At 36.8% G+C, this 72,089-nt stretch overlaps 3 protein-coding genes across 3 annotated transcripts; all 3 read right to left on the minus strand.

Moving 5' to 3' along the window:
- Nucleotides 1–2,392: 2,392 nt before the first annotated feature.
- Nucleotides 2,393–11,957, minus strand: LOC140142020 (uncharacterized). Its single transcript, XM_072163922.1, has 2 exons — nucleotides 11,862–11,957; nucleotides 2,393–6,147 (listed from the first exon to the last, which is right to left on the minus strand). Exon 2 carries the CDS (start codon nucleotides 6,143–6,145, stop codon nucleotides 4,526–4,528), a length of 1,620 nt encoding a protein of 539 aa, XP_072020023.1. The 5' UTR covers nucleotides 6,146–6,147; nucleotides 11,862–11,957; the 3' UTR covers nucleotides 2,393–4,525.
- A 2,385-nt stretch (nucleotides 11,958–14,342) lies between these two features.
- On the minus strand, nucleotides 14,343–23,234 carry LOC140142022 (uncharacterized). The gene is made up of 2 exons (XM_072163925.1): nucleotides 23,162–23,234; nucleotides 14,343–16,609 (listed from the first exon to the last, which is right to left on the minus strand). Exon 2 carries the CDS (start codon nucleotides 16,605–16,607, stop codon nucleotides 15,444–15,446), a length of 1,164 nt encoding a protein of 387 aa, XP_072020026.1. The 5' UTR covers nucleotides 16,608–16,609; nucleotides 23,162–23,234; the 3' UTR covers nucleotides 14,343–15,443.
- Nucleotides 23,235–29,085: 5,851 nt separating this feature from the next.
- LOC140142127 (uncharacterized) lies at nucleotides 29,086–49,047 on the minus strand. Its single transcript, XM_072164093.1, has 3 exons — nucleotides 49,012–49,047; nucleotides 29,655–29,976; nucleotides 29,086–29,573 (listed from the first exon to the last, which is right to left on the minus strand). Exons 1-3 carry the CDS (start codon nucleotides 49,045–49,047, stop codon nucleotides 29,086–29,088), a joined length of 846 nt encoding a protein of 281 aa, XP_072020194.1.
- Between the last annotated feature and the right edge of the window lie 23,042 nt (nucleotides 49,048–72,089).

Consider the following 72,089-nt stretch of genomic DNA (forward strand, 5'->3'; position numbering starts at 1 on the left):
TAAAATTATTGTTATTCGATTTGTAAGGAAAAGAAAGTATGTTTTGCCGTTTCAACGAATAAAAACAAGTGAGTATTACCAAAGTTACGTTTGAACTAATTATGACTTTAAAAGTTCTAGGTATAGGCCTAAATGTAACAATAATAGTTAATATACAGCATCATATGGTCAGCAGAAGAAAATTACATCCATCACCTATGATGTCATATCAGTGTCCTTGACCGGGGTCCTTACTCCTTGACCACTGAACAGCGTGATATCATGTTGATAACAGATCTATAGAATCAAAATCTTCATCATATCAACAATCTGTGATCATATGGACCATATTGATGTGAAAGTAGTTATCTGTCATATCCTGTGTCGTTTTATGGATAAAATGACTCAAAATGTTATTGATGAAATGGTTGCTATCATAAACATCAGTTTTGTCTTTTCAACGGGAAAAATCCGATGCAAAATAAAGTTTTTAGGGCCTAGCTATAATATGGGCATAATTAATGCATGTAGGCCTATAGTACTGAGCAATGTACCCCATTTGACATGCACTTATAGATAAATAAATTGTCTTACTTTATTAATTTAATAACTTCTTTATTATAAATAAAATGACACATAACTTATGTGAAGTCACTTTTTATCTTTTTTTATTTGATTCATAAAATTACATTCAACAAAATGATTGAAGAGAAAACACACAAGGCACTAGCAGACTGTTATACTTATAGAATGGAGTAGGTAAGATGCCATGCCCATAGCTTCGCAGGAGTTCTGACTAGCAATCAACATGATCATCACATTCAGAAAAACACAGTTTAAGAGTGAAGATTGTAGTGAGTAATCAGTCCTTTATAAATGTGCTGGCCATTATCTATTATAATAGGCCTATAGTAGGCTTAAACTATACATTGCGAATTAATATCAAGTTATTTTAAAATAAAATGTACATGTAAGTTAACTCAAACAGGCAGTGTATTTGTGACGTGGTAGGCCTATATCGAAAGCAGTGAAATCGGACATTCCTAAGCGAAGATATTGAGTTCGTAAGTTCTGGTATTACAAAATTGGAAATTGAGATATCGTGGGTAAAAAGCTGAAAAGACAAAAAAAAAAAAAAAAAAAAAAAACAGACCAGAACAATTTGGAGTAATGAATTAAAGAGTTGACATGAGATTAGAAATTAATGTTTTCTGCTGTTTCCGTGTTCTCATCGTTGATGGTTTGGTGGACTGGCATGTAACAATCCCATGGATGTAAGCGTGATCCTAAAAATGCCTTTCACACTGACCAAAACTAATTACAAGACCTTTTCTACATTGAGGCTGGCTTTCCCTTTTAAAAGGAATTTTTATTCTTAGTTTTATTTAAACTTTATTTTCTATTTCGCCTTTTACTTTTTCCTTTCCTTCCTTTATTAGCTTTCAATTCATCATAATCAATGATATGCCTAGCCTATGGTTCGCTCGATTCCAATCATTCTATATCCAAAATTTTGCTGAACCATGAAATGGAATCAGCCTATATTAGTGTATGTTACTAATGTGGTATCTTACCCACTCCATTCTATAATAGTCTGCATTGTGTGTTTTCTCAGTCTTCAATCATCAAGTTGTTGAATGTAATTTTATAAATCAAATAAAAAAGATAGAAAGTGGCTTCACTTTAGTTACGTGTCATTTTTGGCACACTAATTTATTTATTTTTTGGCACTATAATTTATTTATTTTCTGTAAGTGCATGTCAAAATATGGGGTACATTGTTCAATACTATAGGCCTACGTAAATAAATTATGCCCGTATTATAGCTAGCCCCTAAAAACGTTATTTTCCATCGGATTTTCCCTTTGAAAAAACCAAACCGATGTTTAAGATAGCAATGATTTCATCAATATCATTTTGAGTAATTTTTATCCATAAAACGATACAGGATAGGATAGATAATTACTTTGACTTCAATGTGGTCCATATAATGAAGATTTTGATTCTACAACATTATTAGATCTCCGGGTTAGATCTGTTATCAACATATCAATTATGCACTCACAGGCAACCAAACATCATGTTATCATGCTCGATGTCAAAGATACTGTACATGACCATGAAAATGCCACTGATATGACCTCATTGGTGATATAATTTTCTTGTAAACCATGTTGATATGCTGTAGAACAAGTTATTGTTATATGTAGGCCAGAGGATGATTTAAGGAAGCCCTATATCATGCACTGCAAACGTGTTATCACTAGGGTTTCAACTGCCACTTTACTTTTCAAATCCCATTGAACTCTGTGCAAAAGATGTTGTTTAAGAATTGTGCGTGTGTCATTATTACTTGGTCGATTTCAGAACAAAAGTGATGTATGCATATTGCATAAAGGATAATTCACACCTTCTGTAGGTAACATAAAATGTGAAATCGACTAGCATTTTGAATGCGTTTTTATTGTAAATAAATTTGAAAACTTTGTTTTATTTTTTTTCAATACGCCGTTATTGCAGTATTGGCATATAGGCATGTAGGGTTCTCTTTGGTGTAGGTTCGTTCAAGTATTTGTAACTTTCTAAACACAGTGAAGCCTCTACACGGTGTCTGCTCATCTGTCCTGAATGATTGAGACTTTGCTGCAGTATATTTAGCAAGATTTTTTATTTCGTATGACTAGACCTTATAAAGATCTTGGAAAGATATAGCCTTCATTAATGCTTCTTTATGTGTTTGCAGGTTATTTGACACTTTGAAGCCTTTAATTAACAATCTTGGTGAAGAATACCAGTCGGCCTATCGCTCTCTGCATAGTACAGAGACAGCGCTTCTCCACGTCAAGACTAACATCATGCAGTACCTTTACAACCAGCAAGCTGTGTTTTTGGTTTTACTACATCTGTCAGCTGCATTTGACATGGTAGAGCATAGTGTTTTGGTTCATCGTATGGCTAACGAAATCGGCCTAAGCGGAACTGCACTAGACTGGTACAAGTCATATTTTACCAACAGAACCACCAAAATTTGTATCAATGGTACTTTTTCTGATCCTCATCAGATGTACTATGGCCTTCCACAGGGTTCCATCGTTGGTCCAGCATCTTTCAGAATTTACATCATCCCGGTTGGTCGTATTATCAGGAAGCATCAAATCCATTACCATATGTATGCCGACGACATTCAGCTCTTTTTAAATTTCAATCCTTCTGATTCGACTTCCATTCAATGTGCTCTGTCAAGACTCTCAAACTGCATTAGCGAAATAAAACTGTGGATGACTAACAACATGTTGATGCTGAACGATAACAAAACGGAGTTTTTTTATCGCTGTTTCACCACACAATAGGCGCAAGTTACCATCAAATATCCATCTTCAAATTGATAACAATGTTATCATTCCCTCTGACACTGTTCGCAATCTGGGTGTCCTCTTTGATGGTCAGCTTTCCATGTCAACCCACATTACAAGCTTGTGTAGCAATGTCACTTACTATCTTCGTAACATAACACGTATACGCCGGTTCTTAGACAGAGACACATGCCACCACATCGTTAGGTCATTAATTCTTTCTCGTCTCGACTATGCAAATGCAGTTCTACTTGGAGCAAACGCAACTTACATCGCGAGACTTCAGAGACTGCAAAATTGGGCAGCAAAACTAATTTTCTGTGCAAAGAAGCGTGATCATGCAACACCGTTCATCAAAGAGCTCCACTGGCTTACTATCAAGAATAGAATAACATTCAAAATCCTTGTCATTGTTTTCAAGTGCCTAAATGGCTTTGCTCCATCATACCTTGCCTGCAACTTGTCTCTGTACTCACCTACACGAACTGGCTTACGATCTTCAACTGACACTACCAGACTCAAAATTTACACACCTCGCACTCTTCAATCTGATGCCGACAGATCATTCGCATATGTTGCTCTTCGGTTGTGGAACACTTTACCACCTGCTCTGCGTTCTGTGCCATCACTTCAAATGTTTAAGAAAGGACTTAAAACACACCTTTTCACGCAATGATTTTCTTTTGTTTCATATTATTTGCTTGCTTTTATTTTTGTTTGTTTTTTATTATAGTGTATCATCACACACGCTGTGATCTCTATGAAACAGCGTGTCATAAATACTTTGAATGTATGTATGTATGTATGTATGTATGTATGTATTTGTAAGGCTTTTCTTTGGTAAGGGTTCGTTCGTGTGCGTTCAAGTCACCAGACTGTGTGAAGCCTTTATTACAGTATTGGCATATGCAAGGCTTCTCTTTGCTATATGAATTCGTTAATGGGTTTTTAAGTTAGATGATACTGTGAAGCCTTTATTACAAGCTATTACAGTACTGACATATGTAAGGGGACTCTTTGAGCTTCTTTAGTATGGGTTCGTTCATGAAGCCTTTGTTGGTCGCAGTATGTAAGGTTTCTCTTTGGTATGATTTAGTTCATGATTCTTCAAACTACCTGAATGTGCAAGGCCTTTATTGCAATACTGACTATTTTGTATGAGTACTTAATTGAGTGAAGCACTTGTGGCAGTATTAGCAAGACTTCTCTTTAGTATGTATACGTTCGTGTGTTTTAAAGTCACAAGACTGTGTGAAGCCTTTGTTGCAGTATTGGCATATGTAAGGCGTGTCTTTGGTATGGATTCGTTCATGTCTTTTCATGTCACCTGACTGTGCGAAGCCTTTTTTACAGTATTGGCATATGTAAGGCTTCTTTTTGGTATGGATTCTTTCATGTTTTTTCAAGTTACCCGACCCAGTGAATCCTTTGTTGCAGTATTGGCATATGTAAGGCGTTTCTTTGGTATGAATTCGTGCGTGTATTTTCAAGTCACTAGACTGTGTGAAGCCTTTTTTGCAGTATTGACAAATGTAAGGCTTCTCTTTCGTATGAATTCGTTCATGTGTTTTCAAGCTACCTGACTGTGTGAAACATTTGTTGCAATGTTGGCATATGTAAGGCTTTTCTTTGGTATGGATTCGTTCATGTCTTTTTAAGTTCCAAGACGTGGTGAAGCCTTTGTTGCAGTATTGACATATTAAAGGCTTCTCATTTGTATGATTTAGTTCATGATTATTCAAACTACCTGACTGTGCTGTGGTATGGGTTCGTTCGTGTCTTTTCGAGCTACCTGAATGTGTGAAGCCTTTGTTACAGTATTGGCATTTATAAGGCGTCTCTTTGGTATGAATTCGTTCATGTGTTTTCATGCTACTAGACTTTGTGAAGCCTTTGTTGCAATATGAACATTTGTAAGGTGTGTTTTTGGTGTGAATTGCTTCATGTTCTTTCAAGCAACTAGACCGTGTGAAGCTTTTATTGCAGTATTGACATTTATAAGGCGTCTCTTTGGTATGGGTTCGTTCATGTCTTTTCAAGTTACTTGAGTCTGTGAATCCTTTATTACAGTATTGACATATGTAAGGCTTCTCTTTTGTATGAATGCGTTCATGTGTTTTCAAGTGACTTGAATGTGTGAAGCCTTTGTTGCAGTATTGGCATTTATAAGGCGTCTCTTTGGTATGAATTCGTTCATGTGTTTTCATGCTACTAGACTGTGTGAAGCCTTTGTTGCAATATGAACATTTGTAAGGTGTGTTTTTGGTGTGAATTGCTTCATGTTCTTTCCAGCAACTAGACCGTGTGAAGCTTTTATTGCAGTATTGACATTTATAAGGCGTCTCTTTGGTATGGGTTCGTTCATGTCTTTTCAAGTTACTTGAGTCTGTGAATCCTTTATTACAGTATTGACATGTGTAAGGCTTCTCTTTTGTATGAATTCGTTCATGTGTTTTCAAGTCACCTGACTGCGTGAAGCGTTTGTTGCAGTATTGGCATATGTGAAGCTTCTCTTTGGTATGATTCCGGTCATGTAACTTTAGCTCACTCCTGATTGGAAACGAGTTTTGACAATGTTGACCTTGGTAAAATGCCTGTTTCGAATCGTTCTCATTTGTTTGCTTTCTTGTTGACTTCTTTCTGCTTGGAATGGGTATCAACTTCTTCTTATAGTCATACCAGTATCTACGAATCCACAGCTCATGATAACGTAGATGACACAGATATCGATGTGTATTATTAAAGAACCTTTTGCAATATTTACACACGTGAGGTATCAGGTACTCCCATTCTCGTGGCCTTCTTGGAGGCATTTCTGAAATAAAAGAATGATAAATGGCATTCTATCTAATTGAGGCAACATTGTGAATCCTGATACACGATTCATTATCAGGCTACTTTACTTCTAAAATAACGCGTCGTATCCGCCGTGTTAGGGAAGATATCGGCGTCAAATTCGATATATACGGTAAGGGTCGAATTACAAACTACCCGAGGGGGTCGATAGGTCACTGCTCTTAAAGAATTAATTTTGTCTAGGGAAATATCGTATTTTTCGTTCTATAGCACGTATCGAGGAAAAAATTCGGGTTTTGACCTCGTGATCCCTCGACCTGGAAGTGATGCTTGACCCGGAGCGATCCTTTGACGAACTTTGATCCCTACGTGTCCATGTACTCGTATAAAATGACTTATTATCGGTGTGACATAAACCAGTTAGAATCCACCACCATCACATACAACAAAATACACCAATGCGTAATGAAATGCGTCAAAGCGTAACGAAATGCGTCGATTGCGAAATGAAATGCGTCAAAGCGTAACGAAATGCGTCGATCGCGTAACTGAATGCGTCAAAGCGTAACGAATTGCGTCAAAATGCGTCATTGCGTCCTAATATGCGTCAAAGCGTAACAAATTGCTTAAAAATGCATCATTGCGGCGTGAAATGCGTTGAGGCGTAACGAATTATTTCAAAATGTGTCAAAAATAACGTGATTCTTTACGCAATTTAACTATGACATCGTTTCCGGTACAAAGTGGCGCACTTCCGATACAAAACTTCACTTTCAAAATGCACTTCCGGTTGACCTTTGACCCAGAAGTGACACTTGATCCCTTAATTGCATCAAAACGTAACAAATTGCGTAACGAAATGTATCAAAATGTAACATATTGCGTCAAATTGCATCGATCGCGCGACGAAATGCGTAACGCGAAAGTGAGGTTTAACATTGGGTTAATAACGAGTAAAAGAGTTGATTGTATTTTGTTTCTCTACTTTATTATCTTTAATTCGCGGGTTCATATTCGTCATCCTCTCCCATGGCAGTGACATTATCATCTTCATCGTACTGGAACAGCCCGTAAAATTTAGAGCGATGTTTAGCCATCGTTCTCTTCACGGCTTTGTCCACCTCGACGCCATTCTCCATTTTCTCCTCGAGATCGTCCGCGATCTCCGTGTAAACTCCGTCGTCTTTGAGAAGCGCGTGGCTTCGTAGAAACGTGCTGTACCGCTCGAAAAAGTCGCGTTTTACGGCCCATGCAGTTTTCATATGGGCATTTTCCCTCGCCATCTCCGGATCCATGCCGTCGCCGACGTACTTTTCGTATTTTTGCCTCCTCATATCTTCCGTGGCTCCCTCGTACCATTCCCGATAAGCCTCGTTGTCTTCCAGTTCGTCGCCGGATTCTCGGTCCGAGACAACCTCAGAATCGTTATCGTCGGACTCCTCCTCTTCCTCCTCCTCTTCGTCTTGTTCTTCAAGGTGTACGTGTCGCTTGTGTCTCTCAAGATCGTACTTGCGCGAGAACGCCCTGCCGCACACGGAGCAAGGATAAGTTTTAAAGGTATTCATGTCGACTTTTCGGAAGTTAGGATCGAAATGATCGATAGGTTTAAATTAACGAACTTATATTAAGCTTTTGCGTTACGCTAATCATTACGCAATTGACGCATTAAATTGCGCAATCGACGCAGTTTTACACATTTCATTACGCTTTGACGCACATTGCAGCGTAATTGACGCAATTTGCTACGCTTTGACGCAATTCGTTACGCTTTGACAATGCAATGACGCATTTTGACGCAATTCGTTACGCTTTGATGCATCTCGTTACGCAATTGACGAAATTCGTTACGCTTTGACGCATTTCATTACGCAATTGACCCGATTCATTACGCTTTGACGCATTTCGTTACGCGATCGACGCATTTTGACGCATTGGAGCATTTTGTCGTATATGTGATGGTGGTGGGAGGAGGGGATGGGAGAATTTGTTCTCTAGTTTTATCCAGTTCTTTATCGCAATGCTCCGCTCATCGACATTCCTTATTCATTTATGCGCTCATTGACTCATTTACTCGCTCATTGACTCATTCCACCGCTCATTTGCCCGCTCCTTAGCTCATTCCACCACTCATTCGCTCATTTACACGCTCATCGGCTCATTCCTCGCTCATCGACTCGTTCCGGTACGAGTTCGACGCGGTTCGAGGTGTTTTGTTCAAAAACCGAATTTTGTTACCTCGATACGTAGTATAGAACGAAAAATATGATATTTCCCTAGACAAAATCAATTTTTTAAGCGCATTGACCTTTCGACCCCTAGACCCCCGCGGGTAGTTTGTAATTCGACCCTTACCGTATATACCGAATTTGACGCCAATACCTTCCGTAATACGGCCGATACGACGCGTTATTTTAGGCAAATTTTTTCCCTTATTTTTAATATTTTAAAAAATTTTTGAAATTTGTTTTTTTTAATTTTTTGTTGGAATTTTTTTTTTTTTTTGAAATTGTTTTGAAATTTTGTTTGGGAAATTTGATTTTGAAATTTTTCTCATTTTTTTCAACTTTTTTCTTTTCAAATTTTATTCAAATATGCTAATTAGCCACGCCCACCTCATGAATATTCATATATGCTAATTAGCCACGTCCATCTCATGAATATGCAAACCGACCTTTGACCCACCTTGGTGACCTTTGATCCGAAAGGGACGTCATCGTGACCTTTGACACGTGATGACCTTTGAACAACGGTGACCTTTGACCCGGAAGTGACCTTTCACGTGACGTCATCGTGACCTTTGACCCGTGATGACCTTTCACCTTTGACCTCGGATGACCTTGACCCGGAAGTGACGTCAACGTGACCTTTGACCTAGCGTACAAAAAAGCCACCCGTAACTATAATGAAAGATAAAGATAAAGACAATTTATCGCGTCTGACGTCACCTGTCAATCAAACTCGAGCACGGTTTGTTTACAAGTGTCGTGATGATGACTTGCTGAACGCGGATTTATAACCGGGCGCCTTATTGTTGATTTTGCACCTTTCGACATGCAAACCATCTCAAAAGTTAGGTCTTATAGTAGGAAACTTTCTTTGGTGAAGGCACCATGTCCACAATGCCTGGAAAAGCTGCTTTTTGCCTTGTAAAAGTACGAACTTTTTCGCCATTTGCTGCTATTCCTTTTCTCCGATCAGCACCAGATAGATCGGTCTTCCTTTTACGCGCTGAATACCTGTGTAAACCAATCAAGGATCGTAATTGACAGTGACATCAGACGCGATAAATTGCTTTTATCTCTGTCTTTAATTATACTAACTTTAATAAGGAATTTTGGTCGCTGCTGATTTAATATTTCGTCATGTGTATTTGCGTCTTGTTCACTTTTTTTCAATCTTTCTACTTCCGCCTTTTTCCTCAGTCTCCTGAATAAAATTGATACAACTGTAGCAATCATATACTTCGAATCGACAATAGCTATTGGTCGAAACTGAATTTTACTTAGTATAATTTGCCTTGTTTATGCAAGTGTTATGTATGTATGTGTGTGTAGAAGGCTCTGTCAGTTTTGATCCAAATTCACACGGAAGATCGAGAAAATACGAAGAGTGTTTTAAGCTACGTTCGGATGAAATCGGAGGTCGAAGGTCAAAGGTCAACTTGGTGCGATTGGGCTTAAATTTGATGAGTGGAATCCTTGATATGAGGGTAATGCGGAGGTCAAAGGTCAAATGTTAAAACTTTGTCTGATTGGGCAAAAACTTGGTGAGTGGAATTATTCGAGGTAAAAAGGCCATGATGGGGACAACATATCAAAGCATGCCTGATTGGGCACAAACTTGGTAAACTAATTATAGCAAGTTTAAATTGAAATAAATACCAATTGTTCAATGAATGTGTGCTGTCATGATACAGGCAAATGGCGCTAGTAAGTCAATAGAGGTCAATGTGCATTTGCCCACTGTTTCGGCAGACATAAGGCTTAAAGGCAGGCCGAGAGGGGGAGGGCAAGAATTTTGGCACGCCATTTGGAAATTTTACCCCCCCCCCTTCAGGGGAGCTAATATATTGCACAGCCACTTATTCTTAGTCTCAAAGCCGTTTACCGTTTTTCGGCAAAAAATAAAATTTAAACTGAAAAAAGCTGACTTATTTCTTTATTTTTTCGTTTGCAATTTAGACCAAAATATAATGCAAGAGAAGGTTTTTTTAGTTTACATTCTAAGCAAAAAATAAAAGAATAATATAAATTGAGTAGTCTTTACTGTAAATAAAATACAGATATAAATTCCTGAATTACTTATAATTATAATCTACGTGTATTTCACACACCAATTTAGATATGCAATACCAATAAGTATTTTTACTTTATCAGCAACATAACATAGTTTCCATAATGGCCTAAGTAAGGACCTAGTTGCTATGGTTACTCTACTTCTACTCCCAAGTGCAAATTCAGGGTGACCCAAATTTTACACTGCTGGGAGTCCAGACGCAGTTTGCTGCAAGCCAAATATACAAATTCTTTGGTTTGGGGCCCAAATGAGGTGTATGGGTCATAGGACACTCACACTATGTTATTCTACATTTAGGTGCTTATTTTAAAAACCAGTCTGGAGGTATCGAGAGTGAACTCAATATTCACTATAAACTATACGTATAGGATACCATAGGCCTGTTTTTGAACATGGACTTATGAGGATACATGTCTAGAAGTTAAAAGCGCCCAAGAAGAAGAAGTCCAAGACATCAGCTTCTATTTTACGGTTTATTGTATTTCAAGTTCTATATCACCCGCGTATACCTGGCGTATAAAAAAAAACTATATATAAAAAAAACCAAGTAAAAATGGTCTTTTTTATGGTCGAACGCGACTGCACGAGTATCGGAATATATAGGTATCAAAAATCAGCAAAATGGGGTAAAAAGGAGTACAGTGATCCGGGCCTTAACTTTAATAGCACATACTCGAAAAGGGTAGAACAATCGGCATAAATCAAGATGTCGACAAATATCAGTTGAAATGAAGGTTACAATTACATGCTGGGCGAAATTGTATATACTAAAAACTCCTCAAAACATGTACTTTTTCTTTATCAGGCCCCAGATAGCTAGTACATGTACTAATCATGCTAATAATACATTGCATAGCTGATTGGGGTGTGTTCGCCACGACTCAAACATCTACTTGTTCATGGTAGGAAACAACCGCGTTGTACATGTATACTTGTTTTAGGTCCATTTTGAAAAATACTTCTTTTGGCTACTTTCCCGGGGTACTTTTTTAAAGTCCTTGCGCTGTACAGCTTGACTACGCGGGTGACAGCTTGAAATACATATGCCCCGGCCCCCAGCGCTAATACACACATTCTGTACACAGGGCCGGATTTACCACAGGGCCAGATGGGCCCGGGCCCAGGGCCCCCAAATTTTACTAAGACCACTACCGGAAGTGACGTAACAGTAACTTCCCGCCAGTCATCAGCTGTTGGATCACAACATCAACAAGCTTCGATAAAGTCAGTGGTGCACTGACGAAACTGTCAGCAAGAAATAGTAAGTTTCTTCACTGGTTTTGACAAATTAAAAACCTGTTTATTTCGTTATTACCAAACCTGATGAACCTGTTTCAAGAACAAAGAAATCAGATGAACTCTAAATCCAGCATTTGTCTAATGTTTCTTAACTACTCAAATAGTAATAATACATCAAAGTTTGGTTTATACACATACCTGAATAACGTTAAATATCCGGCAAAATATGAAGGAATCCCAGACATCTATCTAGCACCCTTGCTCTATAGCTTCTATAAAATGGCTTAATACCACTGACCCAGGGTCATTCTGAGGTTTCTCCAACACATGAATAAAGTTTTGTTTACGGGGCCTGTTTTTCAGTGTATGTCACATCACAAATATTGGAATATAGTGTTCCAATATCTGTGGTCACAATAACATTTAGAAGGCTTAATGATTTTGTATAAAGCTGTATAAATTGGCTCGTGCTTGTACTTTCAAGGTAAATTTATATTTTGCATATATGATATATAGGCTTAATGCTAATAACTTTAAATGCCCACAAAACCTACTATCTTTTAAAAAAACACACCACTAAACAGTAATTTTGTTTTTCTACAAGATATTTTCTTGGGAAATTTAAATAAGAATACAATTCAGTTATTCAGAAATTAATCTTGGATTTCCGGTTGAAAATCTTGGATTTGTGATTGAAAACCTTGTTTCTCGGCGAAAAAGGAATAATAATAATAATAGATGTGCCATAAACATCACACATTTGTCCAAACTTCAGCTGAAACTTAATTACCTAGCTGGGGGGGGGGGTTACAACCCCCTGAGCTAGGTCCTGTTTTTCTATCCGTTCTTTCTGCTTCTTTCTTCTTTCTGGCAATCAACTTCAAAATGCTTCTCCTCCTACATGTTACACCCTACAGTTACGTAACTTGTACATTATGTATCGGCTATATCCAATTCCCATAAGGTGTAAACAGAAGGTCATTAAGGGGGCATTACCGGTATATAACCAAATACATTCAAAATGCTTCTTCTACCACAAATTACATAGCACAATATGACGTCACCTGCATATATGCATATCGGTTATAGCCTACCCTGTGCCTACTTGTACACAGAATTAGGGTCAAAGGTCATTAAGAGGTAAAATCTTAGAAATACATTTTCTGGACATCTGTAAGGGGTATGGGGCTCAAACTTGGTGACAACAAACTTCATGACCTGGGGTAAACTTTGCAGGTCAAAGGTCATCTTAGGTCAAGTTTTAGAATTTCATTATCTGTACATCTGTAAGTGTACGGCTCAAACAACAGTGATAACAAACCTCGTGGCCAGGTGAACAATTTGGAACATTTTGAAGGGGTCAGGTCAAAGGTCATCTGGGTCTAAATCTTAGAATTGCATTTTCTGGACATCTGTAAGGAGTATGTGACTCAAACTCATCGACAACAAACCCCATGGCCAGGGGAATATTTTTTGAACATTTTGCAGGGATCAGATACCTCCACAACACCAACACTTCGACTTTGGAAGTGACGGGATGTGCGTCTTTCGGTGAGAACCTAGACACCAAAAAAGGGTCTTTCGGTGAGAAGGCCCAAAAAACTGGAAAATCTTACCAAAAAGGGGGTCTTTCCGTATATAAGACTGGAAAAAATTGGGTCAAAATATAAAAATTGATACAAAATTTTCAAAAAGTCATCAAAATTTGAAAATTTATGATACTTGAAATTTAAATAAAAATAGTCATTCGGTGAGAGATCAGCAATTTGTCTAAAATTCTTGAAAAATGGGGTCTTTTGGAAAACAATAAGGGGGTCATTGGGTGCGAGGGAGTTCAGTAAAGCAAAAAAGGGGATCCTTGGGTGAGAAGGAGCCTGTGGTCAATGTGGCCGCACGTCCCCGTCGCCCATTTTTTATGCAGATTTTGGTGTCAGGACTAGAAGTCACATTGTACTTTTACACTTGATTTGGTTGCTTGAGGACAATTTCTTAATAATATTTACAAAACGTGCGTGTTAATTTTACCTACATGTTTAATAAGTGGACTGTATGATTACACTATTTAACCTATCAATCATATATGCGATCGTCAACAAATAACATTGAAGCTTGAAAAAAAATCAATTACTCAAGCCCTGTGTAGTTGTTTCAACTCTCATAAATATAATATAAATCTTAACTTTAGGTGACGATAAAAAGACAAAACTATTCTACGGGCCCGTCTGACCCAAATATTGCGTTTTGGGGAGTGTAGGAAATTAAAAACAGCGGGTTTTTTTTGCCGAAGTGGATTGATTTTGAGAGAAATTTATCCCAAAAAAAATCTATTGTCTATTATGTTTACAAAAACTGTTCAGATTTGTCAAGCTTTCCGTCATTTTTAGGTCATATTATAATAGCATCTTCCAGAAAAAATCATTACCGATCTTCACCCTATTTGTTAAGTCCGTAAGAATAGGGTTTTTTTAAAGTCATAATTAATTCAAACATAACTTTGGCTATACTCAATTTCTTACATATCAAATAGCAACACTTTAAAAAATGTTCATCACAAAAAGTAAAATAGAGTAATTCATATCAATAGAATTTTGTGTAATAATCTTTTGTGTACACAAATCTCATCTATGAATAGACGCCAGCCCCTATGGGCTGGCGAAAAGATGAATGGAAAGTGGACTGGTTAGGTGAAGGTGACGCCACACACTCTGGACTTGGTCTGCTAGAATTTTAGAAGAGTACTTTTAATATTGGCCGGTTATTTTTCACACAGCGACGTTAACTAGACAAATCCCCATACTTCTAACATACGCTATTTGTAGAGGTTACGCGTCAATGGTAAGAGCACTGTGTATTGTGTTTAGGAAAACGGACAGTAACTGCAGTATGCCATTTTTTGTTATTGCAAAATGTAGGTTTTCAGCTAAATATCAAAGGTTTTACTGTTCTATAATTGGAAAAACTTGGATTTTCAACCGATAACCCAAGATTTTTTCAAATTTGAAAACTTTGCTTTCTTTTTTCAATACGCCGTTATTGCAGTATTGGCATAGGCATGTAGGGTTCTCTTTGGTGTAGGTTCGTTCAAGTATTTGTAACTTTCGAAACACAGTGAAGCCTCTACACAGTGTCTGCTCATCTGTCTTTAAGCCTCTTGAATGATTGAGACTTTGCTGCAGTATATTTAGCAAGATTTTTATTTCGTATGACTAGACCTTGTAAAGATCTTAAAAATATATAGCCTTTATTAATGCTTCTTTATGTGTTTGCAAGTTATTTGACACTTTGAAGCCTCTCATTAACATTTGTAAGGGTTCTCTTTGGTAAGGGTTCGCTCATGTGCGTTCAAGTCACCATAATGTGTGAAGCCTTTATTAGAGTATTGGCATATGCAAGGCTTCTCTTTGCTATGAATTCGTTAATGGTTTTTTTAATTAAATGATACTGTGAAGCCTTTATTACAGTACTGGTATGTGTAAGGGGTCTCTTTGAGCTTATTTGGTATAGGTTCGTTCATGTGTTTTCAAGTTACCTGACTATGTGAAGACTTTGTTGGTCGCAGAATGTAAGGTTTCTCTTTGGTATGATTTAGTTCATGATTCTTCAAACTACCTCAATGTGCAAGGCCTTTATTGCAATACTGACATGTAAGCCGTTTATTTTGTATGAGTTCGTTCATGTGTTTTCAAGTTTTCATTACTTAATTGAGTGAAGCACTTGTGGCGGCAGTATTAGCATATTTAAGACCTCTCTTTAGTATGTATACGTTCATGTGTTTTCAAGTCACAAGACTGTGTGAAGCCTTTGTTGCAGTATTGGCATAATGTGAGGCGTGTCTTTGGTATGGATTTGTTCATGTGTTTTCAAGTTACCTGACTGTGCGAAGCCTTTGTTGCAGTATTGGCATACATAAGGCTTTTCTTTGGTATGAATTCGTGCGTGTGTTTTCAAGTGACTTGACACTGTGAAGCCTTTATTACAGTATTGACAAATGTAAGGCTTCTCTTTCGTATGAATTCGTTCATGTGTTTTCAAGCTACCTGACTGTGTGAAGCTTTTGTTGCAGTATTGGCATATGTGAGGCTTCTCTTTGGTATGGATTCGTTCATGTCTTTTTAAGTTCGTGGTGAAGCCTTTGTTGCAGTATTGACATTTATAAGGCGTCTCTTTGGTATGAGTTCGTTCATGTGTTTTCATGCTACTAGACTGTGTGAAGCCTTTGTTGCAATATGAACATTTGTAAGGTGTGTTTTTGGTGTGAATTCCTTCATGTTCTTTCAAGCAACTAGACCGTGTGAAGCTTTTATTGCAATATTGACATTTATAAGGCGTCTCTTTGGTATGAATTCGTTCATGTATTTTCAACTTACTAGACTGTGTGTAGCCTTTATTGCAGTATTGGCATATGTAAGGCTTCTCTTTGGTATGGATTCGTTCATGTCTTTTCAAATTACTTGAGTCTGTGAATCCTTTATTACAATACTGACATTTGTAAGGCTTCTCTTTTGTATGAATTCGTTCATGTGTTTTCCAGTGACAAGAGTGTGCGAAGCCTTTGTTGCAGTATTTGCATATGTGAGGCTTCTCTTTGGTATGATTACGGTTATGTAACTTTAGCTCACTCCTGCTTGGAAACGATTTTTGACAATGTTGACCTTGGTAAAATAACAATTCCGAATCGTTCTCATTTGTTTGCTTTCTTGTTGACTCATTTCCAAGATATGACGATGTCAGAAAACCATCTCTTCTGATGTCATCGGCGATGTACTTCATTCTGCTTGGAATGCGTATCAACTTTTTCTTATAGTCATACCAGTATCTGCGAATCCACCGCTCATGATGACGTAGATGACACAGATATCGATGCGTATTATTAAAGAACCTTCTGCAATATTTACACACGTGAGGCATCATGTACTCCCATTCTCGTGGTTTTCTTGGAGGCATTTCTGAAATAGAAGAATGATAAATAGCATTCTATCTAATTGAGGCAACATTGTGAATCCTGATACACGATTCATTATCAGGCTACTTTACTTCAATCGAATTTATCTTCAATTTCATAAAAGTTCTCATAATTCAACTTTCCAAATGTCTCATCCAACGGAAAAATAAAATCAACAGAAATGATAAAAGTTCGTTTTGTTTACGAAATTTTTCAGTTTTATACTATTTGAAGTGAAAGTTGATACACGTTTAGAGAAAGAACTTTAAGAAGGAATTTTGGTCGCTGCTGATTTAATATTTCGTCATGTGTATTTGCGTCTTGTTCACTTTTTTTTTTTTTTTTCTACTTCCGCCTTTTTCCTCAGTCTCGATCTCCTGAATAAAATTGATATAACTGTAGCAATCATATACTTCGAATTGACAATAGCTATTGGTCGAAACTGAATCTTACTATAATTTGCCTTGTTTATGCAAGTGTTTATGTATGTATGTGTGTGTGTAGAAGGCTCTGTCAGTTTGATCCAAATCTCTCCAAATTCACACGGAAGATCGAGAAAATACGAAGAGTGTTTTAAGCTACGTTCGGATGAAATCGGAGGTCGAAGGTCAAAGGTCAAATTTTTAAAACTTGGTGCGATTGGGCTTAAATTTGATGAGTGGAATCCTTGATATGAGGGTAATACAGAGGTCAAAGGTCAAATTTTAAAACTTAGTCTGATTGGGCAAAAACTTGGTGAGTGCAATTATTTGAGGTAAAAAGGCCATGATGGGGACAACATATCAAAGCATGCCTGATTGGGCACAAACTTGGTAAACTAATTAGAGCAAGTTTAAATTGAAATAAGATACGGGCATATGGCGCTAGTAAGTCAATAGAGGTCAATGTGCATTTGTCCACTGTTTCGGCAGACATAAGGCTTAAAGGCAGGCCGAGCGGGGAGGGGAGGGCAAGCAATTTTTGCACGCCATTTAAAATTTTACCCCCCTCCAGGGCAGGGGAGCTAATGTATTGCACAGCCACTTATTCTAAGTCTCAAAGCCGTTTACCGTTTTTCGGCAAAAAATAATAAAATTTAAACTGAAAAAGCTGACTTCTTTATTTTTTCGTTTGCAATTTAGACCAAAATATAATGCAAGAGAAGGTTTTTTTAGTTTACATTCTAGGCAAAAAATAAAAGAATAATATAAATTGAGTAGTCTTTACTGGAAATAAAATACAGATATAAATTCCTGAATTACTTATAATTATAATCTACGTGCATTTCACACACCAATTTAGATATGGTCATGTGTCATATGGTGGGACACATTTGCGTTACAAGCACTGATTTCGATCATTTGTCCTCCTTTTCACTTAAATTGTTACATGTCTAAAACTATACATCTCACACCAACAAAACTATACATTTTTGGAAAGCTTATGTTCCAAGGAATCCAACTATGCAAAAATGAAGTTGGTATACAGGGTGCGTAAGAAGCTGTAAGAAAATATATAGGGTGATATCATGAAAATAAATTAATTTTACTAGTAAATTCATAATTTATTGCATTTGCTACTGATATGGAATACCTCAAATGTAATCTAATTTTGTGGCAGGCAACACTATGAGCTTGAATAAAATTTATACTTTTGCTATGTTTCGAATGACCAAAGTGGTGATACAGGGTGCCAAAATATACGTAACTTCACACACAAAATGTTGATTACATTTTTGAAGATATTTTCTTTGAGTTTGAGTGTATCCTACATTTATTTTAACTGCATATTTGGATTCCTGGGGTAAAAAGCTTTCCAAAAATGTATACATTTCCTGTCTTAGGGTGTATAATTCTCAAGATACAACAACTGAAAGCCAAAATGCATGTTGTGACTGAAAATCTTGACATTTGTGTGTAAGTGAATAGGAAAAATTGAGGTTCTTGTGACTTGCGGTTCTCAGTGAATACTTATAAACACGATTAGATCAAATTAATAGCTGAATAAGAATAATGAATGATCAAGCTTTCATTTGAGGTATGATTTGCAAGTATAGCACACAATTTGGCAATGATAGGCCTATAATTTAAAATTCAAAAAGATGCCAAGTCTCCCACAGAGAATGCACATACTCCTCCACTGCTTATCCTCCACCACTTATCCACCAGGTTTTTTTTCGTTAACATTTTGGTATTTTTCACTAATTAAACAAATTGGCATTCCAAATTGAGAAACATATTTGAAAATTAGAATAATCAGGCTGTATAATAGGGCGGGTCATAAATAGGGAAGGTTTTTATTTCAAATCGGCCATGGCCAAAAGGTGTTCCACTTGACCCCACTTGAAAAAATATGCACTTTAAAAAATAATTGAAGTGGGTCTTCAGACCCCACCACCACCCTTATTCCCCTATATACTGAAATATGCACATTTTGTCAGATATTCAAAGAACAGATACATAATGAGAGGACATGTTGCTTCAAAACGTACATTTTATCCACCCAGAAGCACTTTTCAAACACAAATTAATCATCTACTATAGAAAATAGTCTATATACAATACTTTTCTCTGAATTTCATAACACTTTGTATGCTAAGATGTCCAATATTCACCAATATCGCATAGGCCTAAATATTACACATACAAAACTGGGTAACTTCTAATAACATAGCCATGACAAAATTAGGTTGATGTATTATTACCGGACTTGCTTAAAAGGAATTAAATGAATCTGTAGCTGTTCAAGTTATATGTGACCCATCATGAACAAATTATATTAAGGGCTTTTATTACAGATGATCCCTTGATTTAGACTATGAAGATCATCTTTAGTTATTGGGGACCCCCCACAATTTTTTCTGTATCTTATTTTGTTCACAATATTTGAATTTCAGCTCATTGGGCTATCTAATAGCAGGGGCCGGGGAAAGGGCTTTTAAAGACCCCCTACCCCATATAGGTTTACGAGCTACGAGCCGTACAACATTCGATATACTCGGCTTTTATATTGAAGATGACCCCTTGATTTAGACCATAAAGATCATTTTTCTATATCTATTTCTGTTCACAATATTTGAATTTCAGCTCATCGGGCTGTATAATAACGACGGAAAGGACTTTCGCACTATGAAATTTTTACACTGAAAATCACACTGAAAATGACAGGGTAACACTGAAAATCATCAAAACAAAAGAAATTGTTAGACTGAAAATGTTTTCAGTGTTATTTCAGTGTATTTTTCAGTGGTATATCAAGTAGCTATTGTCTGCTATAATGAGCAATGATCCAGGGCACTAATTTCCATAAGAATAGAACAGGTCAGATCATTTCAGTGTGATTGAATCCATTTCAGTGGGATTAAATCAATTTCAGTGGGATTAATGACTGGCCAATGATTTCCAGAGGAGTTTCAGTCCATTTTTCAGTGTGGTTGGACAATGGTTATTTGCATACAGAATAACAAAAGAACTATTTCAGTGTTATTTTCAGTGGTGCTGTTCATTGAGTTAAATTTTCAGTGTTCATTACAGATATCAGTGTGATTTTCAGTGTAAAAATTTCATAGTGATTCAAAGACTCCCCCATAGGTTTATGTGCTATGAACAACTATATTAAGGGCTTTTATTACAAATGATCCCTTGATTTAAACCATGAAGATCATCTTCAGGTATTGGGGACCCCAATTTTTGTCTTTTACTAATTCTGTCCACAATATTTGAATTTCAGCTCATTGGGCTATCTAATAGCGGGGGAAAGGGCTTTTAAAGACCCCCTACCCCATATAGGTTTACGTGCTACGAGCCGTACAACATTCGATATATTCGGCTTTTATATTGAAGATGATCCCTTGATTTAGACCATGAAGATCATCTCCAGTTATTGGGGACCCCCCCGCAATTGTTTGCTATATCTTATTCTGTTACAATATTTGAATTTCAGCTCATCGGGCTGTATAATAACGACGGAAAGGACTTTCAAAGACTCCCCCATAGGTTTACGTGCTATGAACAAACTATTTTAAGGGCTTTTATTACAGATGATCCCTTGATTTAGACCATGAAGATCATCTTCAGTTATTGGGGGACCCCCAATTTTTTCTTTATCTTATTCTGTTCACAATATTTGAATTTCAGCTCATCGGGCTATCTAATAGCGGGGAAAGGGCTTTTAAAGACCCCCTACCCCATATAGGTTTACGTGCTATACTACGAGCCGTACAACATTCGATACATTCGGCTTTTATATTGAAGATGATCCCAGGTGGTGGCCGCATTGCATTCTCTAAATTCAGTAAATTTTCATCGTCAACCGTGTAATTGAATGGGATTATTTTGAAATATCACAAACAAATAGGCCCATGTTGATAAATAATATAAATACAAGTTAAAACCGTTGGGGTTCGATAATGAACCCCACAAAACTAACCGACTATATTGTAAAATGCCATACGGCCGGCCGGGCGGTTTCACAAGTTTCCGGCTCGATCATGTCATCCGCCGCCTGGATGATCCCTTGATTTAGACTATGAAGATCATCTCCAGTTATTGAGGGGACCCCCCAATTTTTTTTCTATATCTTATTCTGTTCACAGTATTTGAATTTCAGCTCATCGGGCTGTATAATAACGACGGAAAGGACTTTCAAAGACTCCCCCCCCCCCCCATAGGTTTACGTGCTATGAACAAACTATATTAAGGGCTTTTATTATATTAGTATAATATTATTATATATTAGTAAAAGCCCTTAATATAGTTTGTTCATGATGGGTCATATAATATAAACAGCTACAGATTCATTTAATTCCTTTTAAGCAAGTCCGGTAATAATACATCAACCTAATTTTTTCATTGCTATGTTATTTGAAGTTACCCAGTTTTGTATGTGTAATATTTATGCGATATTGGACATCTTAGCATATAAAGTGTTATGAAATTCAGAGAAAAGTATTGTATATAGACTATTTTCTATAGTAGATGATTAATTTGTGTTTGAAAAGTGCTTCTGGGTGGATAAAATGTACGTTTTGAAGCAACATGTCCTCTCATTATGTATCTGTTCTTTGAATATCTGACAAAATGTGCATATTTCAGTATATAGGGGAATAAGGGTGGTGGTGGGGTCTGAAGACCCACTTCAATTATTTTTTAAAGTGCATATTTCTTCAAGTGGGGTCAAGTGGAACACCTTTTGGCCATGGCCGATTTGAAATAAAAACCTTCCCTATTTATGACCCGCCCTACTGTATAATGAGCCCACACTTGATGCAATTGGACCAAGAATAGCCCTGTGACAACAAGTTAAATGAGAAAGAGGAGAGAAAAATGTAACGTCACCAGGTATTTTGGGGTCCCACCATAAGACACATGACCATATGCAATACCAATAAGTATTTTTACTTTATCAGCAACATAACATAGTTTCCATAATGACCTAAGTAAGGACCTAGTTGCTATGGTTAAACTCTACTTCTACTCCCAAGTGCAAATTCAGGGTGACCCAAATTTTACACTGCTGGGAGTCCAGACGCAGCTTGCTGCAAGCCAAATGTACAAATTCTTTGGTTTTGGGCCCAAATGAGGTGTATTAGGTCATGGACACTCACACTATGTTATTCTACATTGAGGTGCTTATTTTAAAAACCAGTCTGGAGGTATCGAGAGTGAACTCAATATTCACTTACTATACGTATAGGATACCATAGGCCTGTGTTTGAACATGGACATGGTTTGAAGGCCTACATGAGGATACTAAAAAAGTACATGTATAGAAGTTAAAAGCGCCCAAGAAGAAGAAGTCTAAGACATCAGCTTCTATTTAACTATTTATTAAGTTCTATATCACTCGCGTACCTGGCGTATAAAAAAAACCCTATATATATAAAAAAAAAATATAAAAAAAAATAAACAAGTAAAAAGGGTCTTTTTTATGGTGGAACGCGACTGCACGAGTATCGGAATATATAGGTATCAAAAATCAGCAAAAATGGGGTAAAAAAACTTTAATAGCACATACTCGAAAAGGGTAGAACAATCAGCATAAATCAAGATGTCGACAAATATCAGTTGAAATGAAGGTTACATGCTGGGCGAAATTCTATATACTAAAAACTCCTCAAAACATGTACATTTTCTTTATCAGGCCCCATGACTGATAGCTACAATGTAGTCCTAATAACATTGTACTATAGCTGATTGGGGTGTGTTCGTCACGACTCAAACATCTACTGGTAGGAAACAACCGCGTTGTACATGTATACTTGTTTTAGGTCCATTTTGAAAAATACTTCTTTTGGCTACTTTCCCGGGGGTACTTTTTTAAAGTCCTTGCGCTGTTCAGCTCGACTACGCGGGTGACAGCTTGAAATACGTATGCCCCCCCAGCGCTAAATACACACATTCTGTACATTAGCAATAAGAACGGTATACGGAATTCAACAACGACCATTAGTGATACAAGTTTCTTTCCTTATCCCAAAATGACAAGAAATCAGATGAACTCTAAATCCAGCATTTGTGTAATGTTTCTAAACTACTCAAATAGTAATAATACATCAAAGTTTGGTTTATACACATACCTGAAAAACGTTAAATATCCGGCAAAATGTGAAGGAATCAGACATCTATCTCGCACCCTTGCACCACTGCTTCTATACCACTGACCCAGAGGTCACGTAAAAGGGTCAGTCTAAGGTTCCTCCAACACATGAATAAAGTTTTGTTTACGGGGCCTGTTTTCAGTGATTATATGTCACATTAGCATTTCGAAGACTTATATTTTGTATGACGCTGTATAAATTGTGTACTTTCAAGGTAAATTTATATTTTGCATATGATATAGGCTTAATGCTAATAATTTTAAATGCCCACAAAATATATAGTACTATCTTTAAAAAAAAACACCACTATAAAACAGTAATTTTGTTTTTCTACAAGATATTTTCTTGGGCAATTTAAATAGGAATACAATCAGTTATTCAGATATTAATCTTGGATTTTCGGTTGAAAATCTTGGATTTGTGATTGAAAACCTTGGTTTCTCGGCGAAAAAGGAATAATAATAATAGATGTGCCATAAACATCACCCATTTTTCCAAACTTCAGCTGAAACTTAATTACATAGCTGGGGGGTTTACAACCCCGTGAGCTAGGTCCTGTTTTTCTATCCGTTCTTTCTGCTTCTTTCTTCTTTCTGGCAATCATGTTACACCCTACAGTTACGTAACTTGCACATATGTATCGGCTATATCCAATTCCCATAAGGTGTAAACAGAAGGTCATTAGAGTGAATTACCGGTATATAACCAAATACATTCTGCTTCTTCTACCACAAATTACATAGCACAATGACGTCACTTGCATATATGCATCGGTGATAGCCTACCCTGTGCCTATAACTTGTACACAGAATTAGGGTCAAAGGTCATTAAGGGGTAAAATTCTACAATTGCATTATCTGGACATCTGCAAAGAGTATGTGGCTCAAATTTATTGACAACAAATCTCATGACCAGGGGAATATTTTGCAGGGGTCGGGTCAAAAGTCATGCAGAGGTCAAATCTTAGAAATACGTTTTCTGGACATCTGTAAGGGGTATGGGGCTCAAACTTGGTGACAACAAACTTCATGACCTGGGGTAAACTTTGAAACATTTGCCGCTGTCAGGTCAAAGATCATCTTAGGTCAAGTTTTAAAATTTCATTATCTGTACATCTGTAAGGGGTACGCCTCAAACTCAGTGATAACAAACCTTGTGACCAGGGGAACAATTTGGAACATTTTGAAGGGGTCATGCAATTTTCAAGGGGGGGGGGGCTTTGATGAAACTGGTCAAAAATGGGTCAAAAAGTACAAAAAAGGCCTAAAAATCTTAAATATGAGGACGACCAGCCAGAAGACTTTTCACAAAGGGAAGGGGTAGTGAGAGGATTGTGCAGTGGTGGTGTGATGTAGAAGAACGAGAACGTTCTGAGTAAATAAAGCCTTTGTTTGAAAATTGCATACTTATAGTATAATAAATACTAATCCAGATACGCCCCAGATCCTTCCAATTTCAACACCATGTCATACATCTCATGATCCTTTGAAACAATAATTATTACCAATGTTTTCTCTGGCATAAACCGTGACGATTATAGTTGGGAATGTAAGTATAAGAGGTATAATTTGCAACCCTGTGGGATTTAATGGCACCTGTTTTTTGTTTTTAAAGTGCTAAGAGTGCTAAGGGTGTCTATTACCAAATTGAAAGATTCCTGAGTGGCTCAAAGCCGCGTAGGGTCAAATAAAGGTCAACACATGGGTCAAACCTAGATAGTAAATTGAACTCATCAATACTATCTACACTAGATAGCAAATTGAACTCATCGATACTATCTACAGTAGATAGAAAATTGAACTCATCAATACTATCTACAGTAGAAAGCAAATTGAACTCACCAATACTATCTACAGTAGATAGCAAATGGAACTCATCAATACTATCTACAGTAGATAGCACATTGGATTCATCAATGCTATCTACAGTAGATAGAAAATTGAACTCATCAATGCTAACTATAGTAGATAATAAATCGGAATTCACCAATGCTATCTATATTAGATAGCAAATGGAACTCATCAATACTATCTTAATTTGATTTATCATTGCTACCTACAGTAGGCATATATAGTAAATTGAACACATCAATACTATCTACAGTAGATAGCAAATTGAACTCATCAATACTATCTACAGTAGATAGCAAATTAAACTCATCAATGCTATCTACAGTAGATAGCAAATTAAACTCATCAATGTTATCTACAGTAGATAGCAAATTGAACTCATCAATGTTATCTACAGTAGAGAGCAAATTGAACTCATCAATACTATCTACAGTAGATAGCAAATTGAACTCATCAATGTTATCTACAGTAAATAGCAAATTGAATTCATCAATACTATCTACAGTAGATAGCAAATTGAACTCACCAAAACTATCTACAGTAGATAGCAAATTAAACTCATCAATGCTATCTACAGTAGATAGCAAATTAAACTCATCAATGTTATCTACAGTAGATAGCAAATTGAACTCATCAATGTTATCTACAGTAGATAGCAAATTGAACTCATCAATACTATCTACAGTAGATAGCAAATTGAACTCATCAATGTTATCTACAGTAGATAGCAAATTGAACTCATCAATACTATCTACAGTAGATAGCAAATTGAACTCATCAATACTATCTGCAGTAGATAGCAAATGGAACTCATCAATACTATATACAGTAGATAGCACATTGGATTCATCAATGCTATCCACAGTAGATAGCGAATTGGACTCATCAATGCTTTCTACAGTAGAGAGCAAATTGAATTCATCAATGGAATCATTAATGCTATCTACAGTAGATAGCGAATTGGACTCGTCAATGCTTTCTACAATAGAGAGCAAAATGAATTCATCAATACTATCTACAGTAGATAGCACATTGGATTCATCAATGCTATCTACAGTAGATAGCGAATTGGACTCATCAATACTATCTACAGTAGATAGCAAATTGGGCTCAACAGTGCTTAGTAGAGAGCAAACTGAATTCATCAATGGGAATCATTAATGCTATCTACAGTATATAGTAAATTGGTATCTGAATGCTATCTACAGTAGATAGCGAATGGGAATCATCTATGCTATCTGCAGTACATATAGAATATTGAAATCATTAATTTCATCTAGATCGCATATCGGTCTCATGCTATGTACCGCAGATAGCAAATTGGAACTCATCAATACTATTTACAGTAGATAGCAAATTGAACTCATCAATGCTACAGTAGATTGCAAATCGAACTTATCAATGCTTTCTACAGTAGATAGCAAATCGAACTTATCAATGCTTTCTACAGTAGATAACAAATTGGAGCTCATCAATGCTATCTACAGTAGAGAACAAATCGGAACTCATCAGACATCATTGCTATCTACAGTAGATAGCAAATTGGACTTATCAATGCTATCTACAGAAGATAGCAAATTAAACACATCAATGCTATCTACAGTAGATAGCAAATTGGAACTCATCAATGCTATCTACAGTAGAGAGCAAACTGGAACTTATCAATACTATCTACAGTAGATAGTAAATTGAACTCATCAATGCTTTCTACTGTAGATAGCAAATTGGAACTCATCAATGCTATCTACAGTAGATAGCAAATTGGAACTCATCAACGCTATCTACTGTAGATAGCAAATTGGAACTCATCAATGCTATCTACAGTAGATAGCAAATTGAACTCATCAATGCTATCTACAGTAGATAGCAAATTGAACTCATTAATACTCTCTACAGTAGATAGCAAATTGGAACTCATCAATGCTATCTACAGCATTAAACTGTTGTTATGAAAAGACATGTTAAGAAGTTCTTGGTTATCATTTATAAACACATTGCAAACACTTCCTTCAAGCTAGGGGTATGGCTTTGGGGAAATAACAAAAATATTGGGGGGGGGGGGGCTTCTCTTCGTTCGTTCATGCTTCTCCAAACTATCTGACTGTGCAAAACCTTTATTTCAAATAAGCAGTCTCTTTTGTATGAATTATTTCATGTGACTGCGCTAAAGTTATATGACTGTATACGTGTAAAGCCTTTATTGCAATACTACTTACATTTGTAAAGCTTCTATTTGGTATGAGTTCGTTCATGTATTTTCAAGTGACCAGACTGTGTGAAGCCTTTGTTACAGTATTGGAATATGTAAGGTTTCTCTTTGGTATGGATTTGTTCGTGTGTTTTCAAGTTACTTGACTTTACGAAGCCTTTGTTACAGTATTGACATTTGTAAGGCTTCTCTTTGGTATGGGTTCGTTCGTGTGCTTTCAAGTTACCTGACGCTGTGAAGCCTTTGTTGCAGTATTGACATATGTAAGGCTTCTCTTTCGTATGAATCCGTTCATGTGTATTCAACTGACTTGACCATGTGAAGCCTTTGTTGCAGTATTGACATTTATAAGGCTTTGCATTGGTATGGATTCGTTCATGTTTTTTTCATATTACTAGACAGTGTGAAGCCTTTGTTGCAATACGAACATTTGTAAGGTGTCTTTTTGGTATGAATTCGTTCATGTGCATTCAAGTTACTTGAATAAGTGAAGCCTTTGTTACAGTATTGGCATATGTAAGGCTTCTCTTTGGTATGATTCCGGTCATGTAACTTTACCTCACTTCTAATTGGAAACGTTTTCTCACAATGTTGACCTTGGTAAAATGTCCGTTTCGCATCGTTCTCATTTGTTTGTTTTCTTGTTGACTCATTCCCACCCGCACATTGGTCAAAAGATGGTGATGCCAGAAAGCACTGACAGTATATAGCAATTTGGAACTCATCAGACATCATTGCTATCTACAGTAGATAGCAAATTGGACTTATCAATGCTATCTACAGTAGATAGCAATTTGAACTCATCAATGCTTTCTACAGTACATAGCAAATTGGAACTCATCATGCTATCTACAGTAGAGAACAAATCGGAACTTATCAGACATCATTGCTATCTACAGTAGATAGCAAATTAAACACATCAATGCTTTCTACAGTAGATAGCAAATCGAACTTATCAATGCTTTCTATTGTAGATAGAAAATTGGAACTCATCAATGCTATCTACAGTAGATAGCAAATTGGAACTCATCAATGCTATCTACAGTAGATAGCAAATTGGAACTCATCAATGCTATCTACAGTAGATAGCAAATTGGAACTCATTATTGCTATCTATACTTTAGATAGCAAACTGTGGCCAATGCCAATTTCAACAGTTTTAGTGATAATTTTGTTATAAAAATAGCAAATATCAGGGGATTTAATTCTCGTGTATGACACCCCTTGAGCACTACCTGCCGATCTAACATTGCCTCTGATTGGTCAATTACACGATATCTTCACTTCAATCACCAATCATAATCATGACAATGAAGCTTTGCAAAATTCACCCCAATTTTTTTATGTGGTGAAATTATTCTAACAATGTTGCTGATTGGTCTAATTGATAATGAAAACTTCATTTGGACCAATCGGCCGGTAGTTCACATGGGTAAATGCGTATCACTTGCTCGAGAATTCCAGTATTGCTTCCTTACTTTGTTTCTTAAACTGTTGTTATGAAAAGACATGTTAAGTAGTTCTTTGTTATCATTTATAAACACATTGCAAACACTTCCTTCAAGCTATGGGTATGGCTTTGGGGAAATAACAAAAATATTGGGGGAGGGGGCTTCTCTTCGTTCGTTCATGCTTCTCCAAACTACCTGACTGTGCAAAACCTTTATTACAAATTAGCAGTCTCTTTTGTATGAATTCTTTCATGTGACTGCGCTAAAGTTATATAACTGTGTACGTGTGAAGCCTTTATTGCAATACTACTTACATTTGTAAAGCTTTTATTTGGTATGAGTTCGTTCATGTATTTTCAAGTGACCAGACTGTGTGAAGCCTTTGTTACAGTATTAGAAGATGTAAGACTTCTCTTTCGTATGGATTTGTTCGTGTGTTTTCAAGTTACTTGACTTTGCGAAGCCTTTGTTACAGTATTGACATTTGTAAGGCTTCTCTTTGGTATGGGTTCGTTCGTGTGCTTTCAAGTTACCTGGCGCTGTGAAGCCTTTGTTGCAGTATTGACATATGTAAGGCTTCTCTTTCGTATGAATTCGTTCGTGTTTTTTTAAGTCACCTGACATTGTAAAGCCTTTGTTGCAGTATTGACATTTATAAAGCTTCTCATAGGTATGGATTCGTTCATGTCTTTTCAAGTTACTTGACTCCGTGAAGCCTTTAGTGCAGTATTGGCATATGAAAGGCTTCTCATTTGTATGGGTTCGTTCGTGTGTTAAATTACCTGACTGTGTGAAGCCTTTATTACAATATTGACATTTATAAGGCGTCTCTTTTGTATGAATTCGTTCATGTGTTTTCAACTTACATGACTGTGTGAAGCCTTTGTTGCAATATGAACATTGTATTGTCTTTTTGGTGTGAATTCGTTCATGTGCGTTCAAGTAACTTGACCATGTGAAGCATTTATTACAGTATTGGCATATGTAAGGTTTCTCTTTGGTATGGATTCGTTCGTGTGTTTTCAAGTTACTTGACTTTGCGAAGCCTTTGTTACAGTATTGACATATGTAAGGCTTCTCTTTCGTATGAATTCGTTCGTGTTTTTTCAAGTCACCTGACATTGTAAAGCCTTTGTTGCAGTATTGACATTTATAAAGATTCTCATAGGTATGGATTCGTTCATGTCTTTTCAAGTTACTTGACTCCGTGAAGCCTTTAGTGCAGTATTGGCATATGAAAGGCTTCTCATTTGTATGGGTTCGTTCGTGTGTTAAATTACCTGACTGTGTGAAGCCTTTATTACAATATTGACATTTATAAGGCGTCTCTTTTGTATGAATTTGTTCATGTGTTTTCAAGTTACTAGACTGTGTGAAGCCTTTGTTGCAATATGAACATTTGTAAGATGTATTTTTGGTGTGAATTCGTTCATGTGCGTTCAAGTTACATGACTGTGTGAAGCCTTTATTACAGTATCGACATTTATAAGGCGTCTCTTTGGTATGAATTCGTTCATGTTTTTTCATGTTACCAGATTGCGTGAAGCCTTTGTTGCAGTATTGGCATTTATAAGGCTTTGCATTGGTATGAATTCGTTCATGTGCGTTCAATTTACTTGACCATGTGAAGCCTTTATTACAGTATTGGCATTTGTAAAGCTTCTCTTTCGTAAGCATTCGTTCATGTTCCTTCAAGTTACTTGACTTTGTGAAGCCTTTATTACAATACTATTTTAAAAAAATATTCCAATATGGTTCAGTTTTGAAATTGTGATTATTTTTCTAAGTGTAAGGATACTTTTTTGGCGCAGCATGTTAAAGCATGGTAGTATATGGCGCGCTAAATGTACCTCCATGCATTACTGAGAGGTTAACTTTCGCGCCATCACAAACGGTGCCGCAACTTCCATAGATTGTTGTGTACGATGTAGTTAATGGTAATGGCACGTGCCTGGAGGATTTAAACAATAGCGAGATCTGGGCGACCAATCACACGCCAGATCCGTTTAATGATGCATTACATCATGGCCAATTTTAGTTAGCCCAGAAATTGGCCTAACTCTACATAGAGCCCCGTGTAAAGAATCTTAACCGCAACCCAAACTAAGTAGTCCACTTGGGAAGCTAACAAACAGAGGGAGTATGGTGACTGAAAATATCAGATGTGCACACAAATTAATGCAAATCGGCGTTAAATGCTTAAATGTAATAGCCAGAGTATGCAAAATGGGCAAGTGGACTACGGAGAAGTCGAAAAAACCCTGTTCTACTGGCCCGTCAGACCCCAGATATTTGGTTTTGCTGATATTTTAGCGTATGAAATTAAAAAACAGACGGTTTTTTTGTTTTGTTTTTTTTTTGTTTGTTGTTGTTTTTGGTTTTGGTTTGTTTTTTTTGGTTGTTTTTTGGTTTGTTTTTTTTCGGCTGAAATGGATTGATTCAGAGACACATTTATAAAAAAAATTCAGAAAATTGTCTATTAAAGTTATGTTCGGATATTGCAAGCTTTCTGCCATTTTTAGGGTCAAAATCTTTCAGAAAAAAATAATCACAACCGAACTACTCTACTTTGTTAGTCGATATAGAACAGGGTTTTTAGTCGCCTTATCATAAATAGACCTGCAGCATGCATGCTTCAAAATATTTTAATATCATGAGGAAACTTTCAACTTCTCTTATTTCAGCAAATTTGTATTGTATATTTTGCAAATTAAAAACAAAATACAGAATTTTGCTGCAGTTTTGGAAAATGTTCTACCCGATGACCCATTTTTCCAAATGTTATACCAAATGACTCACTTCTTTCAATATTTATACCCAATTAGTCCTTTTTCATTTTGTTCTACCAACCCAGCAAACACAAAACGTTTTCGACATCATTCGCAAAAGGTTATAAAAGGTTGTCAGAAAACGTTTAAATGTCGGGTTATATAAAGGGTATATTAAGAGTATAAAACGATTTCATAAACTTAAAAAACATTTTCGACATCATTCGCAAAAGGTTATAAAAGGTTGTCAGAAAACGTTTAAATGTCGGGTTATATAAAGGGTATATTAAGAGTATAAAACGATTTCATAAACTTAAAAAACATTTTTTGATAATCTACTGCTCAGCAAACCAAAATGTTTTACAGAAAACGTTTAAATGTCGGGTTATATAAAGGGTATAAAACGTTTTAATAACATTCCAAAAACATTCTTGAAAAATCTTGATACAAAACATTCTAAACAGAATGTTATTTTGGGGTTGAAAAATATTTTGCGAAAAATGTTTGCCCAAAATATTTTCAATAACGTTTTAAAAACGTTTTCATGACCTTTATATAACCCGACATTTAAATGTTATTAAAAGGTTTTGAAAAAACATTTTAAAAACATTTCTGTGTTTGCTGGGTTCAAATATTTTAACATAATATTATTTAAGTATTGACACAATATTTGGCAAAAATGTTTGTAAAAATAGTTTACAATAACATTTTTTGAAAACATTTTAAAATATTGTTGTAGTGTGTTTTCATACAAAACGTTTTAAAACGTTATCATGACCTTTATATAACCCGACATTTTAATTTTAATGTTATTAAAACGTTTTTACCTAAACCAAAATATAACTTAAAACGTTTTTGTGTTTGCTGGGAAGTGACCCATTTTTAAAGCATCATTTTAATTCCTGCGACCATTTTTGTTTTATGCAAATTAGCATTTATCCCCTACTTCCTTTTTCCTCCCTTTTTGATATTTTGTTGAGGAAGGTGCTTAGAGTTACTAGCAAGCAAAACCATTGTTCTAGTTTTTACCAGGTTTATTCATTATTTTCCCTTGACTAATCTAATATTTTATGGGTTTGTTCATCTGTCTGAATAAAGCCTTCTTAGCATTTATAAGATATATATTTGGTATGAATTTGTTCATGTGATTTAAGATACAGTCTTTATTAATATTGGTTTATTACCATATAGGTCACAGAATCAAGATATACAGTCTCCCCACAGACCTCTGGCTCACACTTAGTATTTGTTCATTTTCTTGGTAAAGTTTTCATAAAACATACTAGTGCGTGGGATACTCCGCACAGCCAGTTCTGATGACGTCACAGATTTGAGCTCAACACAGAGGCTAAGTTCGACTGGAACAGTTTTTCAAGCTGAAAAAAAACCATACTTCTGCTTATTCAATAGGAATGAGGTTTATATGATAAGCTGGAGAATTTCAATGGCATATCAATGCAATTTACCCCAAATGTGTACGACCTTTGGTTTTCATATACCAAATTGAGATAACTGTCCGACCCAGATATTTTGAGGCCAAAGGGCAAATTCTCCATTGAGAAGTTGTCAGACATGAACTTTTTTAGTTAAAAAAAACATATATTTTGTGAAGCTATGTAAATCACTTGAAGTTCATTGACTAGATGAAAAAAAGTTCTTTTCAATGGCGTTCACCCCAGGTTGATACTATGAGTAGATCCAAAGATATGAGCGATGGAAGTAAAACAGAGAGGGTTTGACACATGCTTTAGTGGCCGTGTAGTAGTGTGCAGAGCAGATGTCGCGAAGTTTTCATTATGGTATAAAAATTGTATGTGTTTTGAAGTTACTTGACACTTTGAAGCCTTTATTGTAACACAAAGTTTCTCTTTGGTATGGATTCGTTTATGTCTTTTCAAACTACATAACACTGTGAAGCCTTTATTACAGTATCGACTAGTAAGGTTTATCTAGTGGTATGGGTTCGTTCATGCTTTTTCAAGGTACTTGACTGTGTGAAGCTTTTATTACAATGCTGACATTTGTAAGGCTTCTCTTTGGTATGGGTTCGTGTATGTGTTTTTAAGTCACCTGACACTGTGAAGCGTTTTTTACAGTATTGTCATTATGTAAGACTTCTTTTTCGTATGAATTCGTTTGTCTTTCCAAGCGACCTGACTCTGCGAAGCATTTGTAGCAAGATTGCAATATGAAAGGCTTCTCTTTGGTATGGGTTCGTGTATGTCTTTTTAAGTGCCAAGACCGTGTGAAGCCTTTATTACAGTATTGGCATATGTACGGTTTCTCTTTGGTATGAATTCGTTTATGTTTTTTCAAGTAGTCCGATTCTGCGTTTGGTGCAGTATTGGCATATCTAAGGCTTCACTTTCGTATGAATTCGTTCATGTTTTTTCAAGTTAAAAGACTTTGTGAAGCCTTTGTTGCAATACTGGCATATGTAAGGCTTCTCTTTGGTATGAATTCGTTCATGTGTTTTCAAGTTACTAGAAGATGTGAAGCTTTTATTACAATACTGACATTTGTAAGGCTTTCTTATGAATTTGTTCATGTTTTTTCAAATGACTAGACTGTGTAAAGCCTTTATTGCAGTATTGGCATATGTAAGGCTTCTCTTTGGTATGAATTCGTTCATGTGTTTTCAAGTAACATGACTGTGTGAAGCCTTTATTGCAATACTGACATATGTAAGGTTTCTCTTTGTATGAATTCGTTCATGTCTTTTCAAGTTACCTGACACTGTGAAGCCTTTATTACAGTATTGACATATGTAAGGCTTTTCTTTGGTATGGGTTCGTTCATGTACTTTCAAGCTACTAGACTGTGTGAAGCCTTTATTACAGTATTGGCATATGTAAGGCTTGTCATTGGTACTGATTGCTTCATGTCTTTTCAAGTGACCAAACGTTGTGAAGCCTTTATTACAGTATTGACATTTGTAAGGCTTTTCTTTGGTATGTAGTCGTTCATGTGTTTTCAATTCACAAGACTGTGTGAAGCCTATATTGCAGAATTGGCATATGAAAGACTTCTCTTTGGTATGGGTTCGTTCATGTGTTTTCAAGTGACTAGACGTTGTGAAGCCTTTATTACAGTATTGACATATGTAAGGCTTCTCTTTATTACGTATTCGTTCATGTGTTTTCAATTCATTAAGACTGTGTGAAGCCTTTATTACAGTATTGGCATATGTAAGGCTTCTCTTTGGTATGAATTCGTTCATGTGTTTTCAAGTGACTTGACTGTGTGAAGCCTTTATTGCAATACTGACATATGTAAGGCTTCTCTTTGGTATGGGTTCGTTCATGTCTTTTCAAGTGACTAGACGTTGTGAAGCCTTTATTACAGTATTGGCATATGTAAGGCTTCTCTTTGGTATTCTGTTCTTGTACATTTACCTCACTCCTGATTGGAAACATTGAATTATAATGTTGACCTTGGTCAAATACCAATTGCGAATCGTTCTCATTCGTTTGTTTGTTTGTTGAGTCATTTACACGTGCCCATTGGTCAGGAGATGGTGACGTCAGAAAACCATGCCTTCTACTATATTGGCTATTGTTGGAGGTGTTTTTTTTTCTTCTTGGTATCGGTATCATCTTCTTATAGTCATACCAGTATGTACGAATCCACTGCTCATGATGACGTAGATGACGCAGATATCCAGGATTATTATTAAAGAACCTTCTGCAATATTTACACACGTGAGGCATCAGGTACCCCCTACTCGTGGCCTTCTTGGAAGCATTCCTGAAACGAATAATAAACATCAATCCATCTAATTATCTAATTGAGGCAAACATTGGCGAATCTTAGCGACCAGTGTCATTATTGGCCTAATCACTAATTCTACTTCATTTGACATTTTCAATCAATTTCATAAAATTTCTCAATTTTCCATATGTCACATCGTTCGGACAAAATACAATCAATAGAAACAGTACAAGTTTGTTTTCGTTTCCTTCCAAGTCATTTCGGGTATTTCAGGGAAAGCGTGACCAAATGTTTAGCGTACTCGCCTTTAGCATGTTTGGTGCACCAGGTCCCGGGTTCAATTCCCAGCGGTGGCAAAAAAGTCTGATCTGTTAATTGAATTGGCAACATATTTCCGCTCTCCCTATGTTTTATTTAGAATTAGACATTGTGCCATGAGAGTATTCCGTTCTTCGGATGAAACATTAAGTCGACGGTCTCGCGTACAGAAACCCATACCAATACATGTGTCTCGCAGTCAGATTCAAAAAGAGCAGGGTGTTAGCATCGGACCGTCCCAATCCGTATGACATGACCCAATGGAATATGCCGCCATTTCATTCTCGCGTACAGAGACCCATACCAATACAAGTGTCTTGCAGTCAGATTCAAAAAGAATATGGTGTTAACATCGGACTGTCCCAATCCGTATGTCGTGACCCAATGGAATATGCCGCCATTTCATTCTCGCGTACAGAGACCCTTACCAATACATGTGTCGCAATCAGATCCAAAAAGAGTAGGGCGTTAACATCGGACTGTCCCAATCCGTATGTCGTGACCCAATGGAATATGCCGCCATTTCATTCTCGCGTACAGAGACCCTTACCAATACATGTGTCGCAATCAGATCCAAAAAGAGTAGGGCGTTAACATCGGACTGTCCCAATCCGTATGACTTGACCCAATGGAATATGCCGCCATTTCATTCTCGCGTACAGAGACCCATACCAATACATGTGTCGCAATCAGATCCAAAAAGAGTAGGGCGTTAACATCGGACTGTCCCAATCCGTATGACTTGACCCAATGGAATATGCCGCCATTTCATTCTCGCGTACAGAGACCCATACCAATACATGTGTCGCAATCAGATTCAAAAAGAGTAGGGTATTAACATCGGACTGTCCCAATCCGTATGTCGTGACCCAATGGAATATGCCGCCATTTCATTCTCGCGTACAGAGACCCTTACCAATACATGTGTCGCAATCAGATCCAAAAAGAGTAGGGTGTTAACATCGGACTGTCCCAATCCGTATGACTTGACCCAATGGAATATGCTGCCATTTCATTCTCGCGTACAGAGGCCCATACCAATACATGTGTCGCAATCAGATTCAAAAAGAGTAGGGTATTAACATCGGACATGACCCAATGGAATATGCCGCCATTTTAGTCTCGTGTACAGAGACCCATACCAATACAAGTGTCTCGCAGTCAGATTCAAAAAGAATATGGTGTTAACATCGGACTGTCCCAGCCGTATGTCGTGACCCAATGGAATATGCCGCCATTTCATTCTCGCGTACAGAGACCCATACCAATACATGTGTCGCAATCAGATTCAAAAGAGTAGGGTATTAACATCGGACTGTCCCAATCCGTATGACATGACCCAATGGAATATGCCGCCATTTCAGTCTCGTGTACAGAGACCCATACCAATACATGTGTCTCGCAGTCAGATTCAAAAAGAGTAGGGTGCTAACATCGGACTGTCCCAATCCGTATGTCGTGACCCAATGGTATATGCCGCCATTTCAGTATCGTATATACAGAGACCCATACCAATACAAGTGTCTCGCAGTCAGATTCAAAAAGAGTTCGGTGTTAACATCGGACTGTCCCAATCCGTATGACTTGACCCAATGGAATATGCCGCCATTTCAGTCTCGCGTACAGAGATCCATAGCAATACATGTGTCTCGCAGTCAGATTCAAAAAGAGTAGGGTGTTAACATCGGACTGTCCCAATCTGGATCCAGAGGAGTCAGAGGGGGTGGGGCCAATTTGGGGGAAACATGAAATATGCTGGAGCGTTTGCGCTACGCAGGGGATGTCTGAAAAAAAGTTATAAACTTTTGGAAAATGAAGACCCAATTGAAGCCATTTGGTGGATCATTTTCCCAGCAAACACAAAACGTTTTCGACATCATTCGCAAAAGGTTATAAAAGGTTGTCAGAAAACGTTTAGATGTCGGGTTATATAAAGGGTACACTAATGGTGTAAAACGTTTTCATAACATTAAATAACATTTTTTTAGTCCAGGCAAAATAATAGTTGACCTCAAACAAATTGCAACAGAATTTTTTTTACCACAATGCATTTCTACAATGTCTCTAGAATGACATACTAAAAGTCCCTAAATATCCAAGTGGTGGAAATATGCCTAATTTGCATAAATCCAAAATGGCCGCCAATTCACAGATTTTTCACTTTATTTTGAATGTACCACTCATCTTTTACAACTTTTAAGGTACTTAGATACCTAAAATGCTTATTCCAGAATGGATAATCAATTCATGTTTCACAGGTTTGCCAAATGTCTCAATATGGGTGCCTTAATTTGCATAAATCCAATTTTATATTGATTTGGTCATCATTCCCAGTCTACACAACGTTTGTGGTAATTTAAATGTCTAAAATGCACATTTTAGGATCGGTAATATCTATGTATGTTTCGCAAGTGTGCAACGTGCCTTGATATATGTGCCCTAATTTGCATAAATCCAAAATGGCCTACAATTTTGGGACATTTTATATTGATTTGGTCACACTACAATGTTTGTGGTAATTTAAATACCTAAAATGTACATTGGGATGGGTAATGTCTATGTATGTTTCACAAGTGTGCAACATGTTTTTATATGTACGCCCTAATTTGCATAAATCCATAATTTTTGAACTGATTTTTTCATAATTTTCATATTACGTATCTTTTTTTTGTGTGTGTCTAAAATGCATGTTTCAGGACGGGTAATCTTAAAATATGTACCCCAAATGTTTCATATGCCATAATCTGTGTGCCTAATTACAAAGAGTGGCCAGTTACGGACTTTTCATATTGATTATAAAAAAAGTATAATACAAAATATCACACAGAACCCTCAGCTTTCATCCAGATTGGAGTACAGTTTGGTTGCAATCCTCAATATTACAATCTTGTAATAAGCACTTATGTGGCAAAGTCATCTTCAGTAGCATCAATTTCAATGTCTGGTGGTGGCGAGTTAGTGCACAAAGTGTCACGGCACTGAACAAGGGAGGCCATACTTTTAGCATGTTCAGTTTTTGTTTGCGCAATCTTTCTTATATCCACATCTGATGACCTTAGATTGTGGTGTTGGTGGTTACTCGGTATGTAATGCAAGATTTTTGCAATCAACAAGGTGCCAACCCCAATCTTCTGGAAGTTAATTGTTTGCCAAGTCCTTCCACTCGAGTATTTGACAGTAGACACGCAGGAACTTCTTAAAATAGTCACGTGACAGACCATTAATTAGCGATAAAGTGTCAAAGGCAACGAACTTTATGTTCTTCTATCATCACAGAGCACAACAGAGCGCACAGCACACCTGCTTATGTAGGGGAGAATGGAATGTCAGTGGTGTGTCATTGTATGTGCATATCTGCTTATGTAATTTACTGCACAGCAAACACAAATGTTTTACAGATAACATTTAAATGTCGGGTTATATAAAGGGTATAATAACGTTTTTTAAAACGTTATTAAAATAACATTCAAAAACATTTTTGAAAACTTGGTACAAATCATTCTAAACAGAATATGTTATTTTGGGGTTGAAAATATATTTTGCAAAAAAAATGTTTGCCCAAAATATTTACAATAACGTTTTTAGAATGTTTTCACGACCTTTATACAACCCGACATTTAAATGTTATTAAAACGTTTTGTAAAAAACATTTTAAGAACGTTTCTGTGTTTGCTGGGTGCAAATATTTTAACATAATGTTATTTAAGTGTTGACAAAATATATGGCCAAAAATGTTTGCAAAAATAGTTTACAATGACATTTCGAAAACATTTTAAAAATATTGTTGTAGTGTGTTTTCATACAAAACGTTTATATAACCCGACATTTTAATGTTATTAAAACGTTTTACCTAAACCAAAACCCAAAATATAACTTATTTAAAACGTTTTAAAAACGTTTTTGTGTTTGCTGGTTGTCACTATTATTGTGTAAAATTTTAGTTTGAAAAAGCCTAAAATTTGCGAAAAGACAGCGCAATTGAAGCCATTTGTGGACAAGTTTTGACTTTTATTGTCTGAATTATAAATATGTACCCATAACAGAAGGGGTGTCCTATAGTGAGAAAAGTTTGAAAATGAAGACCTCATTGAAGCCATTTGGTGGACTATTTTTGCACTATTATTGTGTAATCAAGATCAATCTCATCGACCGGAAAGTTTCAAAGTGAAAATTTCATAAACTTCCCTCTGATATTGCTGTACCTGCTGTGGTTCAGCAACAGTTTAAACTCCAAATATCATTATGTTTGGAGCTAGCAGTTTAATGAAGAAGATAATATTACTTACTTGGAAATAAAAGAAATCTTCTTGGCTACAACTGTATGCAATCCACGCTTCTTTATTCTGATGCCCAAGTCGTTAGTTCTATATTGGTTCCAGGTTACGGTGTTAATTAACCTTCTGATGTTGACGTTAATGAAGTAAACAATTTTACCAGTGCCTTCTTGCTGCTGCAACTAAACAGTAGTTAGGTTGAAAATGCAGTAAGTACTGTTCGGTGAATAGCCGAAGTAGAATCTCTCAATAAGCCTAATGAATGCTGTAACGCTACTGTCTATGCTCAACTCTTCGATATCCAAATATGACCAAAGGTCGGGATCAAAGGTCGAATGCTTTGCAAAGAAATAAACTGTTTACGCATACACGATTATCAGTTACGTAATTATTGATTTAAGTAATGATTGTTTTATTATTGTTAGTGTTACGATAATTATGGGAACCAACGTGAGTTAATGAGATGAGAATATGATGTCAGGAATTGGAATTTAAGATTGTTATTATCTTGACAACAATAACGACTCAATTAAAGGGGTATTTCGTGATCCTAGCATCCTCTTTTTATGACATTTTTCAGTCGATATCCATGCAAAACGCTTATTTCCAAAATTTCAGCTGATTCCGATTTTGCGTTTGCGAGTTAAGGGTACAGACTATAGGAATAAAGACCAATCGAACATATTCTTGTTTATGCCATAATATTGTAGTCTTTCAACCCTTTCATAACTTCAGCTGTGTAACTTACGAAAATTCCCGCTAAAAAGTGGTTCTTTTAATTTTTGAAAATCTGGATTTTTCGTACTGATCATACTATAATGATCACCAGACAATAATGTTCTAATCACACTATAGACTGTGTTGACATGAGACGTCAATTGCCAGGCAATTTCGGTCATATGCCCACGGATATGTTATGTTCAGTACGGTGTACCATGAGGCACATGCTAACTTAAAATAATTTTTGCAAACTTTGATATTTTTTACAAACTCAAATGATTTTTTACAAACTCAAATAATTATTACAAACTATTTTTTTTGCAAACTTTAATATAATGTATTGTGCATGTAGAGGCCCATTTATTGTCGGATTTCTGTATTTAGATCACGCAAGGGACGCACCATTAGATTCTCAGGGGTGCATGGGAGTTTGGGTCAGGCAGAATTTTTTTTTTTTTTTGGCGGGGAATTTTGTATTTTTTTATCGCCTCCAAAGGGAGGATTTATTTTCCATCTCACTAGTAGGCGAAGTTGTTTTTTCGTCTCACTAGTGGGCGAAGTTCTTTTTTCAAAAAACTCCCATGCCCCCTGGAAATCAAATGGTGCGCCTCTTAACAACAATTGAGCGCTATTAATACACAGTAATGGTTTTAAGCAAATAAGATTCCAAAGTATGGTACGTTTTCTGTCTTTGCTTGCCACGTGGTAAGCCTATGTTGAGGTTGCGATTATATGTACAAAAAAATTCAAGATGGATACCAACAAGTCGTGTGGCCGAGCGGTCTAAGACCCTTCTTTTTTTTTTTTTTTTTAAATCATATTATCGCATCGCGCATATACTCAATCTCGATAGCCTGAGTCTCGCTGGGAGTCTTGCTCTCTCGTGAAAGTCGAAAGTTTGCAAAAAATATTTCAAGTTTGTAAAAAATTATTTGAGTTTGTAGAAAGTTATTTGAGATTGTAAAAAAATTAGTAGAGTTTGTAAAAAAACTATTTGAGTTGTAGAAAATCATTTCAGTTTGTAAAAAAATATTTGAGTTTGTGAAAATTATTTTAAGTTTGCATGTCCCTCATGGTACACCGTAGTTCAGGGACCGTGCTTTTAAAAAACCCGCCAGATCGCAATCAGGCCATTGACCTGTGTAGTGGTCATACGTTGCTCGCTCAACCATAACAGCATGACTGTCCCTAATAGCTACTCATTAATAATGCGTTGCATCAGGTCATGGACTCTATTCAATAATTTTAATCCTTTCTTTGACGTCAGAAAGATGAAAGGGAGACCTTGAAAAACAGATGTGTGGTTCTAGATAATATTTTATTCATCCAAGCTGGTTACAGAGAGTAGTTATTCTTGAGAGGGCACTCACCTCATTTGCATGGCAAAATTACCCGTCTCCTCTGCAGCCAATTTGGTTTCGCTCCATCGAAATCAAGCTGGTCACGGAGGAGACTACTTTCCTTTGTGTTTGTTCATTTGTGTATGGAGAGCCCTTCTTGGAGTCCGTTTGGACTCAGGCTACGCTCTCAGCTAGAGTCCGACGCTGCATTGTACTAGAAACACCTTCTCTGTGAACTCGCTAGAGCAAGGAAAATAAAAACTGGTTTCATTACTATCTGTTTTTGAGCTTTTTTGCAGGTATGCGACCATGGTGTTACCACAACTGTCTTTGCGTCATTAACATGTGCTGGAGTCTAGCACAGGTCAACCAAAGTCCCGGATTTTAATAAGACAATAATGATTGACACACACACCAGGAAGTTTCTCATCCAAAAGAATGAGAAAATTTAAATTCTCACCATTTTGGCTGTTTCTCATCAAAATGTCCGTTTTCTCATCCAAAACTTTCTTTAGTGTATTAAGTTAGCTTAGGCCTATTGATCCTAAATTTGCTGGCGGGTAAAACTCGTTTTAGGGGGGTGTTTAAAAAGGTTGGCCACACATGCGTATAGGCCTACATTATCATACTTGAGTGCCCCTCCCCCCTCCCCGGTGAAATTTGAGACTCATTTGGTCACCTTCCTAAGCGTCCTTGCCCACACGAGTCGCCCAGGAGTAGGCCCTACCCGGCATTATTAATTATTAGTGGTTAGCCTCCCTAAATACAGTCGCGTATCGTGTTGTCAATTATCGTTACTTGTGTCCATGGATATGACCCCATGTATAAGTAGTCTTCATAGAATTCACACAGTCTATGCCATGTCATTTACGGATACAAAGAGGATAATAATGTTGAGGGCGCCCACAAAATCTTACACCGTCTTACACAATGTTCCAAGGCAAAGTTCAGTTTAATATTTACTCATCGTACAAATACAGACGTTTTATTATGTGATGATGTTGTCTGGATGGGTGGACAGTTGTCACACTGTGGAAAAACAACAACCGGGAATCCGCATTCATTTACAAATAGCATTAAATTAGTATCACATAGTGGCCTCCGTGCAGTGGAAAACCTTAATTCTTTCATCAAAAAGAAATGAAAATGACAAAAACAACCGGATCCACCTGTACGCCTATAAAATGGGCACAGAAATTTGTCTCAAATATGAATGAATTTTAAGAAACATACGGGATATGATGAACCAATGACCTGACGCCATGATAGTAGGATCTATTAGTCGTTTTATATACAATGTATATACCGTGTTGTCATAATACCAATATTTGACATAATATATAACGAGTAATATTTAGTATTGTAAATATGCAGTTCATATGCACAAACGAACACTGATCTTTATGATATTCAGGTTGTTGTACATCTCATATAACATGTCATATAGGAGGTCATATGTGTTGACCTTCTCCTATTGTATTTGTTCATCTGTGTATGGAGAAGATTAGCGCCATTAAAACTCCATCAGTATTTGGGCGTAGTTCAGTGAACTCACCAGATTGCTATTCCAAGTACTTTGATAAATACAGATAATATGTATTAATGGGTCGAGGCGATTGCATTGAAAAACTAATAAATTATTCATAACAGTTACGTAATCAATCGATAGTGCGGACACTTTTCATTTACAAACCACCAAAATTCGTAATCTCTTACCGTTGGAAAAGAAACCACGTGAATAGAGTGTCATAGCCCTGCTGGTTATCTAGGATATTTCTAGGAGGCGACACTTATTAATTCATAACGCTCACATCTTTCTTCATCCAATGGACTTTGGAGAACTGCTGAGATAATAAGTGGATGTTACAATCTAATCGGCTACAATCGGCATAGTTGATGATATCTGATTCTGATAATTCACTAGTAGCAGCAAAATTACAGCGCTTTGTATCCTCTGGTGCGCTATATAAATCTTATATGGATTAATGTTATTTATTTATTTTATAAATATTTCTTTTAAACACAATCTAATGTGATGCTCACTACATGTAGAAGGCCTGGTCTGCAAACGTTTATGGCAAGCCAAGGGATCCAAAAGCTACGCGTAGCTTCTTTCTCGTTACGAGCAGCTGTTTGACCAATCAAAATAGTCAAATTTAATCACGTGGTTGGGTCGTTAGCTGCGCGTAGTATAGTTATAGGTATCCTCTTTCACAATTATTATCTTGTAATTAATTTACGGAATTAGCATAGATAACGAACGGGTAAAGGAGGCCATGTCACAGCACGTGTCAAGAGAACATGTTGCTAATGCCTGGCTATGACACAAAGCATATTTATTTAGTGTTTCCAAGTTTACTCTGTGTTCTGTATTAGCCGTGCAGGGGATATGAAGGTCAAACAACAACTACTACTGATGTAAAGCGCTGTGTAAAGATATTGCAGGGAAAGCGATATCACATGCCACTGTGTAAATATGGAGAGAGTAATGGGTCATCATTTTCTTCGGAAGGGGGGTCCTAAATTTACAAAAAGTCGGCGTCAATAAAATTGCGGCCCTCACTATTTTGGCATCAAAAATGTTATGACCCCGGCTCCCACCACCGATACACCTTACCCCCTATAGACAGGCTAAAATTGTATTGAAATCAGTCTTTTTGAATACAATAAACACATCTTATGACTCCCTACATTTTGTTATTATGAATTTATGACCCCCTCCAAAAAATATGACCCCTATATTTGGGACCCCCTTCCGAAGAAAATGATAGCCCCCTAAATATAGAACAATCATCATTCTGTTCAGATATTACTTTAATAGCACCTATACCATTTTTTGCTGATACAGATATTTTCATTTACAAAAATTAACAACGTAATATTTGTGAGAGAGGATGTTTACATCAGCTCCACGTGTTTAAAACCGCGAATCTGATTTGTTAATAAGCTGCACGTAACGAGAAAGAAGCTGCGCGTAGCTAGTCCCACGTTCTGAGCCGCTTAGCTTGCCATACACGTTCATTTCATAAATCTAGTAAAGATAAAGCTTCATGTTTAGTGAAAATGAATACCAAAGCTGGATATTATACAATCGTGATGCATTCCTTCTTGTTATGGACGACAAGTATTAACTTTGATATTATTATGGCAATATCCATTCCCTTCTCAATTGATTATGCTTTCTTTTCGAATCGAAAAATAAACCATGAGGCCTAGAGGCCATGATATAAACCTATATTCGGTATGCGGAAACCTTCCACGGTTAGGGCGGCGCTTGCACTCGCATATTCACTAAACTGCCGCCTCCTTCATTTGCCAACCTTTATCGAGGGGCGAGTTTGAGGTTTTATAGTCATACATGTAGGCCTACCATTTTTCACCCTTATGGCAGTCAACGTCAGCGCGTTGAAGCAGCTGTTTCGCTCGCGCATCTATGTGGCGTCATAAGCGTGTGCATGTGTACACCAGCGCGCTGCAGCGCTTTGACCGAACGCTAGTAATTATTTGGCTGTGCCCAATTAAATGCTCACTGTACTGACATCACTACCACATCAGGATGAAAAATCGCATATCGCAAACCAGCCAAATTTGTCATAGGTTTGAATGCTAGTAGGAAAACCGTGAATATAGGGTCTCAAACTCTGAAACATCTGAGCAGAAACGTGTCCTTTTTACTGGTTTAAAGTGAGTCTGTAGCTGTCGCCATCTTTGGAATATAATACAACATTCTCTGGCCAAACATCGGGTTAAATGTAAGTAAATAGTTAAAATCGTCTAAATTCAATAATATCAAACAGCCACGGACATTAAGTCAAGGCTACATGAGAAGTTTGGTGTAGGTCACGCATTTCCTTGGTATAAAAAAGCCAAAAGGATGTCCAAAATTCCCTCTTTTTATCACAACGCGATTTATTACGAAACAGCATTTTCATAGGGCCTACGCTGGTTCTGTCAATTCTAGTTTAAAATCTGTTCGTCACATGCAGTCTGATTTGGTATCTATGTTATCATCAAAGTCTTGGGAACTAATGTGGACAGTTGTTTTGTTTAAAAAACGGATACTGTTTAAAATATCAGTATTTACGCGAGCGACATTTTGAGTGTGTAAAATGCATTGAAAATTGTCGGCTAAAGAGTGCATAAATTAAAATCGCGAACAGTAATAGCAACAATAACTATCTACATTCCAAGCGGAAACGCTTTTCATAAGCATATCCCACTTTTTTCAGCAATCGCTGAAACCTAAATATGCAATTCCAGGCGATTTGTAAAAAATAGCGTCAGCATATTTTACTATGAATTTGGGACACCGAAACAAATGCTTGCATTGGTGCCAGACCTATTATAATGATACGATAATTAGGCCCCCAATAATGGCTTTCATTTTAACCGTTATTTATTAAACTGAGATTTTTACTTTTTGAGAAATTAATGAATTTATCGAAAAACTTTTCGGAGAACGCTACTTTAATGAACCCATGCCTTAAGCATGATTTTGTGTATTACACTGCTCCATAGACAATGTGTTGACATTTCGTTCTGGTATACCAGCACGTATACCAGAACGAAATTCAAATTTCACGATATCTTTGCTAAACGAATTAATCTGCAAGAATTTTTTTTTTGCACATAAACATTATGTAGCCAGAGGTTTCCAGTGATATAAAAATCTAAACTTTTTTGAGAAAAGTGGGGGATGATGCTGTGGATCACAAAATGCCCTTTTAATTGTCTATTCCAATGTTTACTAAACTTGAAAATGTGAAAGTAAATCTCGCGAAAATAAAATGTCGTTTCGATCAATTTTTAAGTTAGGCATTATAATAATACATTTGAAAAATTATTTTCTGATATAAGCATGGTGTATGTTTTCAACATATAAAAATAAAATCTTGCTGGTAAAATAAAACGAAATAGATAAAAAAAATAACATTAATCCAATTCAATTCAATTCAATTCAATTCAATTCAATTTTATTAAAAATTGAATTGGCCGTTGAAATTAAAGAAGACCTAAGTGTAATTCAAACTTTTGAAATCTAAGAAATTGCTTAAAATGGTGAAAAAGTATCAATTTTTGGCCAAAATCACTAAAAACGTGCATTTTTTGCCTACTTATGGATTTCAGGAGGTCATAAGTCAAAAACCATGGCTCACAGAAATATATTGTGATTGACCCTTTTTGATCCAAACACCCACCTTAATAGATTTATACACTTTTAATGAATAAAGCATAAGTCATTTTTCAAACAAATTCCCCTGTGAGTTGTTTTTTGGTCAAAACTGCACAAAGTCACCAAGAAATGGCATTTACACCCCGTCAAATACATTGAATTAAGTGATGAATTTGTTCAACGATATTAAAATAATATCTATGTGGCATGTGTTCTACACACTCCATTTAGGGGCCGTCCATAATTTTCGCCATTTTCACTTACGTACAAAGCGTACGTAACTTTTTACCCCCCCTCCCTCCCTCGAGTTACGTACAAATAAAATGGCGAAGGATTTCCATGACTACTAATAGCAAAATTGAGATGTTGGCTTGGGGTTGTGGTTAGAGTTTAGGTTAGGGTTATATTACGGTGTTCCAGGAGGACAGTTAGTTCTGGATTAACATGATTAATATTTTTACAGATAAGTTGAGAAATGCTTAAAAAAACTTCCTTTTTAAACCATATATTCATGAAAACGAAAGCCATCAATAAATTAAAACATAGCTTAAAATGCAGCCTGAATCTAAACTAAATGACTAATGCACTTTAAAATCTGCTGAACATCCTATACTCTCTTTTCCACTTAGAACTCCTGGGATCAAATCATAGGTGGAACCAAGGGACATCCCTTTGACATGTTTGGTGTATGTTCTTGCAATTAAACTATGGGTTCCAAGATAGAAAATACTTTTTTTAAAGTATTTTGGTATGAAATAAATTGAGCATAATGTAAAATAGGACCATTGCTTCTGCATAGACTCAACATTAAAGCGAAAATCATTTTTGCATGCATGTTAAAGAAATTGTTAAAACGAATTGAAAAATTTTAGGTCAATTGGTTATGTAAAATATTGGAAAATACCATAATAATTTTCACATTCATTTTTTTATTGCTCAAACAAATCGCCATTTTTCTTACGTACACATGCCCAGGATTTTTACCCCCTCCCTCCCTCTTACGTACGCTTTGTACGTAAGTAAAAATGGCGAAAATTATGGACGGCCCCTTAGTTTTAAAGATATAACCAGTTAAAAAGTGAAATTTTGGGGTAAAAATTACAAAAATTCTTAATGCTTTCGTAACCGTTGCCATGGAAAGGAATAGAACGCGCGTTATAAATTTGCCATCATGTCAGAAAAGATTCTGCAGACTCTTCTGAACAATTTGATATATGATTTGTCCATTTTATGTTGAAACATCTGTCCTATGAAACCATTAAATAGAGCGCTTTTTGCTTCATGGCCTCTATACCCTACAGAGGATAGCAAATTGGAATAATCAATGCTATCTACAGTAGATATCAAATGAAACTCATCAATGCTATCTACAGTAGATATCAAATGAAACTCATCAATGCTATCTACAGTAGATATCAAATGAAACTCATAAATGCTATCTACAGTAGATATCAAATGAAACTCATCAATGCTATCTACAGTAGATATCAAATGAAACTCATCAATGCTATCTACAGTAGATATCAAATGAAACTCATCAATGATATCTTCAGTAGATATCAAATTAAAATCATCAATGTTATGATTGTTATCTACAGTAGATATCAAATTAAACTCATAAATGTTATCTACAGTAGATAGCAAATTGTACATACAATATTGTACGTACAATAAAAAGTCTGTATACTGCTTTAAAGCAGTATACAGACTTTTTATTGTACACATTAATAATGTATACAATATATACGTTATTTAATCTATTGCCATTCTATTTCCAGTAATGTTTAAGTTCTAACGAATGTTTGATGACGTAAAATCGATAATATATTTCTGCTAGATATTGTATGTAACATATTATCGATTTTTCGTCATCAAACATTCGTTAGAACTTAAACATTACTGGAAATAGAATGGCAATAGATTAAATAACGTACATATTGTACATACAATATTGTACGTACAATAAAAAGTCTGTATACTGCTTTATAGTTGTACACCAAGGCTCTAACGATTACCCATTTGTTCAATGCCTTCTTTGGTGACAGCGCCATCATTAAAACCACGAATTACTATTTTACAAGCATCAAAGTGATAAAAGCTTTGTCGTTCCCTTTTGTATATCGTAAATATAAAACTGTATCATGCAAAGTTCAAATTATTTTAATATAAGCACTGCATGTAACAAAATCAATTTATCCATCGTTTGATGTATGTTAATTATTTTTAATCATAATTGTTGTTTTAATGACGGTAGCGATGAATTGTAATTATGAATAAGTTATGGATGAGTGATCACATTCGCTAGGATAAAATTATGATAAATATTGAATGAAAGAAAGGTTTTGTAATAAGATCATTAAAAACTCTGTCCACATGGCTGTCGTTTACAGACAACAAGTTCTAAATTTTCCATAAAAATGTCAGAATTGTGCATTTCAATGACCATTATTTGGAATCAGCATGAGACGTGCATTGGTTCAGTGGTTTTTGAGATAGCTCTTGATATCTTAAAACTTGGACTGCAATATCCTCACTACAATAGGTCCCAAAAACAGAAATCTCCCACCCCGCATAATCGCAAATTGACACGAAAGCTTCATTCCCATTTATTTCATCCAAAACGGTCCTGTCATACACCTTCCCCAATCAAACACATTTCTCTTGCATTTGATCATCTTCTACTCTTCCCTAGAAAAATCATTAAAATACCAAATCTACACACCATGGAATTTACCATCACGTCCAAGCTCACATTGGGCGCCCCATTCCTTTTTTAAAGGAATTTTTATTATATTGAAGCTATGGCCAGCACGCAGAACAGTAAACTCGTTTTTTGATGCCTGGGCAGGGTTTGCCTATTCCTGACTTGATCTTCAAGTGCGAGTTTGAAAAAAATAACAATAATTAAAAATACAAATATCGTATCAAAGAAGTGATTAGCTTTATTTTTGGTAATTTTCAAAATATTTTAGTTTCACAAGTAAAAAAATACTTAAAACAAAAGTAGTTTTGAAACTTTCAACAGAAACTAATGGAGGAAAAATGTGCATTCACCATGCAAATATTTTATCTGTTAAAGCTCTGCGTGCTAGCCATGCGCTTTAACGGAAAAAGTGGAAGTTTTGAAATATTTTCTCAAAATATCAAGAGCTATCTTAAGAACTACTGAACCAATACTAGGCTTGTTTGTACTCATTTTAATGCATTTTTCATGCTGATTCCAAATATGGTCATAAAAATTTACATTTCTGAAATATTTGAACTTTTGAAAAAAAAAAATGAAACATGTCGTCTGCAGTCGACACCCGCGTGAAGAGAGTTCACGATCTGTTACCATCCTCAGGCAGTAGTGACTGGCTGCTTGTCTTCTTCACACCTGCATGGTTTTGGTATTTCTAGAAGATCTTCGTAAATTTTTGGAAGATCCCCCGTTTCTGTTTAATTTGACTTGTTGTTCCTTCTTTATGTTTTCTTCCAAAAATTTACGAAAGTCTTAATGTATAAACAACAGTTGAATTTAAATATTTAGCTACTATTTGGAGAAAAAAATAGGCAATCCAGCACCTTTAATTTCAATATGGGGGCAACTGTTTGAAAAAGGAGGAAACAAGTTTATTTTCTTGCATTAATAATCATAGTCTTGCCACAAGTCTGGATGACAAAATAGGCATACAATACAACTGAAATTATTTTGAAACAGGTCTGCATTCACTGTATTTCTTATAGGCCCTAATTTTAGGTAATAGTGCAGCAGAATGGTGACACTATTGTGCACTTGACCAGAAAAGCACATGATTTGGCGCAGATGTAGTGATCATGTTGGTATGCTTACCAAAATTTTGGAGTAAGGGCAAACGACGTTAAGGGCTGGGGTATGAACGTTTGGACAGTATTTATTGTGGGACATTAGAGCACATCAGACATATCGAATCGCATTCTGAATATGAAGAATGTCCTTCTGATATCAAATAATTTTGATTTTTTGAAATTCGCAATTTAATACACATTTTATGGCAAATCATTAAAATTGATATTTTTGATATTTAACAGTACTCGAAGTAAACTTTATAAATCTGATGATTTATACTTAAAGTGTATGTAGGTGGGATGAAAAGCCGACGATCAATTAAAAATTTTGACCTTTCGTATTGAAGATATGGATTTTTTTCCCCAAAACACCAAAAAAAAAAATTAGGTCTTTTTGGAAAAAAATCCATATCTTCAATATGAAAGGTCAAAATTTTCAATTGACTGTCGGCTTTTCCTCCCAGCTACATACACTTTAAGAATATTTCATTAGATTTATATAATTTACTTCGAGGACTGTTATATATCAAAAATTTGAAAAATATCAAATTTTTATAACTTGTCATAAAATTTGTATTATATTGTGATTTTCAAAAATGAAAATTATTTGATATCAGAAAGACATGCTTCGTATTCAGAATGCAATTCGATAGGTCTGAGGTGCTCTCATGTCGCACAAAAAATACTGTCGAAACGCAATAAACGCTCATTCTAGATCCCTTAAACTACTCCTCATGTCATAAGGATTCGGAAAAGGTATAAAATTCAAAGGTATATATTTTGAGAGATGGGAAACCCCCCTGAGAAGAGTTTGTAAAGACATTTTGGGATTTCCCCAAGTCACTGTAAACAAAGGGCGGGAAACAAAGTCAGGATTTGTTATGGATTGGGTATTCCCCTGAGAATGCAAAGTGGATATGACATCATATTGGAATTCCCCAAAGGAAGTGATGTAATGTGAAAGCTTAATGTTTATAAATTATTCTTGGGAATTCCCATATATATATTCCCATATGTTTGGTCCATAAACAAAATAATGTATACAAAATTCTTCACAGTGTTATTGTGTTGTTGTGGGCCAGCTAATGTGCTAACAGTTCATATGCCTTATATCATAAATATTGCAGTCAATATACTACTATTCAGTTATATCGGAGAAGATCTAGAATACGTCAAAGTGCGTACCTCTTCCAGGAAAGGAATATATATATGCTTCTGTCTACTTACTGAAGTCTGATTTATAAAACAACATATTCTGTCAATGTAAGTGGAAACAAGGGGACAACTGCAATGCAATGCAGGCCAATTATCCATTAGAAATTGTGTGAAAGGTGAAAATAGCACCATTTTTGGAGATAGTCAACTGTGAGAGGACTTTTATGCAGAGGATATAAAAGTCTTCAGTGGACTTCGCTGAACGTTGATCTTCGCAGGACAAGTGAACATGGAGAATCAGGATATACATCAAGAACATTGAGAACTTTACAAGACTTTTACAATCAACAACAACAAGAAGGCTGCTGGATAAGTAACTTTGCTAAAGAGTGTACTAGTATATGTATGATTTATTTTATGTGTTTCACACAATTATTGTTAAAACATACTTTTCGTTTGATTAAAAGACTCAGATATTGTTAACTTAATTAATCAGTGTGTTTTATTTTGCATTCGGAAGCGAATTTGGGAAAAGGGTGTTTTTGGCCTTGAGGTATTATTAACGACTCCTAATAATGACAGTGTGAAGCCTTTATTACAATACTAACATTTCTAAGGCTTCTCTTTGGTATGAATTCGTTCACGTGCTTTCAAGTTACCTGACACTGAGCACCGAAAATGCTCATGATTTACAATGTTTATCTAAATATGTTTTTTATGCAATGAAAATTAGAGATTCGATTTAATTAGATTATGTTATTGATGTTTTGTTTGTATTATGTACTAAATATATTGTATTGTGGGCCTGTGGCCTTGAATTATATGATAATAATGAACTGAACTGAACTGAACTGAACTGACACTGTGAAGATTTTTATAACTACCTGACTGTGCAAAGCCAGACATATGTAAAGCGTCTCTTTTGTTTCGTTCATGTCTTTTCAAGTTACTTGACTGTGCGAAGCCTTTATTACAGTATTGGCATATGTAAGACTTCTCTTTGGTATGGATTAGTTCATGCGCTTTCAAGCGACCTAAGTGTTTGTAAACTTTGTTGCAATACTGACATTTGTAAGGCGTCTTTTTTTTTTGGATTCGTTCATGTCTTTTCATGTTATTGAACTGTATGAAGCCTTTGTTACAGTATTGACATATGTAAGGCTTCTCTTTCGTATGAATTCGTTCGTGTATTTTCAAGTTACATGACATTGTGAAGCCTTTGCTGCAGTATTGGCATATGTAAGGCTTCTCTTCATGCTCTTTTGTCATGTTGGTGTGGGTTGCTTCATGCGTTTTCAAGTTACCAGACGTTCTAAAGCCTTTATCACAGTATTGACAAATGTAAGGCTTCTCTTTGGTATGTATTAGTTCGTGTGTTTTCAAGTGACTAGACGTTCTGAAGCCTTTATTACAGTACTGACATGTGAAAGGCTTCTCATTGGTATGGATTGCTTCATGTCTTTTCAAGCTGCCAGACGTTGTGAATCCTTTATTACAATACTGACATTTGTAAGGCTTCTCTTTGGTATGGGTTCGTTCATGTGTTTTCAAGTGACTAGAATGTGTGAATCCTTGATTACAGTATTGACATATGTAAGTTTTCTCTTTCGTATGAATTCGCTCATGTATTTTCAATTCACAAGACTGTGTGAAGCCTTTATTGCAGTATTGGCATATGTAAGGCGTCACTTTGGTATGGAGTAGTTCGTGTCTTTTCTGGTGACTTGACTGTGCGAAGCCTCTGTTGCAGTATTGGCATATGAAAGGCTTCTCTTTGGTATGAGTTCGTTCATGTGTTTTCAAGTGACCAGACTGTGTGAAGCCTTTGTCGCAGTATTGACATATGTAAGTCTTCTCTTTGGTATGGATTCGTTCATGTGTTTTCAAGTTACCAGACGATGTGAAGCCTTTGTTGCAGTATTGGCATATGTAAGGCTTCTCTTTGGTATTATTCTGTTCTTGTACCTGACTCCTGATTGAAAACGTTGTCTCATAATGCTGACCTTGGTAAGATGTCAATTGCGAATCGTTCTCATTCATTTGCTTGCTTGATGTCCATTGGTCAAGAGATGGTGACGTCAGAAAACCATGTCTTCTACTATATTGGCTATTATTGGAGGTGTTTTTCTTTCTTCTTGATATCGGTATCATCTTCTTCTTATAGTCATACCAGTATACACGAATCCGCAGCTCATGATGACGTAGATGACGCAGATATCGATGTGTATTATTAAAAAACCTTCTGCAATATTTACACTCATGCGGGGTCAGATACCCCCATACTCGTGGCCTTCTCGGAAACATTCCTGAAACGAATAATAAACATCAATCCATCTATAATTGAGACAAACATTGGCTAATCTTTATTGGGTTACTTTGATTAATTCAACTTAAGGGGGTACTACACCCTTGGCCAATTTTGTGCCTATTTTTGCATTTTTCTCAAAAATTATAGCGCATTGGCGACAAGTAAGATACATGTATGTATATTATAGGGGCAAGGACTACAACTACTGCACTGGAAATTTTATTTCAGCACAGACAACAGTTGTGGAGTTACATTCAAAAATGAGGGAACACTAATATTTGGTCAATAAATCAATAACTACTTGCTTTGAGTTGCTGAATTTTCAGTACAGTAGTTGTAGTCCGTGCCATATACATATCTTACTTGTCACCAATGTGCTATAATTTTTGAGAAAAATGCAAAAATAGGCACACAGTTGGCCAGGGTGTAGTACCCCCTTAATAGACCTTTTCATATATTTCACTATACTTTCCGCAATCCAAACTGTCTCATCCTATGGACAAATACAATTAACAGAAATAGTTGTTGTTGTTGTTGTCTTTTTTTTTTATTGTTGTTGTTATTGTTGGGTTGTTTTTTTACTACAAAGTTAGGGAGCGATCGTTATTTACAACAGGGGGAATGGTCATTTTGAGGGGAACCGGACATTTTATGGGGGATCTTGAGGGGGGGGGGAAGCGAAACATTATGTTGAACCAGGAGGGGGGATTGTTAAGTTTTGAATTGAGAAATTTGGGAAACTAAGGGGATTCCGAAAATTTAGAGCGGACGCGAGGGGGGAACGAGAATTTTTTGTCGATATTTTTCCAAAACGCCCACCCCCCTGCCGCAAATAACGATCGGTCCCTTATTTCGGAAGTCCTTTAAGCCATTAGGCTCTCAGGGAGAGTGCGGTCAAATGGTTAGCGTATAGACGAATCCAAGTAGCCAAGTCATGGTCAGGATTTGGTCGGACATCTTTGGGTAGCCGCTAGCACCAACCTGGTGCTTTGAGCGTCCAATTGTGCAAATAAAAGCCGCCTAACACCTAGGGAAGATGCAAGGACGAGGAGGGTTAATAGAATAATAGCTAATAATATATATAATAGAGATAATTCCGCAGGTAATCCCGTCGCATTCTATTCATAGACCCTACATAGTGCTTTTGTTCGCAAGTACATCAATGCATAGATACCGCGTGTAGTTAATCCGATTATTATGTCACTTCAACAGCGAATAGACCATGCTGTGTGTTTTGTCGAAGGAACTGTATTGTGTTATTCTTTTGTCTGCCTGTGTTTTCGCGGAAGGTGTAAAACGGGTGATGGAATGCAGTTTAAAATTTCCGCCAAGGCCGAATCATTTCTCATTTTGAGTGCATTGTAGCCGACGGCTACCCAACTAAAGGCTGCTAGTCAGGTGTAGGAATGCGTGAATTTAGATTCGTCTATACTCGCCTTTGGCATTTTTGATACACCAGGTTGATGGTTCAATTCCTGTCCATTACACCACGCTCTCAGGGAGGGCGCGGCCAAATGGTTAGGGTATTCGCCTTTGGCATGTTTAGTGCACCAGGTCTCGAGTTCATTTCCCGGCCTTAACAAAAAGTCTGATTTGTCTTCAGATCCGTATGTCCTGACCCAATGGAATATGTTGCCATTTCAGTGGACAGAGACCCAATAGGAAATGTGTCTCACAGACAGATTCAAAAAAGTAGGGTGTTAACACCGGACTGTCCCAATAAGCATGTCGTGACCCACATACATTGTCAGTCCAAATAAGGCCCTTTTCACCTAGATCATGGACCAAAATAGTGTAAAATATTAAATCCAAATAAGGCCTTTTTTGGAAGCTCAAAGACTTTACAAATACAAGTACATTTTCTCTAAAAATTCCGGTATCTTCCGATAATAATCGGATGCAACCGGATATATTTTTCGTTTGCCCCCCCACCCCGACCAAGAAAGCTGGCTACGCCACTGATTTGGACAGTGTGTTTCCTTACACATACACTCCTATTTCAGATTGGTCAAATTTAACACGGAATTGGTCAAATTAAACACAGAAAATAAACCCGCGGGGAAACCAAAAGTTATTGGTCAAAATGACACAGTTAAATGTGTCAAATGGAATAACATGGAAAATTGTTTTAAAAAATAACAAAAATTCTGTGTTAAACTTACCAATTTCTATGTTAAAAATGATTCGGAATAATAGTCAAATTGATATGACAATTAAAGGGGTCGTTGTTTTGGGTCATAATGATTCAATTCTGTGTCAAATATCCGTGCTTAAAAGTATAGTCACATATTTCAGGCTCATTCCGGACATGAAATGACCAAGAAAATGATCCCTATGACACAACTATTTGTGAAATATAAATGACACAGAATATTTAACACATATCAAATAAGAGTGTAGGCCTATATACGTTTTTATTCAATTTATATTCAAAATATGATTTATTCCGTTGTAATAACATGAGATGAGAGATCGATCTCATTAGACTATGCCATAGTCGAATTTTGATAAAAATATGTTATTAATCACGATAAAAGAGGAGGAGAGCGTGGCCTAGCGGTTAAGGCATAGGACTGTGAACCCAAGGGTCATGGGTTCGAATCGCAGGTCCGGCTCTTTGTGTCCTTGAGCAAGACACTTCACTCTACTTGCTTAGTGCTTCGGAGGGCACTTTAAGCTGTCGGTCCCGTGTACATGCATATTTTCTCACGTTAATGTAGTGTGCACGTTAAAGAACGTCACAGGCTATTCGAAAAGAGCAGGGGATCATCCCGGTCATGTTGACTGTACTTCAAAATACACTCATCTACTCTAGGTTCCAGAGTAAAAAATAAGTACAGCTTGTCTGTACGCAGTGCGATAATGCTCATACATATGAGGGAGGCACTTATAAGGAAGAAGAAGAAGAAGAAAAGCATTCCCTTGAACTCAAAATTATACTGATGTTTATTAAAATTATAGTGTTCAATAGTAAAATGGTCATAAAGAGTTTATATAATTAGATGATTAATGACAATAAAAGTTATATTGAATGCATCATATATCTTGCAATGGCTCACTACACTGAACAATTCTGATTTTGGAATCTACCCGTTCATTGATCGCGAAAGCCCGAGTAAAAAAATTCAGGAAGCTAACAAACAGAGGGAGTACGACGGTGACTAAAAATATCAGATGTGAAAATCTATCAATTGCACACAAATTAATACAAATCAGCATTTTATGCTTAAATGTAATAGCCAGAGTATGCAAAAAGGGCTTGTGGACTACGGAAAAGTCTACGATCTCATCAATCGGAAAGTTTGAATGTCAAGGAACGAACTTCATAAATTTCTGTCATATCATATTTCTGTCCCTGCTGTAGTTAAGTAACATAATTAATCATTTTATTATGTTTGAAACTAGCGATTTAAAATAAGAAGATATTACTCACTTGGCTACAGCTTACAATGCAATCTACGCTTCTTTATTCTATGCCCAAATCGTTGTTATACCGTACATATTGGTTTCAGGTTACGGGGTAAATACCTCAGTTCTGTATGACGGAAATGAAGTAAAGAATTATACCAGTGCACTCTTACTGCTGCTGCTAAAAAATATTTGGTTGAAAAGACAGTTCTGTTCGGTGAATAGTCGATAATACTCTATAATACTATACTGTATTATAGTACTAATGATTGTTGTTGCCTGGCTGCTTCCTACTGCTTCCTTATCTTCTTCCTTATCTTCTTCAGGTTATGACCAAAGGTCGGGATCAAAGGTCGAATGTTATGCAAATAAATTAACCATTCACGCATACAACATTACCATTGAATCAGTTACGTATTTATTTGTTTTAATTGTTAATGCTACGATATGGGGCTCAACGTAAGTTAATGAGATGAGAATGATGACCTCAGAAATTGGAAAATTTCCCAGCAAACACAAAAAGTTATATTTTGGGTTTTGCTTTATGTAAAAACGTTTTAATAATATTAAATGTCGGGTTATATAAATGTCATGAAAACGTGTTAAAACGTTTCGTATGAAAACACACTGCAACAATATTTCTAAAATATTTTCAAAATGTAAAGTATTTTTGCAAACATTTTTAAGGGCATAATTGACCTAATCCAGGGTCAAAGTCCCGTAGAATATTGATGATGAAAATAATTCACCTATTTAAATAAGTATCTTCTACTAATACATATCTAGATTCAAGGGAACCCGTGTTGTACATGTACAATGTCAATGTTGGAGATGCTGTAGAGGGCGGCTATATTAATTTTCAAAATGGCCGCCAGGATTGTGCTTTTTTACTTTGATAATTGAAATTGAGGGAATACATTTTGCATAATTATGTTAATAATTTTAACAATAAAAAAGAAAGTAATCTTGTGAATAATTGTGACGTTTAGAAATAAAATTAAAAGAAATCAATTTTATGTTCGTACCAGTTATTTTCTTAGATATCATAAAGGATCAAAAAATAAATTATGAATGGAACTTTTGAAACAAAATAAAAAACTGGTTTAGCCGTTATTGATAATGTGCGTAGTTTTAATTAAGTAATTTGTCATACGAAACCGACAAAAAGAAACACTCTTGCAAAAGTCCCAAACGAACACGTGTTAGATTTTAACTCTCTCCAAGCGGGTGTCGACTGCAGACGACAAGTTTCAAATTTTATTTGAATTTTAAAAAAATTCAGAATTGTAAATTTTCATGCCCATATTTGAAATCAGCATGAAAAATGCATTAAAATGAGTACAAGCAAGCCTAGTATTGGTTCAATGGTTCTTAAAATAGCTCTTGATATTTTGAGAAAAATTCTTAAAACTTTGTCTTTTTATGTTGAAGCTTATGACTAGCACGCAAAGCAATTCATTTTTAATATTCACACATTTGTCACCTTGTTCTACAAATGTCACTAAACTCCTAAAAACTTATTTCCAGCTTTAAATTATCCTAGAAATTCGGATTTTTTCCCCAGTCCCGAGTGACTTTTATTCCTGGTATAGCTGCATGAATAAGTACGTAGCAATGAATGCTACCACTTTTGTTTTACAGTGGTACGTTTTTACCACCTCAATAACCTCATCCCAATGGCATACTCCAATAACCTCAATTAAATAATCATAGTGTAAAATTTGACCTCAAGTTGCAGAGTACGAGTTTTTGTACCCAAATTGTCAAAGGTCATTCAATGAATGTACAAATGTATTGGGGTTAAAGAACTGTGCCCCTGATAGATGAGCATGTTGTGGATCCTAGTGATAGTAACAAAATGTTTTGTCGACAAGGTGGAAGTATCAAGTCCAAAAATACCATCTGTTTTTTAGAACCTTAGATTTCCATTAGCAATATTAAATTTGTATAAAATAATAACAGCTAACATTGGCACAGTGGCTCTTAAAATGACATTTCAAGTTTGGGGCAAAAAAAGTAAATTTAGTTATTTTACGGAGTGAATCAGAGTGAAACGTCTAACTAATAAAGAGTCATCTGTGCGTAAAATTAATTTGTAAGGTGCAACATCTGACGCCAAATTCGACTCCTATATCTAAATTCCATGTTGTTTTGCGTGTCAAGCGCGATGTGACCAATCGCATATTGTAAAAATCAAAAATTAACAATTCAATCTATCGTGCGCGTTACTGCATGACAAATGGTATAGGCTGCCTACCTACCATGTAAATGATGTTTCATACTAGATAATGCCCTGACTATTGCCTTAGGATATTTTTTTATTTTGTTTTGTTAAAATTTTGTTTATTGCTTGTTTTGTCATTTTCCATTATAAGCAAACAATAACGACGTTAAACAAGGAAAGACACAAACACACACAGGTAATCTTGGTTAACAATAAAATACGCGATATAGCAGCAGCAACAACCAACTGAGGGAGCTGTCTTCCCTTCCTTGACTCACTTCTTTCTTCTTTTTTTTTTTTTTATCTTTGGACAGCCATAGTGTTACTGTCTATGATTTATTAACATATTACAAAATATAAACTATGGCTGATTTTATGATATAGCCTACAATTTTTTTAACATCAGAAAAGACAGAACAAAACGAACATAGACAACAATGAAACAGACAAAAGGACAAGTTTCCCATGTTATTTTCATTAGACGTGCACAGAATGTGAAAAAAAAAGAGGTTTAAAGGCGAGGAAATGCAAATAAAAATAGGTTGGCAGGCAAATTAACCTCAATCCTCAATGTTTGCCCAATTTACATTTACTTTCTGCGATCCTATACTCAGTATTAAGTTTCATTCTCACAAAGTTCATAAAAGCTTGGAAACGGGGAGAGGTCTTTTGAAATTTACATCTATGACTATAAAACTTCAAACATAATACAAGAAAGTTGATTACAGTTCTGTGCTCCGAGTCATAAACATTAATCCCAAACATTTTTTGGTAGTTAGAAATTGTAATATTATCACCAGTTTTGCTTTCAATAAATTGGGTCAGACTGTTCCACAAGCATTTGATTTTATCACAATCACAAAATAAATGCACCAAGGATTCCTCAGAATTATTACAAAAAGAACAAAGTGGGGAATCTGTTCTACCAATTTTATGAAGGAATTTGTTTGTGCAAATTGCTCTGTGAAACAATTTAAAGTAAAAAGCCCTAAGTTCCTTGACTCACTTCTTACAAACAGAAGACAATCTCTGTTCCAAAGGGCTTATTTTTGGATCGCATTTGCTCATCTTTTTAACCTATACTATGGGTCGTTTTTGTTTTGTTTTTTTGTTTGTTTTTTGCTTGTTTAGATTATTACTAGCACTATTCGCTATCGTAGACATGACGTCATATTGGTGACCCTGGGGCGTTACCATAGCGACCGGATCACGCTTTCATGAGAACCGCAATGGCGATATCAATGTATGGAATTTATTTATCAAATGTTTAAATCTGCCAGTCATATTTAAGACCTGAAACCTCATGATTTCATAAGGAAAACATCTAGCAAAAGCTTACTAGACAGTGAAACCCATAAGAAATGGCTAAAACTTGATTTTCAAACAGCAGAATATCGACGTATACAGCGTAGATAGCGTTGTATGCAACCGCTTGATCCATCACTACGGAAGTAGTTGTGACCTCGGCAGGAAGTGACGTCGGACTACGACAGCGAATTGCATGCCAGTCCGAAAACCCGTTAGAGTTAGGGTGTAGGTTAGGGTAAGGGATAGGGTTAACCCTGACGGGTTTTCTGACTGACGGGGTTCTATTTCACGATGTTTCGGACTGACGGGGTGTCCCCTTGCAATAGCCCAAATTGGCATTTTTAGAGGCTAGATGAATGGGTCATATTTTTGGATGTTAAGAATGGGTTAAATTTGTTAAATTTGGGTCGATTTTTAACCCACTGTCGGCAAGTGGCGTAGCCAGAGGGCAAAGAGGGCAGCTGCCCCCTGTAAAAAGTCTTCCCCCTTGTCCCCCTCTGTGGGATGGTGGCCCCCGATATATAAGGCCTTTGTACATTTTGACCATTTTCTCTCCCCTTTGCCCACCCTCTGAAAAGATGCTGGCTACGCCACTGCTGTCGGCACACATGTATCACGTTTGGACCAAGTACCCCCCCCCATATGAAAAAAGTAGAGCAATTCGCCCCTAAATTAGTAACATCATCACTCGTTTTACATCTTTAGATACTACATGTATAGGCAGGCCTTATTTATATTTAGATATTACTCCTTTGTTTAGAATTGTTACATCTCTTTAACATTATTATCCGCGGTTGATTTGCTGACAAATCTACCGTGATTAAGATACATGTAACTAAGTTGCGACTAATGATTTAACACATTATCTGCCGTAATTCATCGACTTTACCTTTCCCATGAATATATGTTGTTTACGTACAACACAATACATACAAAAACAAAATTTGTCGCATAGTTGTGAACAAAGAGGTTTGAAATAGAAATAGAGTCGCAATAGATTATATAATCTTTTGTTCGTTTGATGCCGATTAGAAGTTGCGACAGGCTATTCATAAAAGTGGTACCATTGTTTCGAATAAAGGGTTCCGCCATTAAATTGGTCACTGACCCGGCATCATATTAACGCTCTACACAACAGGCGAGTATCAATAAGTGACCACACTACAGTCATGTGTAAGGGCAGTCATGTGTAAAGTGGTACCATTGTACTCAATGTATCCCAAATGTGTGCTTGTGTGGGTCTGAAGACTATAAGGAGGCTTTAGCTGTCGATGCAATCATCTTTACCACCCACCTGACGATAGGTGTTTCATTTAAATAAATTGAATGCTCTTGGTGATCGATTACACATTAGAATGTATGAAGGCTGCCATTTCCAGTCCATATATCTATATTACACTATAATGGTAATCGCTATACGTATAGGGCCTACATGTAAGTATTAAAAACTTCGGTCGAAGTTTTGCCACAAGTTTAAAAAAATAACGGTTAGTTCACGAAAAAGAAGAAGTGAAATTTAGCAAAACGCGACGAGGTTTATTTGCCCGTAAGAGAGCTCTATTGTTCCGATATTGTATCCGCTATTGTATCCACTATTGTATTCTATTCATAAAAGCTACTGCAAGAATCGCGGCAATCCCTGATATTGCTGATGTCTACCGCCGGCGTTTCGCATTTATTAACAATCAAAATTATCCCATACTCTTACATTTATAGTCTTATTCTCACCTTTTATATAATATTCAGAAATTGCAATTCGGAAAACTACTAACTTTTCAAGTGAAAATATATATTCCATCGAAAATATATCAGACTTAATTGTATACATAGAAATCTATTTTACCCAACCCATAAGTGCCCAATGCACCCAAATATCCCTGCAAATATCTCATACACGATTTTATTCATTCATTTTGGGCTTTAAACACTCAGAAGTCGTCCAAAATAATGGCAACATCATCAGCATGATCAAACCCTCTATGACTTGTTCACAAGTTGATGCTTTACAAATTACCCTCACTTGACCAAACACGCATAATACATGATCGAAACACCCAGCAGAGTTTTACATAAGATTATGTGGCTTGTCTTAACGATTCAAAAGATGCCACTTTCTTGCCCACTGACACTAGCTAATTTGCATGGCAGAAATCTATAGTGCGGATACTCTTCAGTCGCAAACCAACAAAATTCGTGCTATTTTGGCGTTCTTGCAAAAGAAATCTCGTGAATCGAGTGCCCTCTCAACAATATCCCTAGATGTTTGCCAATAATGACACACTCTAGAAACGCCAACATAAATCACCCAACAGCTTCATTTTAAGAATTATTTCAGTATCCAAATCAATAGGAACAGAAAGAGTATGGTCTATACATTCCAGGAAAATGTTTGATTTGTTTCTTCCGCCATTCTATATTTCCCTAAAATCATCACATTTTTCTCCAAAATCCTATGTAAATGATTCTCCACGCTACGCAGAAATTATGTGCGATAAATCATACAAATTTGCCACAATTTTACATCACTTTAGACAGTATTGCAATATCTTGATGATTTTTAGGCATTTTGAACGGCAACTTGAGTATTTTCAGAAATCAAATATCGCGCCATTGGGATGACACTCTTATTCACGCATTCATTTACAACGCAAACTTGTATCGAATCCCGGTGGTTTGCGACCAATGAAATGTCCGCACCCCTGGATTTATTAATCCCTGGTATGAATTATGTATTAGATTTGTCAAGGCAATAACCACGATCCGTTTTGTAACAATATAAAAGCACTTGCAATAGAATCCCGCTGAGTTCAATGAACTGCGCCCTGAAACCGATGGAGAAGTGCCCCATAAAGAAGCTATCCCATTGACCTCTATTAACAGGTCAGTGAGCTCTCCATACACAAATGAACAAGTACAATAGGACAAGGCCAGCACCTATTACCTGCTTAGTAACATGTTATTTTGAAGTCTTGAAGATTAGTAATCGTCTGTGCATATGAACTGCGCATTTATGATGCAAAATATTAGTTCTATATAATATAAAATTACAAATACTGGTATTATGATATACAAAACGACTAATAAAATCATGTCATCATGGCGTCATGTCAAAGGTTCATTATATCCCGTATGTTTGTCTAAATTCATGTATATATTTGAAAACAATTTCTACACCAATTTAATATGTACTCAGGTGGAACCTTGCTTTTTTTAATTTTAATTTCTTTTTATGTAACAAATTCAGGTTTTTCCATTACGCGGGGCCGCCGAGCAATACAAATTTAATGCTAACATTGAATGAACGCATAATCAAGAATGGGCGTTTCTAGTACACACAGCGTTTGACTCTACCTGAGGACCTAGCCTAAGTCCCATGGGCTCCAAGAGTGGCTCTCCATACACACATGAACAAATACAATGACGGGTCGCCATTGCTCTCCATACACAAATGATCAAATACAATGGCGAGTCCGACTGCCATGCAAATGAGCCAAATGAGCAGACCCTCTCAAGGGTCTGCTCTGTGATACCACACTGATCATACTGATCTTTATGTTATTACAGCGAGGCCCACATACAATGTTCAACACAAAGTGAACGATGTTATAACTTGGAGCAACGCACTGAATGGTCTATTGGTCTATTGTGTCCGATTTGAGCGCTGACATATTGGAAAATGTTGCCAATCAATATTCATGAGAGTGTACATTCAACGTCCAATTTTCGAAATTGGGTGACTTGTGCTTTGCAGGTGTAAAATACATCTGACTGGGCGTTTTAAATACGTAATGCATAAAGGCATTGCCATCATCGAATGGCTGCCCATAGTGCTGTTAGTGTTAGGCCTATGTGTATGTGTGTGTGGGTGGGGGGGGGGGCTGTGTTTAGTTTCTATAATAATTATTATAAAAGGCCTACATTTATTTGTCATTCATTTCTTTTCCTTTCTCTGTACTTGCTAAAGTATCACTCCCTCTTCTTATCTCCCTTTACTTCTCCATCCCCTCTTACGTTTTGTCCCCTCTCATTCCTATCATTTTCCTTACCTTTCTATTTATTTACGTCTATTTATTTATTTCTCTTTATTTCTTCCTCTTTCTCTCTTTCTCCAGTCCCCTCTCATTCTTCATCCCCTCCCAAGACCTCTCACAGAAGAGCTGCCCCCTTCAGTACGCCACTGATTATGATATTCCCCTTCTTAAAATAAAATAAAATAAAATCTCAATTTGTAAAACAACTTTTATATAGGCCTATACTGGTATACTTATTATTATGTTACATGTATACGTAGTTCCCGGGACGTAGCTATTCAATACCATTATTGTACTATTGACATGCAGACACATGGCAGCCTTGATGCGTAATCATTCAGCAAGCGCATTCAATTTATTTAAATGAAGCACCTAATGTCAGTGGGGTGACAACGAAATATGCATTAGCGGCTAATGTGTGCCTTTTGTGCTTACGGCTACTCAATCACACCCTTGGGTTTATGTATAACAATAGGTACTTTTCGTTCCATTAAGCGCTTTCACGCGACTTTCATTTGATCACTTATTGACAGTAGCCTGCTAGGTAAAGCGTTAATACACTGTCGGGTCAGCTTACCGATTTAATGGCGGAAGCCCTTTGTCCCAAACAAAAGGTACCTTTCGATGAATAGCTTGTCAGATTTCAAATCGGCACAAGGTTTCAATGCGTTACGTAATCTATTTCCTCTCCATCTTATAATAGCTCCATGACTTGGAGGGCTAACAAACCAACACCGCCAAATTCGACTGACGTGTGTACAACGTGGGATGCTATGAGGAAATTGAATACTCGTTGTCTGATCATGCATGTGTGTTTATGGTTCGGATAGCGGTTACTTAGCAACTCTCGTTCCGCCTTGGGGTTATTGAATACACTCTATATAAAGTCATCAATATGTCGTTTCCAGTCCTTGGATGAACTATTGGGTTCAGCTATTAATTTTTTTAATAATTCTGTTACCCCATAGCATTAAAAAACTAGTAGTTTGATAATTAAAATAGCTGGATGCGGTATGCAGCTGACTGGGGTGGTTACGGGTCGTTAAAACCACTAGAACCACAAACCGCGAAATATGGATATCCAACTAGTTTGCCCGCAGGGTCTACAAAGAACCGCTAACCGCGAAATATGGATATCCAACTATATTGCCCGCAGGGTTACAAAGAACCGCTAACCGCGAAATATGGATATCCAACTAGTTTGCCCTCGGAGCTTCAAAAACCACTCACCCCGAAATATGGATATCCAACTAGTTTGCCCCGCAGGGCTAAAAAGCACCATTAACCGCGAAATATGGATATCCCTCTAGTTCACCTCGCATGGCTACAAAGAACCACTTAGCGCGCAATATTTTTTACCTCAAAAAAAGAATTAATATCTACCAAAAAACGTTTCAAAACGTAAAAAGCGGCCAAAAATTAAAAAATCTTTCCTGTGTGACTTTTCACCCTTTTTTAAACTTGGTCCCATTCAGTAAAGTAGTAATAACATGAAGAACGAGTCCTAATTTCTACAATTATGTTTAAGACTGTTCAAAAGCATAGGCTATGTATTATCAAAATCATTTGAAGGTTTATGTTTTATTATATTGCGTGTTCATAGAGAGTAGTAGAGTATTATATATGACTTAGCAAATTGACTGTCTGTCAACTTGCACATAGGCCCTACATTTGAGGCGCAGAATACCACAGGACGATGAAGAATTTAACAAAGTGAGTATTTGCTACTTTTGCTTAATTCAAAATACATTATAACGTCTTTACGGAAAAACTTCAATCACGCACGAACATTAATTCATTTACTCTACAATGAACACTGACAACTAAGAAAACAAACAAGTAGCCTAAAGATGACTTCATATGGGTCTTTAGAAACTTTCATAAATGGGACCAAGTTTAAAAAAGGGTGAAAAGCCACACAGGAAAGATTTTTTAAACTTTGGCCGCTTTTTACGTTTTGAAACGTTTTTTGGTAGATAAGTATAGGCCTATAAAGGTTGTTTTTAAGAAATTTCCATTTAATTTTATTTTAAGAAGGAGATTGGTATAGAAATAGTGGCGTACCCAAAGAGGGGAGGGGGTTGGGGAGGGACAGATTCACCTCTGTGAGAAGTCTTGGGAGGGGGAGGGAGGAAGAGGGAGGAGTGGATATGGAGAATGAGAATGAGGGCTGGAGGAAGGGATAATAAAGACAAGTAGATAAATAGAAATATAAGGAAAATTATGGGAATGAGAGAGGGAGGGTGAGAGGGGACAATGAGAGCGAGGGAGTGATAAAATGTAGGCCTAGGAAAGAATAAGTACAGTGAAGGGAAAAGAAAGGAATGATAAATACATTTAATAATAATTATTAGGCCTATATAATATCTAAACACATAACAGCACTGGGCAGCCATTCGACGATGTCAATGCCTTTATTCGTTACGTAATTAAAACGCCCAGTCACATGTATTTCACACCTACCAAACACAACTCACCCAATTTCGCAAACTGGACGTTGAATGTACACTCTCATGAATATTGATTGGCAACATTTTCCAATATGTCAGCGCTCTAATCGGAAACAATAGAACAATATACCCTGCAGAGCGTTGGTTGTGAACGACATTGCCTGTGAACCGTAGCACGGAATATTCCACGTGAAATGTGGTTGAAAACTTTACTGCTTACTCTCTCTTCACGCTGGAGTGGCCGAATTTACCATCAACTGAAGTGAAACTCTACTTTTGAAATTCCCATTTGAACAAGTTTGGAAGTTAAATACGTCGTGAAAGTGATGGTAACTGATATGCCTGGTATTGAAATGGTGATTCATTAAATATGCTTGACTCAATACCTGTTTTTAATACTTTGTAGGAGTAGTAAGCATTCAAAGTAACTAAGGTTGCAGTTGCCACCAAATTATCCTTGAAAAACGCAATCAGAATTACGTTCTTGTTCATTGAGGAACTGAAAGTCTTGTTGAGTCAAGAATCATAGAACTTACTAAAAATGATAATTGTCGTTATTGTTGCTGCTGTGTGGTCGTTGTTGTTGTTGTTGTTGTTTACTGTTGTTTTGCTTGTAGTAGTTGGTGTTGGTACAGACGTCGTTCTTGTAGCTTATGCTAACGTTCCCGTTGCTTTGTTGTTGCTGCTGTTGTCATGGTTGTTGTCGTCGTTTTCGTCGTTCTCCTTTCACTATTTACTACTCATCTTCACCAGGGGCGTAGCAAGAGCATCAGGGGCCTATGGACAAGGAGCAGTACGGCCCTTTTAACCAGGGTGGGATTTAGCCTATACCTTATTGGGCCCCTGGGCCAGGCCAAAATTTGGAGGCCCGAACTCACGTGCCGAGGAAGGTATATACACTCAAGTCAGTGGCCAAGTTTTGGTTTAACTAATGGGGGACTAACATATTTTGTTCAATTCAATTTCAGACTATTTTGGCCCCAGATCAACATAAAATCAACGCGGAAAAATGTACAATGTTGCCCTATTTTGACCAAAAGACATGCTGTTATTGGGGTTACAAGAAAGATGCATAGGGCAATTTTGGGGCCCCCAAAATTTGGGGGCCAAAATTGCCCTGGACCCGGGCCCATCTGGCCCAATGGTATAAAAATCCGGCCCTGCTCTCCATTATCAGCCCTTATTTAATTTTCGCCTGAACCCTCGCGGCCCATGGACTTCGTCATGGTTAGGTCGCTGTGGTGTGTTGTTGTGACTATGTCAAGGAAATTGTCATGGTTAGGTCGCTGTGGTTGTGTTGTTGTGACTATGTCAAGGTAATTGTAATGGTTAGGTCCCTGTGGTTGTGTTGTTGTGGCTATGTCAAGGTAATTGTCATGGTTAGATCGCTGTGGTTGTGCTGTTGTGGATATGTCAAGGTAATTTTAATGGTTAGATCGCTGTGGTGTGTTGTTGTGGCCATTTCAAGGTAATTGTCATGGTTAGGTCTCTGTGGTTGTGTTGGTGTGACTATGTCAAGGTAATTGTCATGGTTAGGTCGCTGTGGTTGTGTTGTTATGGTTGTGTCACGTTTGCGTCTGTTGTTGTGGTTGTTGTTCAGTGTTGTTTTGTGATTTTATTCGTGTCATTCCGGTTTGCGTCATCACAGATATGTGGTTGAGATTTCATCGTTGTGGTCGGCTTGCTATGGTTATGATGATTGGTTGCGGTTGCGTGGTTGCGGTTGCGTGGTTGCGGTTGGGTGGTTGCGGTTGCTTGGTTGCGTGGTTGCGGTTGCGTGGTTGCGGTTGCGTGGTTGCGGTTGCGTGGTTGCGGTTGCGTGGTTGCGGTTGCGTTGTTGCGGTTGCTTGGTTGCGGTTGCGTGGTTGCGGTTGCGTGGTTGCGTGGTTGTGGTTGCTTGGTTGCGGTTGCGTGGTTGCGGTTGCGTGGTTGCGGTTGCGTGGTTGCGGTTGGGTGGTTGCGGTTGCGTGGTTGCGGTTGCGTGGTTGCGGTTGCGTGGTTGCGGTTGCGTGGTTGCGGTTGCGTGGTTGCGGTTGCGGTTGCGTGGTTGCGGTTGCGTGGTTGCGGTTGCTTGGTTGCACGTTGCGTGGTTGCGGTTGCTTGGTTGTCGTTGTGGTTGTTGTGTGATTTTACTTTAGTGTGCATTTTACCAAATTTGAACAAGTTAAAACTTTGACCCCTGTGTTGGCTTTTACTTGATCTTTCATGGGCGAACTACCCTACTTTGTAAGTCGATATAGAACAGGGTTTTTAGTCGCCTTATCGTAAATAGACATGCAGCATGCATGCTTCAAATTATTTTGTTACAATGAGGAAACTTTCAACTTCTCTTATTCCAGCAAATTTGTATATTTAGATGTAAACTTTGATTTTAATTGTCACTCTCTGCTCCTGTTGAACGCAGGAAGCATAGTCAATAAGGTCGATGAACTCACTAACGTAATATTCAATTTAAATCCTATACCAACGATTATTGGCATATCCGAATCGTGGCTGAACGAAAATATTAGTGACTCTGAACTTTCTATGAATAACTGCTATCAAGTTTTTAGACATGACCGCCCGTCTAGAGGCGGTGGCGTATGTCTTCTTATTCATGACTCTCTTAAACCAAAGTTATGTTCTAATTTGATTGATGAAAATTGTGAAATGGTGTGGGTTGAGTGCAAAGTTGGCAGTGTCCATATTAAGATTTGCTGTTATTATCGCCCTCCTCGTCGTAACATAAACACTATTCCCATATTGAGCAATAGCTTAGCTCTTACTTCTGGATCCGGTTTGCCCATTGGAGCTAGCCATAAGATTATTGTCATAGGTGACTTCAATGTCAACCTCTTGGACCAATCCCACTATCTGTTCAATGATATCTCTGATTTTATGTCTGCTCATAACCTCCATCAATCTGTCTCTGAGCCAACTTACCACGCACCCAACACTACTCCCTCTCTCATTGATCACATATATTGTAATGATCCTGATTTGATTACCAATGTCAATCACCTTCCTCCTGTTGGTGCTTGTTATCATTCTGTTATTCACTGCAGTCTTGATATTCAGCTAACCAAACCCGACGTTGTACGCCGCAAAATCTGGCAATACAGCAAAGCCGACTGGGAAAAGGCCAATTATATATTGTCCACTTACCAACTCACCAAAGGGGAGGATGTTGATAGTGCATGGAATCATTTCCATTCTTTTTTCATTGACGTTATCACGGAATGTGTCCCTCAAAAGACTGTCTCATGCAAATCAAAAAAATCCACCTTGGTTAAATGGGGACTTGCGAAAAATGTGTCGCAAGAAACATATTCTTTTCAGAAAATGGAAAAAAACAAAAAATGATGAACTCTATGCCAAATACAAAACTATCAGAAACAAATTAAGTAATGAACTTAAGTATGCTAAACAATCTTTCTTTGACAATCTCCTTGACAATGATTCTCCTAGCAAACGTTTTTGGAGTTATTGCAAGTCCAGGTCAGGTAAATCTCTAATTCCTGATAGTGTTCACCATAACGGCACTTCTGGTACCACTTCGGCTGAGATTGCCAATATTTTTTGTAATTTCTTTTCCGAATGCTTCAATGACTCCAATATTTCTGACATTCCATCTATGACATATCTTCCTTTATCTCTCTTTGCAGTTGTTCCAGCGATGACATCCACCCCTTAATCTCCAAGCTTAACAACAACTCAGCCGCTGGGATTGATGGAATCACAAGCCTCATGTTGAAACACACTGTGGTTACTGTCTCGCCTATTCTTTCTGATATTTTCAACTTGAGTCTCATAACTGGCCGTATTCCTGATGCATGGAAACTGTCTCGAGTGATCCCTGTTTTCAAGTCTGGGGATCCTCACGCTGCCTCTAACTACAGACCTATCTCTTTGCAACCAATTTGCAGTAAGCTTCTGGAAAAGGTTATTCATAGTCAAGTTTTGCAGCATCTCATCAACAATAATATTCTCACAAACAGACAGTTTGGTTTCTTACCCAAGTCTTCCACCACGGATGCACTCTCAACTGCTCTTTATGAATGGTACAATCACCTTGAGGATCGCAAAAGCATCGCTATGGCTCTTTTTGCCCTATCCAAAGCCTTTGACCGCGTCCCCCACAGCCCTCTGTTCCATAAACTCCGAGCTGTTGGTATTTCCGGTCCACTCCTCTCTTGGTTCAGGTCTTACCTGTCCAACAGGTCCCAGTTGGTTGCTATCCGTGGTGTGGACTCACAATCTGTTCCTGTGCTTTCTGGAGTTCCCCAGGGCTCTGTCCTGGGGCCTCTGTTGTTTCTTGTCTATGTTAATGACTTGTGTCTTTCTTCCTTTTCTTTAAACAGTTCTCTTGTTCTTTATGCAGACGATACTACTCTCTTCAAGCCTATCTCTGCTCCTGATGACT

Source organism: Amphiura filiformis, chromosome 20 (assembly GCF_039555335.1).
Source record: "Amphiura filiformis chromosome 20, Afil_fr2py, whole genome shotgun sequence".
Taxonomy (NCBI): domain Eukaryota; kingdom Metazoa; phylum Echinodermata; class Ophiuroidea; order Amphilepidida; family Amphiuridae; genus Amphiura; species Amphiura filiformis.

Excerpts from the sequence above, each read along its gene's own strand:
- LOC140142020 (XM_072163922.1), bottom strand. The coding sequence starts at position 6,145 with ATGCCTCCAAGAAGGCCACGAGAATGGGAGTACCTGATACCTCACGTG.
- LOC140142022 (XM_072163925.1), bottom strand. The coding sequence starts at position 16,607 with ATGCCTCCAAGAAAACCACGAGAATGGGAGTACATGATGCCTCACGTG.
- LOC140142127 (XM_072164093.1), bottom strand. The coding sequence starts at position 49,047 with ATGGCGCTGTCACCAAAGAAGGCATTGAACAAATGG. Across the intron at positions 29,977-49,011 it reads AGAAGGCATTGAACAAATGG|TCAGGTAATTTAACACACGA; the intron begins GTAATCGTTAGA and ends GGCTTCACACAG. Across the intron at positions 29,574-29,654 it reads ATGCCAATACTGTAATAAAT|GCTTCACACAGTCATGTAAG; the intron begins GCTTCACATGGT and ends ATTGCAACAAAG.